Source organism: Micropterus salmoides, unplaced genomic scaffold, assembly GCF_014851395.1.
Source record: "Micropterus salmoides isolate LMB-PRFRI ecotype aquatic unplaced genomic scaffold, ASM1485139v1 Ms_hic_scaffold_4, whole genome shotgun sequence".
Lineage (NCBI taxonomy): Eukaryota > Metazoa > Chordata > Actinopteri > Centrarchiformes > Centrarchidae > Micropterus > Micropterus salmoides.
Window position 1 is genome coordinate 28,736,019 of NW_024043372.1, and position 60,948 is coordinate 28,796,966.

Consider the following 60,948-nt stretch of genomic DNA (forward strand, 5'->3'; position numbering starts at 1 on the left):
CTGATTGCCTGTTATCTGTGTGTGTGTATTTACATCTATTGACTATAATGTCAGGGTTTTCTTGTTCCTGTCTGTGCAACAGGTGCAGACTTCTGTCACACGTGTGTGTTTGCCCAGATGACCGGTTGGACTTCGTCAAGTGGGGAAAACACTGTGTGTTTGCACTGTGTTCTTGTGCTGTTTTGGGAGGCCTGAATTAGCTGAGGGTTTGACTGATAAAAAAACAACCCTCTGAGTATTAACCTTTTGAGCACACTGAAGAGAATAATGTGACTAATATCACTTGTAAGGCATCAAGTAAACCACACATTTTGACCTGTGTTTTATGGTTGTGTGTATGAATCTGTCGCCCTTTCCAACACAACGGAGCACTGCACAAACCTTTGATTCAAATGGATGGATTTTATGCCAAGGTGCCAAGGAACCGGAGTACAGCCCCAACAAGCATTCATTTTAAAGACCATGGAGCAATGGATGCATATAGTGGATTTAACACTGTTTGAATAAACTGTTGGATTTTAATGTGAAGCCAAAAGAGTGAAACATTTCCTCCTGGCCCTGTGCTTCGGAGGCTCAAGGAGACTGGATTCTGTTGTGGATGTGGAGAGAAAATCCACTCCTGAACCAGATCTTAAATGGATTTGATATAAGACACAATAGGAGGTGGATAGATGCCAGAGATTCCGAACTTTGACTCTTGATGTGGTTGTCATGTTTTGCCCTTCCCTCACCATATAGAGAAGAAGTAAAATCCTCGTAACAAAATGTACCAATCTCATGTTTTCGGCTGATGGACTAGTTTGATGTATTGGGAAATACGCTTATTTAGTTAGATGAGAACATCCATACCACTCTAACATCTGACCGTTTAATATGAAACTACGTTTTCAGCTTTGCTCAAAGACTTGAAATGGTGAAACAGCTAGTCTGGCTCTGTCGAGCAGTAACAAAATCCACCAACCAGCACCTCTTAAGCTTGCGAATTAAAACCAATTTATGTCACATTTTGTCCAAAAAACAAAGTGTAAAAACTGCAATCTGTTGTTTTATGGGTATTGCGTGCCGTACAATTTCTTGGCTGGGAGTAGTAACTCCCCAGAGTCTCAGCTGGTTGCCTGCCAACTGCTTAAAGCCAAGAAATTGGTGCACCACATAACCCCCATGAAACATCAAATTGACGTTTTTTTCTCTTAGGTTTTTGCACAAGATATAGATACAAGATATAATGTCTATGAGTGCGCTTTAGAGATGCTGGTAGGCTGACTTTGTTACTGTGAGACAGAGCCAGGCTACCCGTTTCCACCCGTTTCCAGTTTTTATGCTGAGCTAAGCTAACAGGTTGCTGACTGTAGCTTTATATTTAAATGACAAAGAAGTGTGTTTCCCAACATGTTGAGCTATTTCTTTTAATATGAACTTAGTTTAGCTTAGCACACAGACTGTAACAGGGAAAACGGCTAGCCTGGCTCTGTCCGAAGGTAACAAAATCAACCTACCAGCACCTCTAAAGTTCACAAATTAACATGTTATATCTTGTTTGTTTAATCTGTTGTAAAAAAAAAAAGTGTGTGTGTATATATATGTACATATGTATGTATGTGTATATATATATATATGTATATGTGTATATATATATATATATATATATATATATATATATATATATGTATGTATGTATGTGTATATATGTGTATATATGTATATATATATGTATATATATGTATGTGTGTATATGTGTGTGTATATATATGTGTGTGTGTATATATATGTATATGTGTATATATATGTATATATATGTATGTATATGTATGTGTGTGTAATATAATGTGTGTGTGTGTGTATATGTATTTATATGTATATACACACACTTTTTTTTACAACAGATTAAACAAACAAGATATATGTATATATATGTGTATATATATGTATGTATATATATGTGTATATTTGTATATACATATATATGTGTATATATACTGCATTTGGACAGAGCCAGGCTAGTTGTTTCCCTTTGTTTCCAGTCTTTGTGCTAAGCTAAGCCTACCGACTGCTGGCATTAGTTTAATATTTAACAAACACACACGAGTGGTATCAATTGTCTAATTTTTTGCTTCCTATTACAAATGAAGAAATCAGAATCGGCATTATTGTTTTTTTTTAGAGTGAAGCCTAGTTGTAATGTTGCCCTTACGATAGCAATTCAACGATCATTTTAGAGCTCTTTCATCTGAAAATTCTCTTTTTTACTGAAATGTATGCCTTGTTTTTACAATGAGGGCAGGTGGAGAAAAGCTAAGGAGGCCTTTTGAGGGAAGATAGCAACCAACAATTATCTCCGAGTGATGATGATAATTCTCAAACTCAACCTAAGAAATGACTCACTAAAAAGGTCTGCAGTCTGAGATGTTGAGATAAAAGACTGAATGAAATCATTTTGTTCATTTAATCTCTGTGTGTGAGCATGTGTATGCGCAAGTGTGTTTTTTTTGTGTGTGGGCCTTCACATGGTCACACACTTGATGGACTGACCTGTGTGTGTACACAATGCTACCACAATGTGTCCACACTTATTGATGTTAATAATGTCCTTGTTGGTTTCTTCTTTAATTTTATGTAATTTTTACCCTCATTTTGTGTTTGTGAGGATGCAAATGTCGCCCATAAAGTTTCTATTGTAAAAAACAAAACGATACTACATTGTTGGGATTGTTTGCCAATATAGATATCTGTTGCTAAGCCCACATGTCATGGAAAAGAGCACAGCAAGTTGTTTTTTGAAATGAAAGTAGGAGTGATATGCAAATGGAGCCATAAAGTTGTTGTGGTTAAATTGGGAAATCATTCAAAATAAAACAGTATGTAATTCAAGCCTGCTGAAAGGTTTTCACCTTATTTTGCCATTGACCAGTAGTCACTACTACACGGTACATGGATTATTGGTGTGTTATAGTGAATTTATTAGCTTAAAATGTTGGTTCACCCAAATCGCAATGTGGTGTCCTGCCACACATACACTTTAGGTGTACTTTGTCAAGATGTTGAGATGTCTCTCTCTTGAGATTTCTGCCTATACTTCAATACAATTGATTTGAATGGAAATTTGTTGTGCACACAACATTGAAAAAGTGACATTTAAAAGATGTTACAGCATAAATAATGTCCCTGTTGCTCTGGATAATCCATAGACCTCAGTGTGAACAGCTTTTATGTGAACTACTTTCTACCAAAGAAATAGCCCCTATGAAGCATGCTGACAGTGTGACACTGTTCCATTGAAGTCCCTAGTGTTGTAGTACTCGAGACCGGCCTTAAGATCACTTTTTGATGGTGTTGACCGTATTTGTACTCGGTCTTGTCTCTGACATTGAGGACTCTGGATTTTATTTCAAGACCAGTCAAGACCATAACTTTGGCAATATCAATAAATTGCTTGTGCATTGTCTGATTTATTTGTTAACATCCTAACTTTGATTGGATGTAAAACATATTGCTTCAAATGCAACCAATAACCCTAATTAAAATGTGTTGTTCTCGTTAACGACTGTAACTCTTAACCACGATGGTAAAAGGACTGTTGAATAAAGATGCTTACGTTGATTTCAGCTCTTAGTGTTTGTATGTGGGTTCCTATGTACCTATGATCTCGTTCCACATTTTATTGTGTGTCATGTAATGTGGGGAACTGGTCTTGGTCTTGACTCGGTCTCACCCTCCCTCGGTCTTGGTCTCGACTTGATCTCAGCCCCTAAAAGTCTTGGTCTTGTCTTGCTCTCAATAAACTCTGGTCTTGGTCTGTACTTGGTCTCGGTTTGGGCGGTCTTGACTACAACACTAGTCGTCACGTTACTGTTGAATGTTTTTAATAAAATTTTCCAATGCTTTGCGGACCACGAACAAAGCAGAACCTTAAACAATGAATGTCCTGGGCAACTCAAACCACCAGCATTGCCTTTAAGGCCCCTTGACATCCAAGCCGGATCACACATAAACTACCAAGTTGCTGAGTAGATGTTTAATCATGAAGTGAATGAAGAATTTCTATTCGTTGTCTCATATGACTGAGAAAGTAGCTTTCATGCTCTACCAGGCATTTAATTAATTACTGGTTCAATGATGCCACGATGGGTCTTAAAGCAATATATCTGCTTTTGCTTAATGTAAATAATGTTTTTTTTGTTTACCTTGCGTTCTTAAAATGAAAAATGCCAATTCATTGAAGTGAGCGCTTCCACCCTGCTTTTTGAGTTTTATGACCATATTTGTTTCTTTAATGACCCTCATTTCATCCCTTCAGCAGAGGCTATTAATGTAATCCTGCAGCATTACGTTGAGAGCACAACATGTTCCTGTACATAGTACAATGTAGCAGTACCAGTGACCAGGGTCAAGTTTCAAGTCCCACTTGAATGTCACCATTTACCTTTGGATGACACGTATGTGTGCTACTTCCAGCTTTTTAGGTTTATACTCAGTCGATAAAGTATGACTTTATTTCATAACACTGTTAAGACTGTTGAATTATATGAGGATTAGTTACCTGGATTTAAAAAAGACATTGAATGTTATGATTATTTCCAGCTTATTAAAAGTGTCCGTGCTGACTATACATAAAAAACACTGCTCAGTCATCTCTTTTCAAAATGAGGATGAGGTGCCAATGCTGACTGGTTTCAATTACATTTTTTTTGTCTTAAATCACTTGCTTAAATATTTTTGCTTGAAAAATATCTTGACTAATCCTTCATCAGTCAAGGACAGACATCACAAAAATGGTAATCTTTCAGGTGTCCACAGACAAATGTATGGTGTTTACAAATTGTTTCATTAGTATAATTATATAGTTTAGTATTTTGTTCCTGGAAAGTATTGTTAACTTGATGTTCATTGTATCATCATCGTCTCTATTAAATTTTACGGCTGTTGTTTCTAACATAATAAAATGATCTCTAATTTCTGGACAGGAACTCGTTTGCAAAAGCAATAGGTGTATCTCACTTTTATTTGGATGCTAAGAGCAGATGGGGAAAGGCCTGAAGGCTGTTACTGAGCTCAAAGGTCATCTAAAGTACATTTCTACATCCTGCAGTGTTTTCTAATGGTAGCAAATGTACATGTATTGTAAAGATTTCTTGTTTTTGTCCCCACCCTGTGGCAGCATCTGGTGCTTACAAATTATTTTTATCCAGTCGTCTTTTTGCTTGAGCGAGGTATTTTTACTGTCTTTTCTTTTTTATTGGTGTGGGCTCCCCATGGACGGTCTATAAAAGGGGTTCCCCTTGTATATATTTAAAAGATGATTTTATAAATATCCAGGTACGCAAAACTTTGCTTCTAGCTACAGTGTTAATACATATGCCCCTCTTCAGGTTTACGCTGTTCTAATGATGAGGGTGTCCATCTCTTTCATTTGTTTCTCCTTCAGATTTGCATTTTAGTTTATTTACATTGAAAACATTTATGCATGTAATCTAATTACATATGACTTAAAAGATTCAAAGGCACAGACAATCTCGTTTTAGTGCAGTGACTAAGATCACATCAGTAATCGGCTGTCAAGAATTTGTTTCAGAGAATTCATTTCCTCTCTACTCGCCTTTGTTTTAACAGAAGGGAATCTACTCAGCCTTACATTGCACAGTACAGTAGAGACAAAGAATTTAAATAGACTTCAACAGTATTTAAACCTGACAGAGACAGAAGTATCAATCACATAATCACAGCAGAAATACTGCCACATTGGATTCACTATTCCAAGCTATGGTCTAAGGGTCCCACATGCCAGCTGACAGTCATTTCCTTTCTTTAATCATCCCTGTCTGCACAGTCTCCATTCTGATTCATCACTGTTTGTCCTGCAGAGCCCCCAGGTATCTGTGTGCTGATCTCAGTGTGTCCTGCAGGTCTTTGTACTGAGCCAGAGTGCAGGCTTCCTCCAGCCGTGCCCAGCGGTAGTCCCTGTGCTCGCCAGACAAAGTAACCGCTGTCCCTGGGTCTCTCAGCTCGGCCAGCCAGTACAGCACCTCTTTGGGCTTTCCTTGCACCTCGTAACGCAGCTCCTGCAAAAATCCGTCAATCACCCGCAGGTGCTCCGCCCCCAGCCCGGCCTCCTCCTTGGTCTCTCTCAGAGCTGTGGTGAGGTCATCCTCGCCTGGGTCCACATGACCTGATGGTGAACAGGTTAGACGGAACTGGCACAAAGAACATCTAAAGCTATACGAGTAGAATTCAGCTCATTAGTATCTCTCATCAATGACCTGATAGATGTGCTGTTTTTGAACTTGTAAACACCTTTGGGCGGGGTCCAGTGGTGTGTCCCATAAGAGGTCTGCAAGAGGAGGTACTCGATGTTGTCTGGTGGAGGGACACGACTAGCTAGACGACGAAACACTATAAAGCCACAAGCACGCAGCACCATCTTCCTGTTCAGAAACTTCACACACAAACACATTCTGCATTACTTTGTGTTCCTTTGTTGTAAAGTGTGACCCTTTGCACTTTAGGGAGGTTAAATGAAACTGTACCTGTAACGTACAATAAAAAACTTTTAAAAGTTTCACGTTATTACTTATTTCTTTTCTTTTATAGGGTGTTTGGTCTTATTAGTTCTGTGAACTAAAATACAAACTGTTATGATGTTAATATACTGTATTTAAGGCTAACATAATTGTGTGAAATCTGTTCACATTCACTAGTACCCCCCATACTACTGGATATTAACAGATCCACATGGTAACGACAAGCACCATACCAGCCAAATATCACCAGCCTTATTCTGTCAGAGTAAACCTCTGGAGTACAGGTTTTCCTCTTTAACATAGTGGCCTAGCTTTGGCTTTCAATAATGAGGTAACCTGTAGGACCTTTTGGTCAGGACAAATTTCAGCAGTGTTGCTTTTGACTGGAATTAGCCTGTTTCTTTTTTTAATATAACAACGTTGGAATTAAAAAACACAATCAGGCCGATCATATCTTTGGCTGTGTATTCAAAAAGCAGAAAATGAATGACAGGCACAGATCTTACAGGTTTAACGTTACAGGCCCATGAACAACACTACTGCGCCAGCACGATGATTTAGCAGAGCTAAATAAATCTGTAGCATGTTAGCTATCTTACTTACCTGCTCGCACAGATGTCAAACAGTGACTGGGCTCTGGATGTTTCTTGTGGATGCTACTTAAGGTCTATTCTCTGCGACAAAATATGGGTTTCTCTGGTTTCTCTCCGGCTGAGAGCACAGCGAAGCTCAGCGGTGCTCTGGGAAATGAGTCCGGCCGGTCGGTGCTCTTTGAATACGGACTCAAACAGTTCCGCTTTGTAAAACTGCTTGGACAGGACTCGAGGCAAGACTACTGCTGCCAGTGGTGAAAGAGGTGTTCAGATTCAACGTTCAAAGTTATATTAAATCAATAAAACTACTCCTTATGCAGATTGGCTATATTCAGGAATATTATTATATTGCATTGTGATATGATTAAGATAGAAGGCTTAAACAATATAATATAATATAGCCTTGTAGTGTGTTAATTGATTATAATTACTTTTTTGTTACGACTTTATACACTGTTACACTAATCTATAATGATGTATTGTTTTATTTATTGATTCTGTGTTTTGTATGTAAAGCCTTACTAGGAACTATGGCTCATTGCCGATACATACAGCAGAGTAAAACTTGAGTAAATGTACAGTGGACAGTTATTAGGTACATTTACTCAAATACTGTGATTAAGTACACATTAAAGGTACTTCACTTAAGTATTTTCTTTTTATGCCACTTTCTACTCCCCTGCATCTCAGAGGGAGATAATGTATTTTTTTTTATACTGCATTTATCTGACAGCTTTTTTTACAGACAAAACATATGAGGACTCAATAAATTTTCTTTGTTGCAAATTAAACTACACAACATTTTACAACTGACACAGTATTAGACTGACGTTGAAATCAACTGGCAACAACTTTCATTCTTGTAAATATTTTTCATGCTTCCATAACACACAAATCTGAAGATCTTTTCCTTTTAATTATTTAAATTGATTTGTAATAATTTTGCACTTTGTACTGTTGGTTAGACAAAGCAAACATTCTGAAGGTATCACTTTGGGCTCTGGGAAAATGTGAAATAGTAATATAAATGAGTTCCCCCTCAAAAATTACAACAGTAAAATCCTGTTTTTACATTAAAGCATGATTAATAGTCACATGACATTTTTCTTTCTGCATTGAGTACTTTTTCTTTACTTTAGGTACATTTTCCTAATTATACTTACATACTTTTACTTTAGAAACATTTTCAATGCTGAATGTTTACTTGTTAGCCTACTTGTTATTAGTACTTTCACTTCAGTAAAGGATCTACATACTTTGTCCCCCACTGACACACACGAACACGCACACACACACACACACACACACACACACACACTGTATATAATTGAGTAACTTTTTATCATTGAAAGGGCAACCTGTTTATAATGAATGCCATTGTTAAATATCTGGGAAAGTTTACCTACTGTGTTTTTAAAATCTGTTTGTCATGTCAGCAACCCCTGACAAACATAACAAATAATTGCTTGAATTACATGAATTGATAAGTCTAAAATGACCTAATAATAAAACAACAATAATATAAATAACAACATATATATATCTTAATATTTATCAGTAGATTTAAATAGAGCGATTCATCCTGTTAGAAATCTCTAGAAATGACAGATTAGACATGGTTTTATGATAAACGTACAGTGTTCTTTATAATGAAATTGCTCTTGTGCCTGTGGGAGACAGATAAGACATGTACCCAGTGTAGATAGGGCCAACTGAAGACAGCTTGTGTCTAAAGATAATGGAGATGGGGCCTCCTCCTCATGGAAGCCAAACTGCCAGAAGTGCAGTTGCTCCGCTGGATGGAGGAGTCACTGCTGCTGAGCTTCAAGGTAAAGACAAAAACTTACCCAAAATACATGTTCTGGTACTTTCAAGTAAAAATATATAAGGAGACGGACAGACAGACAGAGAGGATGCACAAAAAAATTACTTTGAAGGATTTGTACAAATTAGACCTATAGTCTTTTAGGACTCACTTAAAGAAAATGTATTGTTTTCCTGACATGAACAATTATTTTGCTTTTCTGTAGCTCCTTCCTTCATAGCATGTAGCTGCCTGTGGTTTAGCCAGAGGCCTCAGGACATGCGACATTCGCTTCTACTACTACTGTGCTTACTCAGCCTGCACTGAAGCGCTCATTATTCCACTCCGCTATACATGAATCACACATGGGGTCAGGTTCCCCTGCATCCAGATATTTTTGGTATATACTGGCTGTCATAGAGATTACTCATGGATGTTGGACTGTGGTTTAGATGACCAATGCTTTTGTAGAGGGATGACAGACAAATTTATGTTTTATGTCATTGCATTTGGCCCACTTGTGTCACTTTGTGTAGGTCATGCAAGCTGTATCATGAGGCAGTTCATTGGTCTGGTATTTTGTATTTAAGGAACACACAACAAGAAAAAAAATCCTTATGACGATGACACAGATATTAGGCATTAAAATGTCAGGTCTGAGTACGTGTAGAGCAGATTCGTACCAAGAGATGTCCTTGTCTGGATTCTTCAAGCTGAATGTTCTGGAAGTGTTGTGGATTTATTTTAAGCTGACAACTGTGATGTAGTGTGCCAACACAATAATCCCAGTTACAAATCCAGAAGTCACAATTTTCATGCGTGTAGTTAAGATTAAAGTTCTCACCTGGAAACGGGGCATAGTTAATGCACAGAGGGCATTGCTTGCAGGGTAGTTACGACCACTCTTGTGATTTGGTAAAGAAAAATAACATGGTTCTTTGTGATGAATACTGAATTGTGAAGTTTCCTGCTTGCAGTCTGAACAGCATTTGACAGAGCCATGGAGGCGAAGGAGCAGACCACAGGAGGGCCTTATTTTGTGGGGAAAACCAATGAATTGATTGAAGCAAAGCGCTCTTTCAGAACATTAGAAGGTCGGGATGTACTGATCATCCACCATCTGGGAGTCTTCTATGCTATAGACTCTTACTGTTATCGTGAGTACCTGTGCTGAACTCAAAACAGCTGTTATGAGAGAGGGGAAAGTGTGACCATTAGGCTTTGGTTTCCCTTCAAATCTGGTAATACATGAAAAGTGTTATTGGCCGTAAGACTTTATCCAACAGTACAGAAAATATTGGCATATTTTCAAAAATGTTATCAATGTGCTTACTTTCACTGAACCAACTCAAAATAGGTTGCTGCTAATAGAAATCCTGTCATGGGACATTTAACGCTGGCCTGCCTTACTTTGTTATCCATAGGACATTTTAGCACATATTGCCTCTAAAGTGTGTCCAGTCAGCAAAAGGTTAGTCTGCTGTAAACTGTTAGCTTATTCTGCAATACACTGATCCTCTACCCTCTCAACAGATGCTGGGGGAATGCTGCAGAATGGAGACATTGAGGTGAGGTTTACATTTTACAAGAGCTTGTGGGTTGTTGTTTTTTTTGTCTGACCCAGAGAAAAGAAGCCAAAATGTCATTTAAGTTAAAGTGCTGGACTGTGCTTTTGTGTTTTTGCACTAAAATCCTTAAAAGCAACCGCTGTAATTAAGATATCAAACCCGTATTAATTTAATGTTATGCTAATCTTGGAAGTGACCTACACTTAGCACCACATGAGGTTGTTTACCTGCTTTCTTTCAACACATTCACAGGACATTGACGGCAAGCTGTGCATAATTTGTCCAAAGCACAAGTACAGGATCTCTCTTGCCGAAGGGGAGGGCTTATACAAGGGCACCAACCCCCAGGAAAAGCCACCTGTGCCCAGATGGTACTCCAAGGGTGTGAAGCAGCGGATCCACGAGGTCACTGAGAGCAACGGGGAAGTCTATGTCAAGCTCTCTCAGGACAGGCACTGGGTCGATTCAGACTTCTACCAGGGAGAGGCCGGCAAGGTGGAAAGGGCCAAAGCAGAAGCAGCCGAGGAGAAGAATGATAATAGTAACACATGGATGAGAATGGCATCTCTATAGTATTTTTTTGTCTCCTATGATCTCCTCTAAATGTTTGGGTGATAACTGTGTAGAGAGATGTTTAATAACACGTAGTCCATGCTCTACCTCAAGTAATCAATAGGGCTTGCATGGGCTTAAAAACTGGTCTTGTTTTAATGAGTTTGGGAGCATTTAGAATTTTAAATTACTTGATGTGTGGCTTGCTAGCTTTTTAAATGGTCTAAAAATGTTTTACTAAAAAATGTGGTCACACATTGCCCTGTTACATAGTTCACTGAATAAACATTTTTATGAATGAATTTAGATTTCTGGTTCTTTGTTTTCAAATTAGGTAGTGGCAGGAGGTGGCTAAAATGTGCCCACACTGGTGTATCCCTCTGCATTTCAATATTCCTCATGTATTACGCATTCAGTGAATGAATCAATAAGATAAAAAGGTTTTTGCTGATCGATAAAGTCCTAAAGTGGGAAATCGTTAATGTAAAATAAAAAGATCATACCACAATACTGGTCACTTTTTGTATCCGTTCATTCCCTCAGATAACATCAGAAAGCATGAACATCAGGACACGTGTTGCAAATACTAGGATTTGCGTTGTGACATGTTTCTTGAGGACACAGACCAAATCCCTGGTCGGTGTGCTGACAGCAGCTTCATGCAGGTACAGTGGCTGGCTGGAAGGTACTGTCCCCATATTCCGTATAGATATTCAGGGTTTTGTTTTGAACAGTCAGCCTTCAATCTTCTCATCTAACTCTTGCCAAGAAAGCAAATAAGAGCATTTCTCAAAATGTCTCCACTGTGCTCTCAAAACTATTCCTTTAATATTCATGATGTCACCAATATCTCTAAACCTAACTTTGTTACATTTTGCTATGTGGCACTGTCGTACTTAAAGGATTACTCTAGCAACTTATCACTGCGCTTCCATAAAACTGAGGCACTTGCAAGAAACAGATTGAAAAAAGAATGGTAAAACTTGTCAAAGCAGCGGCCAAGACTTTTAGTTTTTGTCAGAACGGGTCAAGCTCCAAAAATGCTGGCTCCAATTCCCATAATTCATCTTGATAGCGACCCTCCCTGCCTGGAAAACACCCATGTCTTTCAAACTCCACACCTCTGGTTAGTAACACAAGCTTTCAGTTACAAGTCATACATTTTACATAATTATAGTAATAAATACAAAGTTGAATCATAATGGCTTTCATAGCCATTCTGTACATAACATGCAAAGTGAAATAATTTGGTTATAGCCTATAATTTGCTGTAAAGACAGCTTGTCACATTCAGATGATTTCTCTGTTTCTGTGCCTGTGGTGTAGGGTAGCAGTGATATGGCCCTAGAACAACACAAAGGCTGTGGGTATGATGTTTCCTTGTGCATGAATGATGATGGTCTCTGTAGCTGGCCTGCAGCAAACTCACAACACAGTCTAAAGCCTCTGCCAGTGTGACACTTCAAATACAATCAAGAAGTGCACATGGCCATGGGCTACATGGAAGGAGGGGGCTGTAACTTGTGCAAGGTTACTACACATTAAATAGTAAAATATGATTAGGAAGTGAAATTTAGAATCTTGATACAAGGCGGGGGCCATTATGTGCAGGTGGACATTTGCAATAGGTCAAGTGGAGGGCTGTTTGTCAAGACAAGAGCAGACTGTCTGCTTAGCTGCTTAGCAGGGCGAGTGCATCTTTTTTCAGAGGAAGGCTATTGCACAGTGTGTAAGGAGCATGGATTTACAGTGTTGCAGGGCATTCAAACCCAAGGCCTAAATACTCTATGATGCTTTTATGTCTGCACTATTCATCATGGTTCGGAGTGAGACACAACGCTCTGATCAACCCTTTAAGGCTTGAGCTATGCTTCCTCTCAGAAAGCTCTGGCCCTTTGGAGTTTGTCCAAGAGGGACTACCAGATCTCCTTATCACCTTTTATAGCTTACTAACACTGACCCCCCCCCCCCCCCCAAAATAAAAGCAAACCAAAGTATTTTATATTTTCTTGCAGTATAAGCAAATTGTCTCCTAACCCTTGCTTAATAGGGTTGTCACTATCAACCTCTTGGCCATTCCTTTCGTGTCTATTCATGTGGTGGCATCCAGTGTCAATTGTTTGAATGTGAAACGGACAGATCTGAGAGGACAACAAGGTGCAAAACTGTGTTTGAGTGAACAAAACAACGCTGTCATTTCCTGCACGTCGACAGCATGGTCATATGGCCAGGGTGCTCGTGTGTGCTGGCGCGCGCTGCTTCTACGCGTGAATGCCCGCGTGCGTGTTGCTGAGTCAGGCGCGACCGCTCTCTATTCAGCCTTTGCATTCTCTCTCTCTCTCTCTCTCTCTCTCTCTCTCTCTCTCTCTCTCTCTCTCTCTCTCTCTCTCTCCTCCTTCCAGTTGTTATTTGGCAGTGAGACTTTTTTTGTTTTATTCGCCTACGTCATTCATATGGTCTGGACACCGAGGCGCGAGGCTGCTCTCTCCTCGCCGTTAATTGTGTTTCCTACAGACTGACAACTTGTTTGTCTGTTAGCGCATTGGCTGTCCATGGGCGCTGCTGTTCACACGCTGCTGCTGCTCCGCCGCCGGCTGGGCTGTCCGGTGCGCCTCTGCGGTCAGTTCGGGACGGTATCGGGCTCCGCTTTTATGAATGAATAACGAGACGGGGAAATGCGAGTGACTGCGAAACTCCCCAGCAGCCGGGCTCCCGGGGGGGCAGCCGCCGATGAGAGGAATTAACGACGGAGCGGAGCCGCGGCTCATTGCGGAAAAAGCCGAGTCTGACTGCAGACTGGCGTGGAAACGCACCGTGAGGGGAAAGGGCTCCATAGCGTAGAGCAGCGGAACAAAAACCGCGGTGACCACAATGTAAGTTGCTCTGAAGCTGCAACTCATTAGGGGATGTGAGGGGAAGGGGTTCCTGTTGGGCTGCTTTATTTTTGTCAGTATGCTTGATAAATATAAATACAGCACCGAAAATATTTCTAAAAGTGTCAGATTTATTGAACCGTAATACCCTCTCAGGTGTAATAAAGGCCTTGGCATGCTTCTTCTCAGTCATTTTCAGTGACATGACGGTGATGCACTGTCTCCGTGATAGACATGAATAATAAGGACCAAAGCAAAGCTTGGTGCCTCCTCTTCTTCACTGCTACTTCTGTATCACCATCTGCTTGTGTGCTGCTGCTTCATTCAAGTCACTTTCAAACACGAGTTGTTTGGCTTACAGGTCCATCCACATTGTGGCTCTGGGCAGCGAGTGCCCCGGAGGAGTCGGGCCGGGGGAGGAGATCATGGGCCAGGGGCAGCTGCAGGGAGGCCTGCTGTGGAGCTACCTTGGTCACGGAGCGCTGGTGGGACCCTGCGACTTGGAGAGCAGCCTGCACAACCCAGCCTTCATGGAGTACACCTCACGTGTGTTTGGAGATGTCACTGTAGTGGTTCGGGATTGCCCCAGCTGGGTAAGAGACCAGTGGTGTGTTTGTGTGCAGACTGGCATGATGCAGTAGGAATCTTTGCTTTGACTTGTTCTGTTCATTCATTTGTCCATCCCCAGTATTATTATAGGGGAGCTACACCTTCTTCATTGATACCAAATCATCCTTGATTTGCAGAGGAAGGTTTGGGCAGGCCAAGATGGCAAATATCAAACAGTGGCGCAATTTTGCCAGAGCATTGTCACTGTGAAAGAGTGTGGCCTCACTTCAATGATCTGCTGCTCGCTTTCACTCTGCTTGTGTTTCTCAGAAGACGCACAAATTCCAAGGCGCCTTCCAGCACTGATTGCAGGCTTTGTAAAAATGTCTCTATTCTTAGGAGGACGCTATTTTAACATGCACTGCGCAGAAAAAAAATGATGAAAGAACTTTTGTTCCTAATAGCATATGAATTTGAAATGAAAGCACTGTTATGATTTTGTAGCAGCAGTGTATGCGTCCTATTATAGGGCTGTCTAACCCTGTCAGGGGTGGTGCTGTGCAGAGTCTGTCAGTCAAATTCTATGCCTCTTTGTCCTTTTTTATTCAAAATGCGCACAGCTTTCTTAAGTGTTTTTTTCCCCCCCTGCCTAATAAGTTGAGTTAGGTTGGTTTAGAGCAAGCAGCTAGCCTCACACCGGCCCTCAGGGGTAAAGTCCTAAGAGCCACACTGAGGTATTTACCCCACACTCAGAGGGGGGATTCATGCTACAGAGATGGTATGCAGGCAATTCTGTTTACTGCCATTTTTGTGTGTCTGTTCTCCTCTGACCTTCTATTTATATTTGCTGTCCTTTTTCTTTTCTTGACTTTCCAGGACTTGTTGGACAGCGATTGGGCCAGCGTACGGAAAGTTCTTGAGCAGGCTGACATCCTGGTCATTAAATATTCAGTCACTGACAAGCTGGCCTTCCAGCAGGTCAGGAACGGCTATGCCCCGAGACTCCGCCCGCTCCTGAGGCACTGGGGCGTGCCTGTCATCCTGGTCGCTGTTGGAGCGCGGCTGAACGGTGAGGGCGCTTTTGTTCCGTGGTTTTGTTAGAGCCAGAGTGAGTTTGGTTGTGCCAACAACGCCTTGACAGCTGATGATTCCTCTAGCAGTTTGTCATTGTTGTACGTGAACAATGGAGTTCGAGAGGCAGCAAATGCAAAATTTCTCATCTCTCAGCCGCCGTATTTGATATCCTGGTATTTTAGGGTTAATTTTATGTTGCCTTCGGGACATGTTCTTCTCGTTGGGCCAGTGAGATCTCTGTCTCAGCCTTGTGTCCTCTAGTGTGTCCTCCCAGCAATGAGGAGGATGGCCATGATTAAATCTCCTCTTGGCTTCCTTCCGGCTGTCAGCTCACATGCTTCCCTGCAGAAAACACACCAAACAAAGCAGGACATTAAGGTTATATTGTTTTGGCCCTGTAAGCCTTGTAGGCAGACAAGAGCTCGCACAGCACTCAAATATATAGAACAATGGCATGGCTCGAAAGTTCACCAACAGTTTATCGCTCAAGTAGAACTAGAGCGCTTGGGTGGGTGTGGCCTTACTGGCTGCTTAACACATCAGAAGTGAACATGTGTATACTGGCAGGCACCTCAGTGAGTCTGCATGTGTTTTTGCAGACACACACACACACACACACACACACACACTGACCCCTTGTCAAATCCAGATGCCTTAAACAAGCTGCTCAAATGCACAAGGTTGTATTTTTAGCCTGTCTTCTCGGCATACTTTGAGATCCTGTCAGAGCTCCGCTGCAGAATGATCACAGTGTGAGTCAAGTCTTTGGCAGAAACAGCTAGAGAGAGGAGGAGGATAGGGAGTGGGTACCTGTAGACCAGAGCCTTTGTTTGTGTTTTTGTTCGCAGCCGCTGTGAGTATTTTCATGCTATGCCCTCATGACTGCAGAGAATGACGGCTGAGCTTCCCGCTGCTCGACTTAAGACCACCTAAGGCACGTCTGTGGCAGAGAGCGCTGCCATACGTGCATTAATGCAGCCATTAAAGCCGCGCTGAACGCAGGGGCACAGACAGATTCATCCAAGGGCGCACACACACACACTCACGCGCACAAACTTACCACTGATATGCCAAGTCACCGCCTGTCAGACGCTCACACACACACTCTGCTTTTCACTCTGCCTCTCACACACACACACACACACACACAGACACACACACACACACACACACACACACACACACACACACACACACACACACACACACACACACACACACACACACACACACACACACACACACACACACACACACACACTGTCCAGCTCCATCTCTGTGTCATGCCTGTAGGTTATTAGTGGTATGATTTATCAAATGCCTCAGCACTTAGCTGCATGTCCAACTCATTCTCCTTTTCTCTCTGGCTTGCTCCTCCTTTGTGCAGCCCCCCCTCCCCCATTCAAGCTAATCCCTCCAAATTTCCTGTCTGATTCTGTGTCTTTGGTCCCCATGCACACATACCACAGCATGGCTTGTCCTAGTGCACGTGCCGTTGCAGATCTGATGTATTTGGATGATCTATCTTTTCTGTTATTGTAAAAGAATCCTTGGTTTTTTCTTTGAACGTGTAAAAATTGTGGCCTGGAAGTGCAAAACACATCCGTATAAAATCAAAGAAAACCTAATGAAATTTCAGGAACCAACATCACAAAACACAACGACACATAAAATGGAAAACACATGTATACAGCTCCCTTTTAAAATACTCATTGGCTGTCTACAAAGTCACTCTGAGACAGACAAGAAGAATTAGGACATAGGGCAAGTCCACACCATGAAAGCACATGCGACTGTGGCATCTGGTTTTTATGTTTTATCTGTGTAGATTTGTTTTCTATTTTCACATAATTTGTGTGTTTTGTCTTCTGCTTATCACACAAAGTAGCTTCGTGTGTTTTGTAGTCAATCTGACATGATCTTGTATGATATTTATTTTAATACATTTTGTTGTCTGGGTAGCAGATTGACTCTTATTCATTCAGATCACAACCACCTGAGTGATGTGTGTGTTTATGACGATGTACAGTATAATACGCGTTCTGCCCTGTGGTGTTAACTTGACAATGCCTCACGAGGGTTTCTGTTAAATTGAAATATTTCTTGGTTAAATTAAAGGGAGAGTAGTTGATTCTGCAGAAGGATTGTTGATATTTGAACTCAACTGCCAAATATAAACCCCTCCCTTCAGTGCTCCCTCAGAAGCTGCGGCCTCCAAAGTTAACCTTTTCCTGCTCATATACCTTTCTTCTCTGTTAATACTCTTCAGACCTTTTCCTCTTTGGCTGTTTCTCACTCCCCAACTCGTCACATATGGACGCATGGTCAAGACCCATCGGCGTCAGTTTGTAACGCACTGGGCACCCCTTTAGCGTCATAGTTCAACGCAGTGGGGAAAGCCCTGTAGCGTCAGTTTTTGACAGTAAAGGCAGGTATATGATATTTAACAGAAAAGACTGAGTAAGGAGATGGATGGAGAGCCAGAACCCAGACTTTGAACCAGGAGAGCGGTGTTCGTGTCCTGTGTGAAACAAAAAGTCAACGTAGTAAAGTGTTTTTATTGAAGTTAACAAGTTAAATTAACTGCATAAGTTACGCAAGTGACGTTAGCTTACGTGTTAACTGATGTACGTAGTTATTTTAACCCAAACCATGATCTTTTCCTAACCTTAACCAAGGAGTTTAGTTGCCTAAACCTAACCAAATTGCAACGTTTCACAACTTTAATAACGTGCCGTTTCAAAATGGAGATGTTTTGAAATGCTAGCGTTTTATTTTGAAAGTGCAACCTGACGTTGCATATGTCTTGTTGCTAACTTTACCGGACATTGCATATTTGTTGTTGCTAAGCGTTGCTAACTTGACTGCGGAGCCCTAAACGTCTAAAAATGATGCTAAAGGGGTACCCAGGGCGTTAACAAGCGACGCCAAAGGGCCTTGACCATGCGTCAATATGTGACGAGTCGGGACTGAGAATGTGTTGGTTTCTCAGTATCTCTCCTTTTTTTTCAGAGAACAAAACTAAAATATTCATTGAGTTTAACAAAAACCCTATTGGATCACAATCACTTACTGTCCCTTTAATTAAGAGCTGTGTGCAGATTTTTTTGTTTGACTTCTGTCTTTATGTTTATATGTTTAGATCTGTGTTTTGCTTGAAGGCACATATGGCAGTTCATTTCCTGTTAGGGTTGAATACTTTAACAAACACGAACAGTGTTACACCAACATGTTGTCATGGCCCCGTGCAGCTCATTCGGTGACACATTTTCAGCAGTAGTTGTTCAATTCAAACTAGGTTCATGCATCCTAAGAAGCATAATGTAATACCACTGACACGTGTATATCTTCTCATGTAGCCCCTTAAACTCTGATTCACTTATATATATATATATGTATATGTATATATATATATATATATATATATATATATATATGATTGAATGATTTAATACTGGAATTAAATTCTCCTCTCTGTGTTCAGATGAAGGTCCTCCCTGTACGTGTCCGCTGTGTGCGTCTGACTGGAGCAGCTGTGTGCCTCACAGTGAAGGTCTGCAGCTGTCCCGGGACCTGGGGGCCACCTATCTGGAGTTGCCCTCTCTCAACCACGTCTTTGTGGGTCGCTACTTCGGCAGCGTGGTACGTGGTCACATCACAACAACTTAATGAATGTATATGATACAAAGATGTGCAGAGGGTTTTTGTTGACCGTGAAAATCTATTTTAAAACCGCCCGTGTGTTTTTATACTGAAATGAAGCTGTAAGATAAATTATTAACTTTACACACTCCTTCTTGTATTAAACCAGATGAACTCTTCATTTCAGATAGGTACAGCACTTAGTAGAGGAGACAAGGACAGGTAGCTACGTTGGTCTTCTCAGGAAGTTTTTGTCCAAAGCAAAGAATTGATGATGTAGTGCCACTATTTTTGTACCTTCTGTTTGAACTAACGGGTGTATTTCTGTATTGTTCAGCTGGAGTACTTCATGATTCAGTGTCTGAAACACAAAGCCAAAGAGAGGCCAGAGAAGAGGCGAGGAAATAAAGTGAACGAGCTTCGTCCCCCTCATTTAGAACAACCAGGTCAGAGGAATACTATGGTATCTAAAAACTCAACTTTTATTTTAAGTAGTATTTATTCGTGTCTTGTCAGTTTGTGAGTGAGCGTTGAACCCTTTTCAGCTCATTTTATTTCCATCATTAATGGCGATGATTGTTTTTATTTAGTCCTTCAATTTGCATGTTATTAAGTTATTATTGTTGCTTTAGTATGCTTTTCATGGCGTATAGGGAACATTCAGTTGGACTGACTGGATTGTTTTTTTCTTACAGCTTACATAGCCATAAAAAGAGCTGAGCATAAAGGTTTTATCCAGATCAATATCCTCTGTTCCAAACTGGAAATAAAAGGGAGACAAAGAGCTAGGTGGACTACTTTTATTCAGTGATGTTTGAATCAATTTTAGACTGAGCTCCGGAGTGTTTAGTGCCTTGTTCCGAGGCAGCTCAGTGATTGTACTTGTAGATGATTACTCATTAACCTTGTCTTTAACCAAATGTTCTTAACCAGTATAGGTACCTGAACACCACATTAACATCCCGCAGTTCATTTTTTTAGTTTGTGTATTTGTGCACATTATTTTTATATTACTAGTTTTGGAAGATTTAGTTTGGGGCTGCAACTAATGTAATTTGTAGCAGTTCTAAGCAGACTGTAAATGTATTGCATACTTAATCAAACTACCGTTAAGCCAATCAGATAATGCAAACATAAACAAGCTAATTATGAGAAATAGAGAAATTACCGCTCTGATCATGATCAAAAGAGCCTAAAACTCACAGAACAGCAAACATTCATACTCATTGAGCAGCAGAGACAGCGCTTTTGTTATTCTAGCAAAGCTTAAAAGAAACGAGCCACGCTAGAGTGCTTGATGGTTTCATTTCTTCTGCCTTTTCTTTGTCTTAATATTATACTTTTTTAGACTGTGGCACTCTTTCTCCTAAATGGCTAAAAGCCTAATTAAATCTGCAATCGACTGCCATTCCTAACTGCCGGATGTTGCCACAAACTGAAAGCTTTCAGTGCGTTGCATTTGAAACAACATAATTAAAATTAATTTGGCTAGAAGTACGACTCCCACACCACAAACAGGTCGAGTAGAACTGCCATTTCAGTATTTTTCCATTCACAGTTCATTTTTACAAAACGAAACACCTAAAAATATTTAACACAAGCTACACTGTTTATTTGTCTTAGTGTTAAATATTTATCTGACCACTTTGCTGCTGTGTGTCTGTGTGTGTGTGTGTGTGTGTGTCTGATGCAATGACTGACACCTTTTAAGTCCAGCCAAAGAGCCAGCGAGTGCTGCCTGGCAGATTTATTGGTGCCTGTCCAACACTACTTAACTGTACTTATGGTGTAGCTTGCATTAAATATGACGTGCACTGATTCAGGAACAGCACAATTTTCATGGCCAAATCTGAGCTGCCATAAAAAAGGAGATGAGGTCCACAGAGTGCAGTGTGTGTTAAGCATGAATAGGAACATAATAGGACAGAGATTTGTGAAGCCCCCCCACACACACACACACACTTCCTTTCCCTTCCTGCTCAGTGCTTTGTCACTTTTATTAATCTGAATCCATGAATACGTGTGTCACAAAGCACAGTTTTTTCTCTTTTTTTCCCTAACCAATATTTCTTCTTGTTGCTCATGACATGTTTTACAATTCTGTCCTTTTTTTCACTTTTTTTTCACTGTCGTATTTTTCTTGTATTCAGTGTTTTTACTGTTACACTCAATTCACTGCAAATCATTTATCTGTGATGGTTGTCTTTCCAGATTTTCTTTATATCTCCTTTAAACATTAACCTTTCTATATGTCCTGTAAACATTAACCTTATTTAAAAGGGATAAATCTGTGTTGGGCACGGTGGTGCGGTGGTTAGCACTGTCGCAGCAAGAAGGTCGTGGGTTCAAACCCCCGGCCTTTCTGTGTAGAGTTTGCATGTTCTCCCCGTGTCTGCGTGGGTTCTCTCCGGGTGCTCCGGCTTCCTCCCACTATCCAAAGACATGCAGTCTAGGTAATTGGCAACCCTAAATTGTCCTTAGGTGTGAGCGTGAGTGGCCCTGCGATGGACTGGCGACCTGTCCAGGGTGTACCCCGCCTTGCGCCCAATGTCTGCTGGGATTGGCTCCAGCCCCCCCGCGACCCTGTATGCAGGATAAGCGGTTGACGATGGATGAAATCTGTGTTGAACAGATGGACATGACCAATCCTCCATTTTTGCAGGTCTGTCACAAATATATCTGGAGGCATTTTTTTCTAACTTGAGCAACAGGGCAGAGCACAACATGACATTGGTCTTGCTCAGCTCTCTCTTTCTTGACTAAAAGATCTCACTTCACTATTGCTGTCACTATCACTCTCTCCACATAACCCGTATACGCCCATTGCTGAGTTGCCAAAAGTCATTCTCAAAAGAAAAGGGAAATCACTAGTAGACGTAAAAAAAGGACGAAAAAAAATGAGTACACCAAAAGTGTGATTTACAACGCTCCTGGGGTGCTTTGAACATAACACATTTCGGGGATTTTCCTTTTATCTTTTGAAAATACGGGCAAGCTGAATTTCAGCAGTAATTCTTCATTAACACGACTCCTTCCTTCCTATCTTCCTCTCTCTCTCTCTCTCCTCTTCAACCTACGTGCTCCCTCTTCCTCCTTCCGTTCAGCACGTCTTCCCCCTATCCGAGTAGAGGAGTCCAGCTTCTCACAGGACATGCAGTGGTTGTTGGAGCGTGGCGTGCAGTTCGCCGATGTGGCTTTCTACGCCGGGGACTCTGGGAAAGAATTGGGGTGGGCGCATGCGGCTGTGCTGTGTGCTGTCAGCCCGTACTTCAGACAGCTGCTCCTGGGGCCCAAGACGAGGTAGGAGAGATATTAGCTCGTTCACAGGACAGCGTTTAACAAGCTATTTCATCACCTGAGCCTATAGCCAGCAGCAGCTCGGCTCTCTCTGTGAACACCTCTTTAGTGTAACTGTGAAGGATGTTGTGCTGAATTTCATCTCTGGTTGGACAGGGAACGTCCCCAGTCACGGTGCGCTTGCAGAGAGCGGGATGGAGGCCCCCATTCGCTGCTCTCCACCTGGGACGGAGGGATTATTGATGACATGCCAAGATTAGAAGGGCACCTGACAGGACGCCTCTCTCGTCTGGTAGTGAAGGACCCTCTCCTCTGTATGTGCTTGTGGGAGACACTCATGTTTATTTACAGAGGTAAAAACCACCAGTCAGACAACACATCTTAATTCTATCATTTCCATTTACCCTTTTTAACACCCCCACCGCTTGTGAGATGCTACCACTATGTAGAACTTTGACTGACTGACTGATAGTATGAATAGTTACGCGATTATTTTCTCAGTTCATTGATTATAATATAAATTGTCAGAAAATAGTGGAAAAATACAACAAAAATCCCCAAATCACATTTCCCACGATGGCTGCTCTAGGAGGCTGGTTTTAGGCTGGTTGCAGCCCCAACACATAATTCCATTGCCAGATTTTTTTTGATCACCTAATCCATCAATATACTAATTGTCTCTAAATATGCATTGACTTATTAGATTCTCATCTTTTTGGTCATTGTGGTCTTTTTCAGAAGAAATGATCTGAGTACCGCACAGCAAAGTATCCAACCAAAAACCTAAAATATGACAAGGGGATGACTTAATCGGAAGTGAATTCTTTCTATATTAAAAGTTGCACCAACCTAAATCACAACACAGAAGAGCATCCCGTCCCCACTAGTTGCCCAAACTGACAATTCTGGCAACAGGATCAGTTGCACAGGAAGTGCCAAAAAAGAGAGGAGACCAGAATACAAAACAGCTGCCAACATGCACTTTGTCCAGAGAAATTTGGACTCAGCAAGGATGGCTCAATCACTTTACTCCCATCACACTACATAATTATGTGCATCACACTTGAAAAAAATCAGTCTCTAGGCCAGTAAGTGCTTCAACCGCTCATTGTCCTGAAATGCATTCAGACCTAATGGTTTTGGTATTTGTTTGTTTTTTGCTGGTGTTTCAGCCTTGATGCTTCTTATTTGTTGTTGCCATACTGGACACATTACGTCATCATCTGCACATTACGAAGTTTAAATACAGCTAACAGAGCTGGACTGACATTCACAGCATGGGAACTCCATTCATTTTCCAATCATTTAGATGTGATGATTAATGTGCCCTGGCAGCAGAAGGCAGTTTGGATCCTGTGCAATGTTCCATTATGGCGAGAAACTGAAATCAGTCAAAATGAGTGCTTGACAGTAAGCAACTGTAGTATTTAAATCTAGGACCTGATCATTCATCCTGTAATACTGTGATCCCACACTGCTTTCTTAACCCATATTTGTACCTGCCTCAGGCCACTCACATTTCTCATATATCTCCACCCAGCTCTGTTTTATTAAACATTATGGACACATGGATTGGTACACTGAGCAATGTCTTGCAGAAATTGAACCTCCATGGTTTTGACTGCTAATGGGATTAGTTGATAGAATGTGACTCTGCAGGCTGTTAACAGTGTCCTCATATTTACATCAACAAATGATGAACTCTGCGATTAAACTGTCATGTAAAATTAACAGTATTTTATATTAATTTTATCTTTATGCAGACATGAAACATGCAAGCAAAACGTTTGCAGATGCAAAATGTATGAAGCCTGGTCAAACAGCCGTGTAATAGTCTCTGTGACGTCAGTGCCGTAATGAAAATCTGCAGTCTGCAGTGCTGGGCTTGCTGCATGTTAAATCGCAGCTCCTGTGCATGCCAGCGCTTCATCACAAGCTGCATGTTGTGCAGGAATCCTTATGGCGAAAGGCTTTGCTAATATCTAAATCACAGCTGCCTCTTTACACGTATGTGACGATCTGAATGAACCCGCATGTGCACCCTCTCATGTATACACTAGAGGCAAGTGCACAAACACATACGCTGAGTGTGAATGTGTGCTGGTGAGCAGAGAAGAGAAGAAGATTATAGGGTTAGACTGAGTCTCTCTGGGTGACTGTATGAATAAGAATAAGAAAGCCAGCGGTTGAAGGACAGAGGGTGCAGTATGTATTTTCACACATCATGTTTTGGGGGGTGTTTTTTGAGTAAGAGGGAGGAATATGGGAAAGTAGAGAGTGGAAAATTGTGAGTAGGTTGAAAAATGAAGGTGGACAGATGTGAGGGTGAGAGAGGGGTCGGAGTGTTTAAGGTGCCACTTCATCAGTGAGATAATGTGATGGTGAGAGTGTGTTAGGGTGGGGGAAGAGCTGGTCACTAGAGCTTACTGTTAGTGAGTGTGTGTGTGTGTGTGTGTGTGTGTGTGTGTGTGCGTTTCATGTTTTTATATCCCACTGGGGACTTTACTAACTGATGGGGATTTGTGTCACGGTGGGGACAAAAATTGAGGTCCCCACGGGTAGAGACCGCTTTTTGAGGGTTTAGACTAGGATGAAGGGTTCAGACTACGATTGGGTTAAGGTTAATGTAATTGTGATGGTTAAGGTTAGGGTGAGGGGCTGGGGAATGCACTATTAAGTGTAGATGTCCCCATGGGGATAGTGTAACCAGCGTGTGTGTGTGTGTGTGTGTGGCTTGGAGCAAATAGCAGAAAGAGGAATACGTGTGCATGTGCGTACCGGGATACGAATGTCACGTTTCCATAAAACACTGCAGGGAGACGGAGTTAAGCCTTGTGTGAAAATTGACTACGTTAACCTTCAACATGGTGGGTCTGATTGTGCGTTTAAAGCAGCTGACCTCACATACAATGTGTGTGTTTCTGTATTCTCTTGAATTGGCTAATCAGATGTGAATGGGTCCCTCCTTTGACCACAGAAACATTGGGAGCACTGTGAGCCAATGTTCATTTGCAATAAATCTACAACAAGCTGTACTTTTCTTTCCTAGCGCTGGGACAGACATCTTCTGCTCACAATTCAGTTCAGCTCATTTGTCAGTTATAACTCATTTTTTTGGCTTAGCAGAACACATTTCCATAACAATATAATGCCTCTGTAAACACACAGCGTCACACTCATAGTATTATTCCACGCTCTAGGTTTTTGTCATTTGAGTGTGTGAGGACAGTCACAGAGGCCGTGACTTTGCTTGTGTGATGTTAACACTGTGAGACTCTGTCTCCTTGTTTAGTGTGCTGCTGAATAATTGAATTTGTCACTTGGTTGCTATTTTGTGTGTGTGCATGTTTAGCACATGTCTTACATGTGTATGACACATTGTGTGTTTGTTTGCGGTCATCCTGGCCTTATTTTGGGACAAATTGTAGACTACACACCAGTTATTTTTGGGACAACTTGTCTCACTAGTTTTTTTATTTAGTTTCTTTGCAACCAAGATTTTCACAAACTACACTGGTTTATGTCCTTGGGTTTGTTTGGTTTAAGATAGGTTAAGGTTTGGAGTCAGGAATGTTGTAGTTAATAATAATAATAATAATAATTAAAGTTAAGGAAAACCTCCAGGAAAGTAGTGTTAATCTGCACAAATTGTTCCCAAAAGTATCCTATCTCAGCCTTTGTGTTTGTGTAGGTGGGTGAGAAGAAATACACCGAACACCGAAACTTAATTGTGAGATTGTGTAGAAATTATTTAAGCCTTTTGCAGCTTTTGCTTTTTGCCTATGTATTTAATTTTATCCTGTTCCTTTCCGTCCCACATATGAAAACATCCACCAGTGTATCCAGTTCTGTGTTTTTGCTGTCTCGCTGCATCGTATGTCAGCAGCACAGCTCCTGAGCTAATCTCTCACTCTGCCTATGAGGTGTCTGCGCCGTGCAGTGTTATTATCCGGCACTGTATGTTGAGGTAATCCCTCTATCAGCCCAAATACCATCATTATGAACTAATGATGAGCTAAATCCTGCCCAGTCCAGGTCCCTTCTTCCCTCGACAGTCTGTTTATGTCCCAGTGCACCACCTCAATCAAGCTGCAGGGCTGTGCAGGCTTTATAAAGGAGCATAACACTGAAGTGAATAAATGCAATGTAAATGTTTTCCAAATGATAAAGCAGGGTAAGGAGTTTTATTTTGGGGTTTTTTGTGTCACAAGGTTATCTTTACATAACAGTGCTGACAGATTTCACATCCTTTGATGGCAACTTACTGTATATCACGGCCCACATGTCTATTTCCCTGTTTATCTACTGTATAGCAATAATTTTATGCCATGCTAGTAGCGTGGCTCTGCTATGCTCTGGATGGCAATGTCGAACTCTGCCTCTTGAGCCGTTGATTGGTCGCCCAATTTGGTCTAGAGTGAAATATCTTGACAACTGTTGGATGGATTGTTATGAAATTTTGTGCAGACAGTCATGGTCCCCAGAGGATGAATCCTACTCACTGCGGTGATACCCTAACTTGTCCTTTTGCGCCACTGTCAGGTTCACATTTGTGTTATTTAGTCTCAACAATTGTTGAATTGTAATCACTTAATCCACATGATCCCTTAATTTATCACCATTATGCATCGTAAGGTCAAAATTTCACTCTGGTTCTTGACCAAATACCTGTAAAACTAATATCATAATGTTTGGTACTTGGATGGCAATAGTTTCCACTTTTCCAATGTACTTTTTCTTTGCCATTATACACAGGCAGGAGTGAAATCTTACACAGACACAATAGATTATCCAGTCATTATTTGCAGTTTAGTTTGTTGTTTATTGCAGTAGCGAGTAGTTGTACGAAAAGATACATACAGTACCTGTTTGTTTCCAATTCTACTGTTGCAAGTTGTAGCTATGGTGAGAACTGTGTGAGCTCCCCCTACCTGTGCCTACCTTTTCTTGTCACCTATGCCCCTAAATATACAACCCTGTGTTACTAATGACTGCCACCAAGTGTCTGAAATACAAAATCATATGACATGCCAACAACAAACAACAAACATAAATGCTCCTACAGTACTAATTAGCAAACACGCTAAAATAAGACAGTGACTATGGTAAATGTTAAACCTGCTTCGCATCAGTATGTTAGCATTGTCATTGTGATGTTAGCATCAGTTTTTAGCTCAAAACACTGCTGTGCCTAAATACAGCCTCACAGAGACTCTAGACTCTTGTTAACTGTGTAAAAAAACTGACCTCAGTTAAATTTAAGTTAAATAAAAAACATTAACCAATTGACTTGGAGGCAGATTTATTATTGCCACTGGTATTTTTTTGCAAAGGTCCTTGGGTCACTGTTTCTGACATCTGTAGAAGCTGGACTGGGTGTCCCACCCATAACCACGATGGATTATATAAGCACACACATTTTAGAACAAGCCAACTTTGTCAAAAACAGGTACAGGGTGTTCAGAGTAAGGTACGTGGGTGGTCAGACCACATTGCCAGCTATAAAACAGTTTGCCTGTGTGTTTCTGTAAACTGTACTATTGTGGGTCCACAGAATCATTGTGTTTGTGGATGTTTTGTAGGAGCGTGGGAGTGGGACCACCTTCAGGAGGCCCTGGAGGAGAAGCTGAAGAATTCACTAGCTGTGGCTCAGCTTATGGAGCGCATACGATCCCTCATTGGCAGAGACAGGGTGAGGTCTTAAAACTTCAAAGTTTTCTCTAACATACACCAACACAAATCACATCATCTTGTTTAAGACTATAACAGCCCTCCCCAACAAAAGAGGTTAAATATCTATAATGTGTCACATCTACTCTTTGAGGGTTTTAAACACATTTTTGTAGTTGCTGACTATCAACACCTTAATTAGCAAGAACTTGTTTAGAAACCATGAAATCCAAAATTAAAACTGCAGCGTCACATCTGTAGTGTATTGTGCCTATATAGAAAACATGAGGCGGCTCCATGTAATAGGCAGCAGACTCTAACATTTAGACGTCAGAAGATATGACATGTCTGCGTCTGACAAGCCTTTGGCACCATGCATGGTCTACCAGCCCATCTGGATAGAACTAGGTCTTCTACCTGAGGCCGTGTTGAGATGATCTGACACACCAAGAGACGGCTGGGCCACTTTAACACGATGAGACGCCCTAATGTCCTGTCAGGATTTGATCTCGTCCTCTACACCTCCGGGGCGTCTCCCTCCGCAAGACTGGCTGAAATTTGCTTTCCGCGAGCTTTCCATTGATTTATAAAATCAAAGCGACTTGATTCTGTCGCTGCCTCTACTGAAGTCTCTGTGTTTGCTGAACGCTCCCTCTGCAGTAGAGCAGCGCAAAAATATGGAGTTCTCTGTGCTTCATTTGACTGAGAAAGGTCACGCAATGGTAATGGGATGCCTTGACAACTCTCATTTGCGGACTTCACAAAACCATGTGTGCAAAAAGATACACTGACAGCCTCACTACTGATTTCACCTGCTGTGCAGTGTAGTATACTGTAAACACATGTATTGCATTATGCATCCTTTAAATGCTGCAAACGAGCGGGAATGTGTTAATAAATAGACAGTTTGGACGACCCTCTGGTTCTCAGTCTGTTTCCATTTTAGCCAGTTCTATCATGTCGTTCTTGGCATTGCAGTTCAAGTATGTTTGGGTAGCGCTAAGCAAGACTGGCAGCGAGGCCATTTGTATTCCACAGGAGAGGTGAGATAGATGCTCAGAATGGCAATCATGCTGGTAACTAGTACCCGACATCCAGCAGAGGAATGTGAACTCTCTCTGTCCGTTTCTTTTATCTTCTTCTCTCTCTGTGTGTGTGTGTGTGTGTGTGTGTGTGTGTGTGTGTGTGTGTGTGTGTGTGTGTGTGTGTGTGTGTGTGTGTGTGTGTGTGTGTGTGTGTGTGTAGGGTCCCAGGGACACCCCCAGTGCGCGGGCAGCTCAGCTCGGCCCCCAGACTCTTGTCAACCTCTTCAATTCTCCTCTTTACTCTGATGTCATCTTCATGGTGCAAGGTGGGTCCATGCTGATCTGTTCGACGTACACACATTTACATGCGCCGTCACACTGCACGGGATGGTCACATTTTATTAGCCGTGATTGAATTATGATCTCAGTACCGGAGCCTGGTCGTCCATTTAGAGACAAAATAGGATGAAAGGTCCGAGGGACGGCTGCTTTCCGGTCCTGTCATGTTTCATCTCTTCCATGAGCTGCTTTTAGCCAATTCTCTATTAAAGGATCAAATTGAGAAATCCAGAAATAATGCCCCAAAGCCTCTCCTCAATCAATATTTATCTCATAAAAACTGCAGTGAGCTTTTCTCGTCTTTCCACCTCTGCGCTGTGAGATCAACTCTTGGAGGTCACAGAGAAAATGTCTTTGTCTTTACGCAAACATACTGATGGAGTGTGGTGAAAGCTGTCACTGGGTGTTAATGGCACTTAATGACAGCGATTATGTCAGGATTTGTGCCTCACACTTTACATGTCATTTGTTTCCTGTTCATTTAAATGGCCCATTATGACAGATCATCATTCGCAACATGCCAAACTGAATTAGGCTTGGCATGTACACTGACGCAAAAGAGACATGTGAGTGATATTAGGAGTGTTTGCGTGAAATTATGAAAAATGTGTACGTGTTTGTGATAGTCTCCAAACGTTTTTAGGTCAAAGACGCATTCTGTTAATATCAGTCAAGATTCAATACAATTAATTATAAAGAGTTTATGCTCTCAGTTTACAGCTCTTTGGTCCTAGATGGTAATCTCAAATCCTAAACTTAGATGTTGATTCTGCATGCCTGTGTGTGTCTGTGTTTAAGGGAGTGTATTGCCAGCCCACCGGGCAGTGCTGGTGGCACGCTGTGACGTCATGGCGGCCATGTTCAGTGGGAAGTATGCAGAGGCCCGGAGCCGAGTGGTGCCCATCCACGGTGTCTCCTCAGATACCTTCCTTTCTTTCCTGGAGTACCTCTACACTGACTCCTGCTGTCCTGGTGAGTTTAATGCACAGAACCCAGAAGTGTACTCAAGTGTACCACTGTGACCACTACAGTATACAATAAGATTAATGACTAAGTGGCAACTAAAACTGCAACGCCAATGGGAGGCCTAAATATAGTTAGAAAATGGCCCGTCCTTCCTCTTTGTCTTGTGGACTAATTAAACCCTGTAGCAGATTTTGTGTGGTGGTGAGATTGATTGCACTAGCAAAGCCTCAGTCAGTATGTTAATCATTCACCCGCCTATAACGAGCCTACTTCTTTGGGCTGTTGCTGTAAATAAAATGCTTAGTTTAATAAGTAAAAGTTGGTTGGTTGATTTGTGACTGAGATGAAAGACGCGTTAGATTCCATAGATCTGACCAACTAAATGACAGTCTTTTACAGAAGGACAATGGACCTTTGATGGCATTTTAATGTACCGCAGAAATAAGCACCATCGTCAAATTGGAAAACACTTGAGAGGTACAGTAGTGTTTTACTCTAGGCCTCGCTCACGAAACGCAGCCCAAAACAAAAGCGCAGATGACAAGTCCCATCAGCCATCTGTGTGACTGCGACATGCTGCCAGTGTCAGTCTCAGGAGGCTTGCGGAGAACAGCAGTGAGCTTAAAATTAAATTAGATTTAGTGATGACAAAATCAACCCGTGGTATCACCGCTTCATCTGCTTTTAATGGCGCCAGCTCATGGCCCCAGACGTGTTGTTGTTGTTGTTTTCCTCTGTCACTATCTGTGACATTGTGCACTGCATTTTCAAAGTAATAAGTGCAGATAATTCTCTCTGGTGACGGCAGATGAGCTACAGTACATTACATACAAGTGTTTCTACACCCTTGAAGTTACATTAAGCAAACAGAGAATCAAGTGATTCCCTGTAACGTAAACGCTTAGCTGGTACTGTTGATTCCACTGAAGATCAACTCTCAGCTTGCAGCTTTGCGTAGCCTTCAACCACTTTAAGTGGACCAAAGGTTCCAGTGAATATTGGTTTTACAGGTGGCCAAAGGGACTGCAATGTATGGTTCATGTTGCTGTGTGTCTGCTAACAGGTTAGCCAAAACAACTGGATAAACTGATATTTCAAATGTTCTTGCTGTTTATTTTTGAGTGTTTCTGCCCCCTAGTGGTAAAATATAACTTACTGCAGCTTTGAATGGCAAGCTTATGCAGTTGTGTCAAAAGGGGTTTGTGTGTGTGTGTGTGTGTGTGTGTGTGTGTACTTTTTCATGACATCCAGGGTGACATCACAAGTAACTGCAGTCCCTCCTGAATCAAGCATTTCAAATGCAGATGATTGCAGAAAGCACAACAAACAATATGTTATGTCCCTTAATAGATAAAGCCATATAACTGAGACGTACAGAACGAGTTAATTACAACATGGGCTGTCATCTTCCTTCCCATTATTGTTATATAACAAACATGCTGAATAGACGATTTAAAGTTTCAGAACAATCCTTTCTGGTTAACCATCTACTGTGCGCTGGCAATCCTTTGTAGCGCATGTTTTGATGGAAAAAAAAGCATGCAGTTTCCAGAGATATAGCTTCAAGTTGAGTCATGGAACAGGAAATTAAAGCCATGAAAAATCTCCAGAGGCTGCAGCCGCTGCACTGTTATGTAAGACCTCAGCACTCAAGGTTAAAGCAAGGTAACTCCACCACTGGCAACAAAACCAATGGCGTGAAATTAAAGGAGGAGCATTTCATTCAGATACATATTGTATACTGTATGATATTACAATACATTGTTATATGTTTAGGCAAATGTACAGCTGAACGGAACAAACCTCTGTGTATGGCTGCTGCTCAGCTGATCCTGCCCGAGAGGCATGCAGGGAATCAGTGGTTTTATGGGAGGAAGTGAAGGAAGACAGGAATGAAGTTACCTCAGGAGCAATTGGATTTGACATTCGGACATTACATAATAGGATTGCCATTACATGTTTGACATTTGTCGCAGGTGTGTATGTAAGGATGAGATTAGACAGCTTGGGGGGAAAAAACAATTATTTCTTTGTCATATTCAATGTGATTTGACTGCTGCGCTCTAGTCCATGTGTTGATAATGTGTGGTTTCATTAAGAAATTTCCACGAAATGTACAGTACAGTATGACTCCATTTTTTGGACAATGAGAGAAATACAAAGCCATAAATACAATTTATGGATTCTTGGTTTGTGATTAAGCGTGATTTGGTTCATAGATTTGTTTCACCCTGTCTTTTTCTTTAAAAGAACTTTGTAAACAATATTTAAGAAAAGTGCTTTAAAAAAATAGCATGTAATAGCAAATGTGTACATATCAAGCATTCATGAAGCCCTGATTGATTGGGTCATTTTAGCCATTGTTTATATAAAAGTATTGCATTAGTATATATGCATGCATATATATATGTGTGTGTGTGTGTGTGTGTGTGTGTGTGTGTGTATGTATATATACACATTAGTACGGCTTTTTGTCTAATATAACCTGTAGATTTCTGTGAGATCAGGTCAGTGTGCTTTTTACCCTGTGAATGCTGTGCAAATAAAACTGTCAAATAATGTTTATAATTCAGCTGGAAGTGGCTTTAACTGATATCTTCTACTTTTTTGAAATGGTCACACAAAAGGTTTTTATTATCTTATTAGCTTCATGGGGCCTTCCTGGTGTTTCTTTTCCTATTTAATTTGTTGACCAATACTCATAAAAACACTCTTACCTCAGGGAGCGTTTTGTAAGCTTTAATATAAATCTGGAATAAAGTGTAATCTACGTGATGATATAACAAGGTATGAGTGATACTTGAGCGTGCTGTGTGCGCTTGTGTGTCCAGCCAGTGTGCTGCAGGCCATGGCCGTGCTGGTCTGCGCTGAGATGTACCAGGTGAAACGTCTGCAGCATCTGTGTGAAGTGTGCGTGTGCGCTTACCTTCAGAGCATGCCCAGCAGAGAGCTGTCATCTACAGGTATCAGCGTGATTCGACTACTTCGCCGAGCAAAGGTCAGTGTAACTTTGAGTGTATGAGGGTAAAAAAAAAAAAGGGCAACAGAGATTGAATTGAGAATGTGAACAGGCTTGCAGGAGATAGCTTGTCTGCATAAACGGATTACCACTTCATTATATGACATTTCCTTCAGCCACCAAAATGTAAATGCCGTGTACAGAGGGAATCAAAAAAATTGGCCCAAATGCTGTTTTTTTTCATGCCAAGCTTAATCTTTTAACTTGCAGTAGCCCTAGGCCTCCATCTGCAACATATATTCACGTTAATCTGTCTAAAAGCATCCATTCTCAAGAGAATGGATGTTATTTGACATAATGTCTATGTTTAAACTGATTTTCAGTGCCACAACGCAGAGCAGCTGTATATCTGGCTCCTCCACTTCATCGCCAACAACTACCTGATCTTCAGTCACAAACCTGACTTCCTGGAGCTCTCAGGTCAGAGTGTGTGAATTTTTACAATACATAGTATATGTCCGACATATTCAAATAAGCATTGGAAGTGATGGTTATGCAAACTAAAATTGCTGCACAGGGCGATAGCAAAACTGAACTGCAGATTTCAACTTTTTAAAGGGCTACGGGCTTTGTTTGGAAAATAATGAGATGAAAGAGTCTCCAGGCTCCCTGAGAATGTGTTTTTCCCACATAGTGTATGTAGGTTAGGCTCCCTCTGCCTCAGGTGAGTGCTGTGAAGGGTAGGCTGGTTGTCATTCTTTGTAAAATGACCAAACAGTTTGTTAAATACATGAAGTGTAACCAAGGTGTCCACTAATCATTTGTGAATTAAAATCAAACACTAGCGACCATACTGTCACTTAAGGAACTGTGGAGATGGAAAGTGAGTTTCTCACTTTAAGACACCTGTGAAAACCTCTGTATTTTATGCACATGTAGCACAATATAGCAGCATTTATGTATTAGTCTGTGGGCCGTCTGCCACTTAGAATAATGCCTCCTTATAGTATGTTTAAATACAATAAGTTTAAGCTCGTGTTATTATAGGCCACATCAATGCAGTTAAAGACAGGCCAATTACAAAGATTAACAGCAACATAGCTCCAGGTTAATAGCAGTAGCACGTTTTATTGTTATCATTAGCCATATACACAAGAATCCTTTAAAAAGGTCACTGGACGGGTACTTAAGGGCACAAGCAAAGTTGACGGCACATGATCGATCACTGTTGGTCTTCTGTTACTTGTTGGTGTAAACTAAATCTTACATTTATATATTGTGTATAATCTTTCAGCCTTGTTGGCTGTGTTCAATCCAAGGATTTACTACTGTATGTGTTTGTGTGAGTTGTGTGCCAAGTGCAGTAAATCTTGCTGTAATGGTTTTATCAGTAAAACATCCCATAGTTGTGCTGTTGTGCAGTAGATTCGAGCGGTGATACGTTTGTGTGTTCCAGAGGAGGAGCGTGAGCAGGTGGAGAGGCTACGCTGGCCGTCCAGAGGCTACCTGCAGGAGCTCAGCGAGTACCAGCAGCGGCGACGCAAACTACGCAAGTCCCGCTGCATAGTCATGTGACCCCGCGTGGAAGCCAAAAACCTGTGGTGGAAAAATAAGGGGGGCAGGGGGAAACCAGGGAGAAAATAATGACAAAGAGTGAGACTGGTCATCGACGCTTGCAGAAACAGACAGACGAAATATTTATTTTCACTTCATCATGCTGGACGAAGGGCTGATTCGGAGGGACAATGTTGCAGAATTGCAGACTCCTTAACCGATCAGTGACATACACCACTGTGATATGCTTCTCTTGCCCCCCCATGCGTCCTTTGCATAATGACTAGTCCACCATGGGCGATCCAAAATGACTGATCCTTAAAACCGAATATGAATTTGAAATGACTGTGAAAGATTATATTTCGACTGGTGGACTCAAAATGATGGATTTCAAAGATGAACAGTTACATAAAATGTCTCCGATACGAGAAGTGATATGTCAAATGACCACACATCTGTTGGAAAACAGACCAGAATCATGTGCAGACTGTTTCAAACAACAGTAACGGGTAATGTAACGCCAGGAAACTGTTGCTGAAGTGTTTTCTTCTGTACTCGACACCTGGGGATGTCTTTGTATCTTCTGTACGCTGGACAAAGGACTGCACCGTCTCAAATTAAACCATGGCCCACGATGCATCTGTGTCCTGTTGGATCTAAATTGTGAACACGTGCACATGCATCACTTCTTAAGCTGAAATAACTCTTGAGCTGCAAACTTCTTTGTGGCTCACTCACTATTTTAGCTGAGCGGTGACCTACATTAATACAGAGAGCAGGGTGGAAGGTAATGCTGCTGGTTGCACAGTCATGCTCATTTTCATCTGTAGTCTGACAGAAACTCAGTTTAACAGACGAGCAGGACCAATTTAATTACAGTGCTTTTGTTAGATTCTTTCAGATCTACGATGCAACGTCAGCGAGTGTCTCAGAGGCAGACTGATTTTATTACTGTGTGAGATTGGTGGTAGTCGGTGTCAGATGAGGCCATCTCACTTTCATTCAAAAATGGCTTGAAATGTAATCATCAAATTAAATTACACATAGCCAGATCAAAATCAAGTGCTCTGTACACCAACAATAATCAGTGTATTTTTTTAATTTCATTTAAAGCCTGTGAGCTGGACTTTCACACCATTTCCTTTGCAGGTTAATATGAAATATCGTTGAAACTATTTCTTATCTATTGCAATAACAAATAATAAAAGGTCTGTCTCAGTCTGTCAAAAGGTGAAAGCCTTTTGTAGCATTTACGTGTACAGAGGCGGTAAAAAGATTTAGGAAAAAACAACCATATCATGAACGTAAGTTGGTACACTAAAACCCACAATGCCTCTGGGTGGATACACAGTATTTATTTGATCCTATTTTTTGATTTGAGAGGTTGTTTTTAATCATAATGAGATAATGATTTATTGGTGCTGCAATTATTTTTGTAAACTATACTGTATGTAGACATGATTATGACATTATTTCTTTTTTTTTTTAACATTTGGAGTAGAAACAACTGGGTCACACTATTTTACAGTCTACTGTTTCACTGGTATTTACTTAAAAGGTGCATGATTACAAAAGAACTGGAATATAGGAAGACAGAACTTAATTTGTCAGATAATGCTTCAACAAAATGAAGCAAAAAACACCAAAACATAAGTGCCATTTTGCAGCTATTTTTTATTCAGTGGCTCAATATCAATCATTAATAGGCAAAAAACAGTATGTATAGTAGGTGTGGCAGCAGGCTGTGTATATACAAGTAAGTACAAGAAAGCTATCACTGTGAGATTTTGTGTACAGGTGGTACCTTTGACCACCTGATGTATGTTTAAATTCCTGCGCACCACAACAATCAAAGTGCGTGTGTTCACCAAGAAATCCTCAGATAAATCCCAATCTACTCTTCAGTAAATAACAGTTGAAAAACTGGACTGTGAAACAAAGCGTACTCCAGTGCTGCATCCACACCCAGTGTGTGGAGACACATATGTGGCGCCTCTAGGCCAGTGTTGTACAGACTGTGGATAACATGACGTCTGAATTTAAATAAAGACATGTTTTAGAATGAACATACCAGACTCCATGAATGTCTGCACTTTGTTTGAACAAACAGAGGCACAGCCAGCTGTTTATGTACATTTTGATTGCATTCACTTTTCCTCTGGAAAACTGACCTGTTTTACAGTCAGTTGGGTGACAAATTAAAAGAAAAAACAAGTCTTGGTAAGGTGTTGGGCCAACACATGCCTACAGAACAGCTTCAATGCTCCCTGGCACAGATTCTCCAAGTTTCTGAATCTCTACTGGAGGAACAAATGTCATTCTTTCAATAAATGGTCCCTTGTTTGGTGGGTTGATGATGTTCAGATCAGACAACATGATATCTTTATCTTTTAAACAGTGTCAGATTAGGTGATCATGGTCATGAATTCTTACTGTGACTTGGCTAAAATGACATGATGAATCATAGCTTGTTGTCTTTTGGGACATACGCAGGTGCCACTTCACATCTGGTCCATAAAATAATCAATAGATAGGAAGTTAGCGCCTTCCATAGACTCTTGCTGGAGGACCCGATGACACTTTTTGCCATGGATGGAGATGATGTGCACACAGTTTGGTCCATGTTGGCTGGCTCACCTTCATCATCAGGACTAAACTCAATATACTCCCTAACAGGGGCAGAGGCAATTATTATTATTTTTTTAACTAGTCCTGTAACGTTATCCCCACTGCTCGCAGTGGAAGCCAAGTCACTCCTTTTTGTGTGCGTAGTGGGGCTGAGCGACATTGAACGGCAGGTGAATGCAGCGGAGGAGGAAAAGGCGAGCAGTGAAGTTTAGCAGTTAAGGTACAGTGTAGGTCACTGTTTGTCAGCGAATAAAGGCTGCAGCTAAAGAAGGGGGTCATTGTGTTTTCAATGATGTGACAGTTGATGGCAGTTTCACAAGGCGTCCGCTGCCTACGTTGAGGGTGTACACTGTAATTCAGCATATTTGTATCAGTTTAAAAGAAAGTGGAGTGTCTGTATTTTTGATGGTATTGAAAGTCATACCGTCAGGATTCCTAAATATCCTGGTATATTGTCATACCACCCAAGCCTACTTCCAGCCCTTATTTTCATTTCCTAATGGGGCGTTATTTGCTCATTTTGTTGGGTCTTTGCTTAGAAACCGGTAGGTCGCCGGATCGAGTCCAGCTCGGGCCATTGCCGAAGGTGCCCTGAGCAAGGCCTTGCACAATGGCAGCCCACTGCTCCTAATTATAGTCCAATCTCAGTGTGACACGTTTCAAAATCTTGTATAGGTGTTATTTTAGGTTAAGATCCGGTAACCATAATATGATTAACATTATTTTCATACTCAAACCATTCAGTAACCCTTCGGGCTTTGTGTGCAAGTGCCTGCATTCGTTTATTCATTATATTTCTTCACTTGGGTGTTTCATTCAATTTGTCACCCATCTACATTTCCATCAGGATGTGATACAGCGATGGCCTAGAGCAGATTTCACTCCTGTGTTTACCACCGAGCAATTACTTCTTATCCCTTTGAGCACCACCTCTGGCATCCTTTCATTTATTTATTTCTACACTAATGAGATTACTGTTAGTAATTAATTCACTTAATGACTTCGCTCTGGGTCTTCTGAAAGGCAACACCTTCCTCCTTTTCTTGCCTGCTTCCCTATTTTACCCTTTCCTTCCCCCGACTTTCATTTATTCTGAGTGTGGGAGGCTGGACAGTGTCCTGTACCTGGAGGTCTGGAGCAGGTCACTGCAGGGCTCCAATAGACTGCAGCATGCCCTCCAGTTTACCACTCTTATGCAGCGCCGCCACGTCGCTGCCGCCTCCAACACACTCCTCACCAATGAACACCCGTGGGACCTACATTCAAATCAATACAACAGAAACGAAGATGCAACTGGTGAAAATGCAGAGATTTTCTGTGTCATGGATAAGGTTGGGAGATATCTGACAATATACCACAAGACAGTACATTTATCTACCATCAGAGATTCACAAGACCATTTATACCACAGTAACTACACCTTTAACATCTGTGTGTTTAGGGCCATTATGGGTGATGTTGCACATCAATGAGCAGAACTTATAGTAATATTGCATCTAATGCGATGATGTATCTTTATTTGTCAAGACATGAATTCACAGGATTCCTGAATGATTATTATACCCGTACAGTTTTCCTAATATATTTTTTGTACACTTTACTATATAAAAGTATATGAAAATAGCAATATAAAGTCACATACACCCAGTAGAGGAAAGTAATTATTTACATTTACTCAAATACTTTACTACAGGAAAATTTGAGGCACTTGTACTTTACTTGAGTATTTTCTTTTCATGTCACTTTCTACTTCTATTAAGAAGGACATTTTGTACTTTTTGCACCCAAAACATAAGAGCAGCTTATAAAATACAATGTTTTGTTATAACCCAACCGTATACACCTGTAGAACTGAAACAATTACTTATTTCATTGATTCACAGAAAATTAACTAGCAACCACTTTGATAATCGTTTAATAGTCAATCAAATGTGAGGATTTCTGTAATTTTTAGTTTATTTTTCATTAATTAATAAATTAGTTTTTTATTATTCATCACTTTGAGGTTTGGACTGTTTGTTGGACGAAAGCAAGCATTGCGAATTTGTTGCTTTAGGCTCTGGTTGAATTTTCAGAATTTTTACAAAGCAAAACAATCAATAGATAAATGGAGAAAATAATGAGCAAATGAATACATAAAGGAAATACTCATTAGTTGCAGTTCGATACAAAATAGTTACAAATTAGCTCCACCGGAACCAACTAAAGTACAAATCAATTGTAAATGCCTGCTTTTATGTTAATTCATAAGTAATGATATAACAATACAATAGCAGTCATAAAGGCCATTTTTCTGCACAGAGTTCTTTAAATTTTAGTACATTTCCCTGATTATATTTACATACTTTAACTTAAGTAAAATATTCAATGTAGGACTTGTTTTTAATGGAGTATTGTAAGTGTGGTATTAGTACTTTCACATAGAGAAAAGGATAACGTGAATAACGTTACTTCCACCACCTCTGCATGGGGAATGATAGGTTTTTATCCGTACCATTCACTGTGTGCACACAATCACATTAACAAACGTTGCTGCATGAGCTGAAGTTTGTTTCATCCATCATAAATCCTGTTTGGCGAAGTGAGGCAGGCGCAGTTCCTCGACACTCACTGATTCATTTCATAATGCTGGACTTTAGCATCCTTCACGGATGTGGTAGAACCCCGTAGACTAACTAACAACCAGGTAATGAATCAGAAACGTCTTCTGGGTATTTATCAGAGCTGCTAATTTAGCCAACATTGTTACAAGTTCTTTTAGTTTCACACCGACGTTATTAAAAGTTGTAGTTTATGAAAACGTACATTTATCGACGAGGTTAAAATTACCATCACTCGTTTTCTCTAGAAGTTACACATTATTTCATTAGACACTTTACTTTCTATTTGTTCAAAGTGAAACTCTGCTGTTGTGTGTGAGTGGTGTGACACAGCAGCTTTGCGTTTACCGTGCGCTCTCCGGTGAGCTCCAGGAAATAGTCTTGCATGATGCCCATGTCGCTGCGTCCGCTAATATCAATGTACTCCAAATGTCCCGGTTTGAACTTGTATTTTGACAAAACGTCTTTGGCCATGCTGCAGTACGAGCATGTGGGCTTCATGAACAGCACCACTTTGTCTCCTTTGATTTTGGTCTGCACAAACTGCTGCGCCATTTTGGGTCGCTCGGTAAAGCGGTCAGGAATTCAAAGAGCGGAAAGCGGAAATGGGGATCAATGGGGAAATAGAAAGATGATCGCTCTGCGTTTTGTCAATTATGTTAATCAGGATGACGTAGGATGAAGCCACGCCCCTTAAAGAAATATTACACCCTTTTGCGTCGCAATATTATTAGCAAAGAACTCTTTTTATATTCAGTCTATGGGTAATAGTCAATAACTAGTAAGACTTACAGTCAGAAAGTGAGACTTAATAAGTAGTAATACCAGTAAAGAGCCGGTGTTCTGTCGATTTGTGCGATCGAGATGTGCTACTTCGGGGTTCTGTGCATGCTCACATGGGTTAGGGTCGCATTAGGTTTGAGGTAGTTTGTTTTGATAATATAAAATAAAATTAGAAATGTCTTAAACTTCGATGCAGGGTTGCTCTACAAGACAGGGGCACAAGATTAGCTACTAATGCAGGACTCACCTTAGTTGATATTGCCAAGTACAATTAATGACATTAATGACATGCTGTGAACCTGGGGATTTTGGGCCCCTGTGGGTTTGGTAATCCAGCCCTGATAAGTGGGAGAAGTGGAAGTAAAGTTCCTATAGTTTTCCAACGAGGGTTAAAATGGGGCAACTGGACTTGGTTGAAGATACTGGAAGACGTTTCGTCCCTTATCCAAAGGACTTCTTCAGTTCTGACTGACTGGCAGGGAAACTCAGCTATTTAACCTCAGTGGGGTCGTTGGCCCGGGTCATAGATACCGCTGGTTCGTTAGTGTTCCTTGTTGCTGTGACGACAGTCGTTACAGTCGTTGAGACTACCTGTGGCCAAGACTGAACGACCATCGTTGGTATCTTCACCTGAGGCCAAGAGGTTACGTTTGTTGAGTTTCCTGGGAAGTGATGAAAGGACAGCATTGTAAGTGGGGGATAAGTGGTGGCGTAGACCCCCTCCCCTGTTCAATGACGGCTTCTCGACCCTGGTGTAGATGGCTTCCTTGACACCTCTTTCAAACCATCCATCTTCTCTGTCTAAAATGTGCACCTGGTGGTCCTCAAACGAGTGTCCTCTGTCCTTCAGATGTAAGTAGACTGCAGAGTCTTGACCTGAGGAGTTAGCCCTTCTGTGTTGAGCCATGCGTTTGTGTAGTGGTTGTTTAGTCTCCCCAATATACAGGTCTGTGCATTCCTCACTGCATTGGACCGCATACACTAGATTGCTTTTCTTGTGTTTGTGTGTGCGTTCTTTGGGGTGGACCAGCATCTGTCTTAGCGTGTTCTTGGGTTTAAAAAACACAGGGATGTTGTGTTTGTTAAAAATCCTCCTGAGTTTCTCTGATACTCCAGACACATATGGAATCACAATGTTGTTGCGTTTGACCTTCTTTTCCTCCTCCCCTGTAGTTTTGTTCTTCTTGGATCTTGTGGCTGTTTTCACAAAGGTCCATTTAGGGTATCCACAGGCTGTAAGTGCCCCCTTCAGGTGGTTCTGTTCCTTCTCTCTGGCTTGGGCGCTTGTTGGTATGTTTTCCGCTCTGTGGTGCAGTGTTCTCATGACCCCTAGCTATAGTTTGTTGCCGCTCAAGTGTTAAGAGATAAATATTATATTCCTGTGCTGTGGGACTCTCTCTTGTTGATCAGCAGTGTCGATCAAATTTGTGGGTTGATCCAGACCCGGTTGACCATGGCAATAAAAACATTTTAAAAGAGAATATAATAATAATAATAATAATCTTTATTTGTAGAGCACTTTTCAAAAACAAGTTACAAAGTGCTTCAACAAGTGCAAAGACTACAATACCCAAAAGACAACAATACAAGCAAGAAAACATATAACACAACACATTTCAAAATTCATTTCTCAAACGTCATTCAGTGTACCTGTCACTGCTGCAGAGGGCAACATATAATGGTTATTTAATTCAGCAATACATTTAATAGTGAGAGCAGCATGATGACAACAAAGGTTATGTTTTGAAATTCAGTCACTGACCAGTTTTTCACAGCCACAAAATGTAAACTACATGGAACCTGGAGGCGTGAACCTGTCTGCTTACTTTGTGCTCATATGTGAAGGAAAGACTTTAAAGTGCTATATTAATATCATTTATTAATTATTTATATTAATCAATTTTATTATATGAACCTTCTTGTGAAACAGGGAAGCTGTATCAGACCACGGCCTTTGTATGTTCAGATGTGGGTCTTAAAAATCACATTGTTGGCACGGTCATGAAACTGCAGGAACCACTAAAAACTAGGCAAACATTTAGAACCAATGTTTCAATATGTAATATTTACCAGTGTATGAGTTCATAACAAAATAAATATTTACTGGACAAGTGTAATATTCTGTAAAGCCCAAATGTGCCGTGACTGCTGATGGATTTCTAAATGTACATAAAAGCAATAATCAGTGTGCTGAAGGACACTGTACAGGTGCTGGTCATATAATTAGAATATCATCAAAAAGTTGATTTATTTCAGTAATTCCATTCAAAAAGTGAAACTTGTATAATGTATACATTCATCACACAGCTTTCAGCTATATTTCAAATGTTTATTTCATTTAATTGTGAAGCTTAAAACTGAGGGCAGCATAGTGGTGCAGTGGTTAGAACTGTTGCCTCACAGCAAGAAGGTCGTGGGTTCAAACCCCAGATTCCCCAGCCTTTCTGGGTTTCTGTTCTCTCCGGGTGCTCCGGCAAAGACATGCAGGCTACCTTAGGTGTGAGCGTTGTTGTTTGTCTATGTGTGCCCCTACTCTGACCTGTCCCGCCTTGCGCCTGATGTCAGCTGGGATTGGCTCCAGCAACCCTGTATGCAGGATAAGCGGTTGACAATGGATGGATTAAAACTGACAACTAATGGAAATTTCAATATTCTGAAAATTAGAATATTACTTAAGACCAATACAACAAAAAAGGATTTTTAGAAATGTTGGCCAACTGAAACATGAACAGTATGAGCATGTAGAGCACTCAATACTTAGTTGGGGCTCCTTTTGTCTGAATGTGCAGCAATGCGGCATGGCATGGAGTCCATCAGTCTGTGGCACTGCTCAGGTGTTATGAGATGATGCAGAGTTAATTAGCTGATTAGAGTTTGGCACCAGGTGTCTTCAATATTGAACCTTTTCACAATATTCAAATTTTCTGAGATACTGATTTTGGGGTTTTCATTAGTTGTCATCATCAAAATTAAAAGGAATGAACACTTGAAATATATCAGTCTGTGTGGAATGTTTCACTTTTTGAATGGAATTACTGAAATAAATCAACTTTTTGATGATATTCTAATTATATGACCAGCACCTGTATATGGACACTATATTAAATTTCACTTCCTGAAGCAGGTGATGTTTTATTCTTTGTTGTAGGTTGTATCCTATTATGTATACCATATGTACAGCATTTATGATAGTGTTACCATCTGCATGCCAGGACTATTATCTAGTCAACATTCCTTAGTCAACATAAAAGTAGCATGAATGCAGTATTTCAGAATACACATGTAGCACAACCTGTGTTAGATTTGATAAAACATCTGCTTCAGTTGTAACAGAAATGACAATTTCAAGGACATACAACAAAAGACATTTTCCAGGTAAAACTAAGTAGATTTTTATTGAAATGTCTTGTACATTTTCACATGGGCAGGATCAGATCTCACCCACCAATTCACTTGATTTTCAGTGGTTTCTCATATCTCAAAACACTGCCATGGCATTTTGTTACTTTATCACTTCTTCATTAAGACTCTTGATCAAACCTCTTCACGCCTTCCTCCCACCACAATGAGGCACGTAATGCTAATGCTAATTCATCTTTATCAGACCCCATTTAGGATAATCCGTTTTTACATAAAGACAGACATTTTTGGAAGGCTGAGTGTACACAGGTGACAGATAACACCTTGAAAGCTGCATGTAAAGCCCCGGCCTCAAACATAACTTTGTTGGAGCGGCCCTTTCTGACTCTTAATTCTGGGAAAGGGAAAACAGGTAGAATAAACCAAACGACTGGACCCCGTAGCCCACAGATGTAGTTAAGTAATAAATCCCAAGTGGAGCCTGAAATCTTGTCGACATTTTTTTATATGCTGTTGTGACACGTCTGAGATACAAGTGCTGATTTTTCTCTCCAAAATAACTTGAGACAACAAGGAAGTTTGTAATTACGCTAAACTGATTGTGACAGCTGAACAAAAAAAGCCAGTCTGCTGCAGAGACTGACTATCTGACATCATGTCACAAGCAAAATATATTCCAGTATTAATGTCTCATTCAAATTAAGCCCCAGTCAGAAATGTTACTCCACAGATGCAGTACCAGAAAAATATTTAATTTTTGGCAAACATTCTAACAGGTTTGTAAACAATTTTTCCCTTGTTGAAATAAAGACTTTTCACAGAAGCCATTCATCCATCCATCAAACTAAATCGGTATCAATGTTGTAAATAAAAATGCTACTCTGAAATTTTTCACTGCTCTTCAGAACTCAAACTGAGAATCAAATAAATTTGACATTGTAATACAGATTTGTCCTCTGGTGGATGATGAGTTTTCGCTTCTTCCTAAAACAAAAAACACAGAGTGTTTGCCACTAGAGAAGCTGAGGCGGTGGGAGCAGTCCTTTCCAGGGTGTAGAGATGTACCATTCTGGAAAATAAGGATCTTCATTATCTCTTCAATTAAGATCAGGTACTGTTACTCCAGCCAGGTTGATCCTGAGTGCTCTGGCTGGTCAAACTCTATAGCAGCTTTTTTTTTTTGCATTTTATGTTTCTCACTTTTTTTTTTCCTTTTACCTGTTACTCCACATAATTCACAACCATACGAACACACACATACAATTTGTAACACTCCTTCCAGACTTAACATCCAGCTGTCCTCCACTACTTAGACATGCATGCATACACTCTCACACACACACACACACACACACACACCCCTCCCCAGTTACCAGGCAGTTATAGTTCCTTTGTGTGGCCTGTGGACCCCAAGGGTCGGCCCATCGACATTTGTGTGTAAACACCTTAAGGCACCCATAATGCACCGAGAACACTAAACACTGTTGGTGCGGGGGAATACTGCCCCCTACTGACAGGGGATTATACTCCTTTAGTTACCCCACCCACACCACCCCGCGTCGCCATTACAACTAAATTTACAATCCATGCACACATACGGTTCTTGCTTCTCAATCAGCTCAAGTGATTTCTCCTGCCCGTCTCATTTCCTTCCTCCTCAGCATCAAACGCAGCAACGATACCAACGTGTTGAAGCAAGGTTAATCTAGTACAGTTCTAAAAGAAAGGCAATGAGACAGGAGGGACATCTTTGCCAAATGAGATGACATAATGGATCTTGCGTGCAAAGTGGCTTCACAAAGTCAAAACACGTAAGGCCCGCGGTAACTTTTTTGCATTGTTTTCAACAAAAGTTAAACGATATATCATCTGCGGACTCTTCTTTTGCACTACGAGTCCCAAAATAAATAGATCTCCCTCTCTCTCTTTTTTTTTTTTAACTTAAATAAATGTCAATATTTTCTCTGATGCTCAAAAATACTTTTTTTGTTCTTTTTTTGCCTGAAGTCCTTCAAAAGGTTAGAAGATTTCCCCAAGCCCCTTCACACATGCAGGCAGCCCCTTCCACTGGTATGAAATTCCACAGAAGCTCATTGAGGGAAAAAAAAACCCACAGAGAAAGCAGAAGATGTGGGGTAAAGTCAAAAGTAAGATGTTCAAGATTACAGGCAACAATGAAGCCAGTGGAATCAAAGATTGGAAAAGAAGGGAGGAATGAAGGAGGATGATGGGAAAAAGGGAAGGGAGAGGGGTTGGGATGGGGCTATAGTGGAGGCAGTAACTGAAGGGGTGTTAATAAATAACAGCCGGTTGGACAGCCCCTCCTGGTTCGAAACTCCGTTCTCAATACTGATTAGTGAGGATGTGTGCTGTGCTCTCAGCACCAGGCCTGGGCTCTGCGCTGGTCAAAATCAGCTATTAGCCGCTTGATGTGTGCCAACTTGTTGTGCAGGTACTCGCAGCGCTGCTTCTCCTCGTGGTAGCTGGGGCTGTGCTGTAAAAACACACACACACACACACACATATATATATAAAAACTATCAGACTCCAACTGTCAACCCAGCAACAACTCCTTCTGTGTGAGAAACAATTCAATCAATCAACAATTCTTAGCAAACAGAGGTCTTAGTATCAACTCACTTGTTTCATCTTTTTGTACTCTTTCAAGACTTCTTCTTGCACTTTCTGTAAAATTAAAATAATCACTTTTAATGCAAATCCACATAATGTATTATATTACAAATAGCATACCTTCCATTCGCTAACTTTGTAACAGGAATAAGCAAGGGAGAAAATGTTGTGAATGTTACATCTGGCTTACACATAAGTCAAACCTTTAAAGCTGTACGTGATCTGTCTTATGACATTAAACATTCAAACTGGAATGTGGAAGTGACAGCATCAGTGTTAGTACAGTGTATTCCAGCCTTTTTGATATGACCTGGTATTCTTTGGTGCCAGGTGCCAGCTTCCGGCACTGGGTGTCCAGCTGGGTAAAGCGGCGGGTGATGTTCTCCACGCGGGCGTGTAGCAGGCGATATTCGTCATACTCTGCATTGAAGTCATTCTTGTAGCTTTGTCGCTGGTCTGTGGACACCAACGGCGTGTACTTGCTGTGAAAAAGGAAACTTAGCTGAATGATTCTTTTGAAAATGGCTACATGTGGTCAGCTGGCTGCACAATTATCGATTATTGCTACGTTTCCTGTGTCCAAATGCGCAAGTTTGTGTGAGCTCTCAACATCCTGTTTAATGATCAAATGCTTCAAACTTTCAAATGAGAGACCTGAAAAAGAGGGTCACGCTGTGGGAAAATGGGTTTTGGGTTGGGTTGACTGAGGTATATCAAGATTACTCACACTACATAGTCAGGAATCTCAATTGTGGAGGAGAATTCAGTGGATTGGATTGGCTTCTCTTTATCTGTAGAGTCTGAGGGGAAAAGTCAAGTGTTAAGAATGTAAATACTGCACTGATAATCCATAACACACAAAATCAACACTCCCGCAAGAAGCCAAAAATAAAAGAGAATGACACTGCATTTTTTAATTATCATAATGGGGCCTCAGAAGCCTTACAAAGTGATGACTAAATTGTTCAGGTAGATTTTTAAAAATCTATGTTCTCACTTGTTTTGCCCTTTGATGCTTTTGTATTTTGTAGCAGATTTTATATGAACTAGTTTTGGTCTGATATATTCACTAAATACGTTGACACTGAAAGGAATACACAGTAAATGATGTACTGAAATTATATGTAAGCACATTATTGTGAAAGCCTGCAACACACAGACTGAGGAAGCACAACTACATTATCAGATAAACCAGCTATAAAGACCAAAGTAAAGCACTCAGATCAATGCCTCGGCATGTTCAGACAACATCCAGGGCATCAGTGTAATCAAAGGTCAAAGTCTGAAAGATAAACTGGCTGGAAACTTGGACAGGGGAGAGGTGTCAGTCACTAGCAAGACATGCATATGCCCACTGAAGCGGAGTTCTTAAAGTAGGACTTTAATGTATTTTTGCTTTGCCATTGTTTTCAAACACTCTGTATTCGAGACTTTTTTGTTTGACTTTGAGAATATAAACATCTCTTCCAGTGTTGTTGTTATACTCTGAAGAGACAGGAACTTTGCCTTCGAATTATCAGAGTAAAATTAGCTTTGTATTTTTATGTTAAGTTTCCTTACCAATAGGTGTCTTGACAACATTAAAAGATGATTTAGTTGGTAGAGTGTGGGAGTCTCATTGGGAGAGTTGTATGATTGATCCCAACATCCTGTGGATTTTTTTTTGTCTCTCTCATTAGACAAATTGATTATAAGGACACTCGCATGTGCTGCAGAGTGTGCGCGCGTCCCGGCGTTTGATCTGCATTCATAAACCTATTCATTGAGTGTTTATCAAAGCTTTGCCAATCACAGGAGTCTGCTCTTATGGAAATGTGTGGGCTCTTCAATCAGAACAATTAACTACACAAGGCTAAAATGCTACTTAATTATCTGTGGTTTGACACAATGAACAACCCCTTTTCTATTATATGTAGTGAATTTAAATCAGTGTTATTATAAAACAATTTAGATTAACACATCTTAAAGATGTCCCTTCAATTAAATTACCACACACTGATTAAGTAATTGGTCTATTTATACTAATGGACTTCATAACTTAAATGAAGAAGAAAGTACTGCATGAGAGCAGAGTAAACAATCATTTAAATATAAAGAAATGTGATGTGCCAGCTGCAAACTGTTTGATAGTAATTTGAGGTATTTTGGGCTGTACATGGGCCAACATGCAGTGAAAAAGCTGGTATGGTCATTTCAGTTTTAAAACATCTGGTTCAGTGATGCTGATAAGACAGAAACACACCTTTGTGAGGATTCTTGGCGATAACTTCTCTGCTCTCATCCTCAGGACTGCGCCTCTTTTTGGCTCTACGAGACTCTTCAGCCTGCTCTGCTCCATTAGGTGGACTTCTGCTGTCTTTTTCTGTCCGTTTCCCTTTGTCCCTCTCTCGAGCCTTCTCTTTGTGCTTCTTGGATTTCTTTTTAAACTTCTTGTTGGTACTGCTAGACAAGGGAGGGCTGGTGATGACAGTGGAGGTGACTGTGAGTGAGGTGCGAGGAGGAGGGCTGGGGGAGGCGGCTGGTCTGGAGACAGGGACGGGGTGCCGATAGCGGTCCTGCAGGGTCCTGTCGGAGGAGAAGGGGCTGGGTGAAGGGTCTCTGCAGGAGGAACTCTGGTCCATGGGCAGGTCTTGGGTGCCACAGCCCTCCGGGGTGCTGGGTGAGTTGGAATTAGAGGCTGGGCTCGGTTGCTGGTGAGAGGGTGCAGGGGGGTGGGACGAGATGGGGAGATGGGTGGGAGGACCAGAGGTGACGTTGGAAGGTAGAGATGAGCGTTTAGAGCTGGGGCTGCCCTCATCCTCGCGGCGGTCAGAGGAGGATGAAGACACGGCAGGCCCCCGATTGCTGAGGTGGGAGATGCGGGCTTTCTTGGGTGCCAAAGGATCGATGAAGTCAAAGTCTGGCTGGCGCTTCTGGAAGACAACGAGAACTTTAGCAGAATACTTCACTGTGAGTGTGTGTGTGTTAATGTGCATTTGTCCAGATACCTGAGGGGATGTGGGGACACTCTCTTTGGGAGGGCTGCTTGATGAAAGGGTCTCAGTAGGAAGACCTAATTTGCTGTTGAAGACAGGGAAGAGTGGTGTCAGTGGGGAATGGTGTAACAGAAAATAAAGGGCACATTAGCATTAAGCACTATCATTACACTAAAACCTGCTGAAGAAATCGGACTTCTTTTAAAGCACTTGTTTGCAAAGCGTTCTTATTTTAAACTCACAGCTCATGTAGCACACAAGTTATTAGTTTCACCTACCCCTTTTCTATACCTTCCTTCAAACTAGGGCTGGGGCAATTCATTGACATAATCAATTACAAAAATACGTCATTTTGCATAACGTGCGTCGGCGCATCGCTGTCGTCTCTACACAAGCATGGTCTACTAGAATAATCAGCACGAGGAGCAGGTCTCTGTTGATTCTCTTAATGTTTCTTCATTGCCCCCATGTTAAAAGTTATTTCTACACCGCAGCAGTCATGGTAATGTAATGTCACACCACGTGTGATCTAATGTTTCGCCGTTTTACATTTGCCAGTGATTATCTTACAGCATATTTATCGGTGGTTAAATAAATCCATGTCATTTTTTGAGTCAACTTTTGATTGTTTGCAACAAAACTGCTTAGGACACCATTAACTGGGACAAAGTACAATATCCGATAATGAATATTACAAAATCTGTAAAAACTTTCCAAGTGCTCTTAGAGTACTAATGCAACATCATATCGCTACCTATAAGCCACGTGTCCTCTCCCTACATTAATATGGGGGTAGACTAAAATGTTACCTAAAAATGCGATACAGTCCGACACCACCACAAACTACAGCCACAAGACTTGGCCCACAGAGAACAGAGTAGGATCGCATGAAACTGTATATTCGTGTCTGTGATTTTTGCCACCACGTTTCATGTCTAACACAACAAATGAATTATTACTGTAAAAATAAAAACTTGTGTACTACATAAGCTACTGAATCCTTTAACCTACTCATTAAGTAATTACCCCTGTAGATTTGAAAAATAGCAGTTAATAGCAACTAGTTTTATCGTTCATATAATACAATGTCATGGTCACCTTTAATTCATGTTAGTTAAAAATAAGAAAATAAACATTTGGATCCACTGTAACTAACAATTCAGAGGACAGTCACTGTAGTGTGTGAAGGAGAACAGAGCCAACTGTAGTAACAGCTGCCTTTAGGGCTACCACTTACACTGAAGTGTATTTACACAATATAATCTGCAAATGTTTTATTGGTTCAAATAAGACTGTATTTAAGCTTTAAGTGAAATGATAAACATCTAATAGGCCATTCTGTACCGAGCTAGGATCCGGTCAACCTGGGACTTCTCATCCTCAGAGTAGCCAGGCCAGTCTCGCTGGACATCACGATAACTAAAGTCCTTCAGTGAGTATGTGTTGTCTTTGGGGTTCAGGTTTGCCACCTGTTTTGTGTACACACACACACACACACACACACACACACACACATTAAACTATGTCAGCATGAGAAGTACTCAACATGTACAGAAACTTCACATTTCCTGTGGCTGCCAAACATCTGCGCATGCAAATAATGTTTAACGATTAAGTGGCTTGTTTCCTGTCAGAGTAAAGGAAGGCTTTACACACTGTGGACCAGATTTCCTCAGGCAGATTTGTGTATCTCACGGTCAGGTTTAAAGAAGAGTAAGGGATGGTTGGGATCAAATTGGGCACTTGAAGAACACAGGCCTTAGTGTAAAATATCAGCCTGTGTAAAAACAAAAGTTATTACTGCTGGATTTTTTGGTATAATAGAGGATGTGCAAATACTAATGACTGGGTCACTTCCATTTTAAGCTGCTGTCTCATTATTAACAAAGCATATTATGGCATTCAAAAAAGGCCACAACACACAGAAACCTTTCGGTACCTGTTGCAGGGTGGTCCCCAATGAGTTTCGATCCTTCTGGTTGATACCGTCGCGCTGCAGACGGGCAAGCACTTCCAGCTTCTTGTAGGACCTCAGAGCCAGCAGGTGGACGATGCGGTCCCGAAACGGTCGCTGTGATACCGGGTTATTGGAAAGGCACTTACGAATAGTGTTGGCTGGGTTGATGGGTGTGGACCGCTTGCGCTCTGGGACCACCTCTGGGGCCGATAACACCGGCTTACGGATATGGACTTGCTTTCCTAGAGACAGGAGGCAAAGACAATGTCAAAAAGCCTGTTCTTCTCATAAGAGAAGTTCAACATCGTACATTTTTACATATTTGCAACACTCCTGCCACCATCTTCAACCCGCTTACTGAAGCCGGTCTCATATATAATTACAAACGCACACCCCCATCCAATGATAATAAAAACAGGAGATTGATTCCACCAATCAGCACTGTGTCACCAACCTCAAAGCAGATAAGCAGATACAATGTCACCTTTGCCAATTTCTTGCCCCCCCGCTTACAACAGGCCAATGACAGGTGGCTACAGGTGAAATCCTTATGTAATTAAGTTTTCTCCATCAGAAATAAGGATTCTGTACATAAAGAACTTAAACAAAATGAGTGTATAACATTGAATGCCACTGTAATCAAAATGTGCAGCTCTCATTAAAAAGATACAGACAAAGAAAGTTAAAGACTGTAAAAAAAAAAGCCCCTTTGCATTAGAAAAACATGGTTCTCACTCCATACCAGCTACTACAAGCTCCTGTCCCACCCCTTTTCTCTACGGCTCCTTTCATTTCCCAGTTTCTATCTGGGCCAGTGTATGCAAATGTGTCCCCCCACAGCCCAGAAAAACAGGCGTTACATCAACTCACGCAGAAAATATAGACTGAGAAAGACTTGTGATTACAGATGGGGATCGCTACCCGGTTCTAAAGCGGACCCGGTTCCAAGCTTTCTCAAAACCCGAAAATCAATAAGTTCCAAATTTATCGATACTGCTAGCTGGTGTCCTGTTTACACCTGACATTAACACGTGTCTTGCCGTTAGCATAGTTAGCCATGCAGCTAGCATTCCTACACTAGCTGGCTTTGCCTATCTTAAGGCAGAGGGCAACAGGGATAAGTTGAACTGGTATTGAGGATCTCGAGGAGGAGGATGCAGGCCGGTGCATAATTAAAGTGGGCCAACGACATCTCTCTCGCTCTTGTTTTGGCTGCTCAGGTGGCCCACAGAGCAACCTGGTGCTCCCAGTGGTCTGACTATGTTTTCTTGTCTTATTCATTCGGAATAACAAGATCAGGCCCCTGTGGTAAATGAATGGGGAGAGAGTCATAACTGCACTTTCAATGGTCACCGGGACATAAAAACTGCAAGTGTAGAATCAGTGAAATCTGATAAAAACAGTTGAAAAAGTTTATGACTTTGCCCCAAAACTAGCTGTCTCAGAATTAAGACACTTATAGGACAGAGGCAGGAGGAGGAAAGCTGGGGTAGTGCGGATGGGGCATCAAGTCCACTGTGGCCTCAGGGCCTATCATTTTTTAAGGGGTATAAGGACAAACTGAGGGGGCATGCGGCAATAACTGTCATAGCCCCGTGAAATTCCTGCCCTGAACGTGGCTAAAAAATGACTTGAAAAACATGGCTGTCTGAGCCAAAGTGCTTGGTAGGAGTACAAGTACGTACTGTTTCTTAGAACACACTTGTTTCATGAATTCATATTTCACTCAGGCAACTACATAAATAAAATGTCAATACAGTCGTTAGATTGAGTATCTAGAACTTGTATTGTTCATAAAAACAAAAAGGGAATGATCATTAACATTATATTTTGGTGGTTTTCTGTATGATATTTAATTTAGGATATAAATCTTACACAGAAAATTATATATTACCAATCATAATAATTATGTTGATGGAGACACCTGTCACCTGTCTCCAAAGTAGAAAGGGTCTGCTGAGCCTTTTTTTCTGCTTTAGTACACATCCAAATAAAAGTTAAATTTCAGTTTCATGTCTCTTACTTGCATGGTCTCACATATTTTCCCTCATAATCTTGCTTGAAAAAAAAAAAACAGAACAGTCAAGTCGTTAGCTTCGTAACTGTCATTTAACCATTAACACTATAACTGATTTAAAGTTAACATTGTAAGTATTATAAATTGTGGGCCATAATATTGACACTTGAGACAACCAGTGCTTGCTTGCATATGAATAAATAGTGACCACAGGTTGTTGAAGTTTTGAGGTTTCTGTTTTACAAGCCTGCAACATTCAATACTACAAACTCCACTGCGACAGTTCCTGACCTCCTGAAACATACTACATCAGGAGCTGGGACAGGAAATAAGCCACAGGTGCTACAATTTTTTAATTTTGTAATCAGCCAACAACTAGAATCCTTCTGCACTGTGCATATACGGTTACATTTAGGCTACCATTGTTATAAGGCTTAATGGTCTTTTTACACAAGGATGAAGATATACATTTTAGTAGTAAGTTAAATCTTTGGAGAAGAAAAACAAATAGCTTGTACATATTTTGAAATTGTTTTTAAATTCTTTGGAGGTCTTCAGGGTTTTGCCTTCAAAAGAGAATTATGAGGCGGCTGCCTCCGTCAAATTTGGTCCCGCCTTCAGCCCTCAACAAAACTCTTGACGGGGGATTTCATGGTAAGCACTATTTTCTAACAAGCTATGCACTTTGTGGATATCTTTTATTTGTATCTATAATTGCAGCATTATGCTGATGTGGGGATGCTGTATCGTGATCAGCACAGTGCACCCCGAATGCTACCAATACTTCCAGAGAGGAAGAAGATTTGATGGCAACGTCTTTGTGACACAGCAAAAATAATTACTAAAGAAACTGCTTTTCCATGTTGTAAGTAAGTTTTATAAATCGCCCCAGGCATTTAAAAATGCCGTTGCAAATGGCGTGTCTGCGTTTGCCAATGCTGCTCTATGCGCCTCTGTCTTGTACAGAGACTACAAAGCCAGGTAGCACGGTACACATGTATGTGTGTGCATGTGACCAGGATGATGCCACCTCTGCCTCATTTTGAGCCAGGAAAAACCCTAATCTAGACGAGTGCTGACAGTACTTAAATTTTAATTGTCGCCCTATATTTCTATTAACAGTCACCTCACTTAAATCTATAATCCTTAGTAGTGATCAACACAGAGCATAAAAATATTTTGCATCCAGTGCTCTGTGGTATGTTAGATTTTTGATAGCCAAACCATTTCCCTATGATAAGAGACTGAGTGATGCTACTCTTCCTTTGAGTTTCTTTTACTTCCATGCTCATTTTCCCCCCATCTTTACCATACTATCTTGGTCTGACTCTAAACAAAGCGTCATAACATATTCATTGTGAGCAGGTATAAACACCTCAGCAATGTGTGGGCTTGTCTGTCCCGTCAGGCAGATGTCGTTAAGTTAGTCTTGTCTTGAACCTGTATTTGTTGTGTAACACAGTCGTACAACAAGTTTCTGGCCGGCTCAGTGGACAGGAAACTGGTCTACATGTATTTATGTTCAAGTCCAAGTTGTAAATCTTTGCCAAGTTATAGGTGCTAAACGCAAGCAGAACTTAACACATGTACTGTATCATTTCGAAAACCTATGAGTCAATAAACTGAAATAGGTTAACCTGCCACCTTTGGCCCTTAATCAGTCGGACTGCTAATCTGGAAAAGACTGAGACGGCAAAATGGCTTAGTCACTTGCAATAATGGCTTTGAATGGGGTCAGGCTGTCAGCTTTCACCTATTGAATCTCTCAAAAGGGACCGAGTTTGAAAAGAGAGGAGTGGTGTTGACAGTACGTAAAGCTATGCTGGTGTCCGGGGATCCAACCTGATATCTGACTGTGGCAGGTGCATAAATGACACTTTAGTGGGGGGCTTACCTCTGTACTGGCCCCCAGGCTTGATGACTTTGGTCCCACGTTCACGTGTGTCCTCCGCGGCCTGGGTCATGCGTTCCCGGGTCACCTGGTAAGAGTCATTAGTGGCACATACTGTGACCTTGTCCTGCACCGTCGCCAACAATGCCAGGTGTGAGGCCCCTGAGCTGGAGACAAAGAGGGAGCATGAGAAAGAAATGTGAGGCAGAGAGGGATTACCTTCTAGCAATGTGTGGTAAGACAGCAACAGTTGATTCAGCTGACCAGTGATTACCATTACCTTGACACATACTGATGGATGCACTCAAAGCTTCCCTGAGGGTTGTCCTTGCCCACATTAGACAGGTAGAAATCAAAATTGTGGAAGGTGTCAGAAGAGGAATTGGTCTTGGGAATTTTAATGCGCTGTAAATATTCACACAAAAAAACAAAAACAAATGGAGAACACAACTTATAGCATCTATTGACATCGGAGTGGTTAATTTACAATGTTTAAACCCCTTCAAATCTTGTGTCTACATCTGAGCTTTGGGTTTTGATGTGAACAACATGGGAGCTAGCATGAGAAAGGAAGGTATCTGAGGCCTAAGCAGCTAAGGAGAGGCTGTATGTGAGTCATGTGCGTCATGGAACACAAGCAGTGCAAAACACAGTTTATTGGCTTCAGATGGGTCTGAAATTAGTCTGTGCCTTTCTGGACAGTTCAGTAGACAGTTTGCAGAGAGGACACATCTTACATTATTAATCCTAAATTAATGAAGAAATCAAAACTAGCTTGTGCAATGACCATCTCCAGAGATCACAACATCTATTCCAATATACTAATAATGACTTACTATCTTCTGGTGTCTTGTTGCCTATTTTGCACACTATTCTTCTACCATGATGTGTGTATAATCTAATCATTCAAATAAATAAACGGGCCAACAGCGGTGACATAGATAAGTGTAAACTGACAGTACTTGAGTAATTGATTAAACTTTAATTAGAAAGAGGCAGTGGTTTTAAAACAGTCACGTGGGGGGCATCAATGAATACAACTAAGCAAAAACAGTAAACGAACAAATTTCTTCATAAATAACTTGTCATTAATGGATGCAAAATTAAGCTTGCAGCTAACTACCTCAAATAGAACTAGGGTTATATTTATTCCACATTGCATATTGTAATGTGAATTCCCAATCAGTCATCTTAAGGGGGTGGGGTACTTACCCCTTGGAGTCCTTTGAATTGTATCGTTGGCCGCACAGAAGGTACATTCTGAAAGCAAAGAGAATCAACAGTTAACCCCTACCAACACTTTATAAATGTAAAGGACTATTGGGAGAGCAATACCAGTTTGGTAAATAGATAACAGCTACACAATGTCGAATTAAGAAAACACCAGTCCTAGAACCTGCAGAACATGTTACAGTATATAACTGACAAAAACACGGACAAACAGCAGAGCCTTAGGGTCCTGTCACACAGAGCATACCTAGTTCTGTCGAGGGCTGATTGATAAAACAACTCACGTTATAGCTTCTGTTAAAATTAAACATTGTGACGGCTGCAGCCGACAGCTAGCTGACATCCACACGCCTTCTGTGCTTGTGTAAGAGAAAATAACTAAAGCAGTAATTTGTTAACAGTGAATCTGTTAATAGTGAATTGAGGATGTCTCTGGTGCAGGGTTGCAAATTATTTTTTTCCTTCATCTTTAATCTGCAGATTATTTGACCAATCAATGGATAGTTTTTTCGGTCAATGAAATGTCGTAAAATTGCTTTAAAAAATTCCCCTAACAATTCTCCGAAGCCCAAAGCTTTGGCATTAGCTTTAAAAAAAAGTTAATATCAAATCACTTATCAATATTGCTGCTGGGGTTTTTTTTTTTTGTTCCTCATCTGGAACGTGCTGCAGAAACCATGAGTGACTGTCGGCCGCAAATACTTGATGACGGTCCACTGCCAGCCAACGTTCAGCTCTGCATCTCTGAGCTCTTAAGTTTAAATCTACAGAGGAACCATGTGAGTCAACTTAACCTGCACCTTTTTTTTTTTTTTTTAAAGAGGTTAAGAGGTAGGTAAAAACCGCTCTCGCGTTTCTGACCACAAACAGTGGGAACTTGGACAACACTCAAATACAGCTGGTACTGTGAAGATGATATTTTCTAAATGTCTTTTGTTCTGTGTAGGTTTGCAGGTTTGTGATGGGCGGCTACTTTAAACATAGGCAACAGCCACATATATGCAGTGGCTGATTTGGTGCAGTATAGGTTAGACTAGGAAAGCATAGGACTGCATGCTTATTCACACAGCAGAAGCCAACAGGAGAGGCAGTTGGCTAGATCATAGACTTGTTGCGTCAATTTGTTTGAGTGGAATCTGCATCTTAATTAACAACAGCTTCTCTAATTCCTGCACAATAAACGTGCTTGCTAACTCATACATGAAACAAGACGCAGATAACTAAGGGCAACGTGTCTACCTATTTTTTTTTTTTTTTTAAGACTGAAAGAACCATGTCATCGTTGTTAAAGCTAAGCTACTCCAAGCCACTGACCAACTCCCTCCCCACTGTCCATAAATTCACTCACACACTGTTCTGATCACATTTCACATCACCACAGAAAGACAAAGATAGCCAGCTTCCATAGTTCGATGACTGGTTGAGCTACAACACACATTACTGAGAGTGAGAGAGAAACAAAAAGCAGGCAGTTTTGGCTGCTCAGTCAGCAAGAGATGGCAGGCTGCCGTTCAATGCAGCGCACAGACCGACATTACCACATCCAATAAGGTTGTAGCATGGGCTGTCACAAAAGAATTCATTCAACGTAGTGATGACTCTGTTTGCCAGTTTTCAGAAACAGACAAAATAATAATTTTAAATTGTGCCATTTATCCACATGTTCAAACACTCTGAAGACAATCCCTCTTTATTACATGGGACTGATAGTGAGCGGATGTTTCACATACAGGGGTGTGGGTAGTGTGTGACATACAGGCAGACACACACCATGTGCCATAAAAAGCAGTCAGAGACCTCTGAACACTGCAGCCCCATGCTAAGCTACAGTGCATCAGCCCTGAGCTGAGACCTAGGCCAAGCCACTGTCTTATGTAATAGGGTTGTTGTTGGCAGAGTTTAGGTCAGGTAACTTGTCTTCGGGCCTCTGCAGTCTCCAGATTAGTTCACCTGTGTAGGCTATGTAGCGTCTCAACAGGATTACACCATTTGTACAGTTCAAGATTAACTAGTTGTATGTAATCTGCACACAGGTATGCAGCAATGCACAATAAGCACATTCAGTTTCAAAAGCTTCTGGATGACTGGTGTCAAGCTGTGCCTTTAATGAAGTAGGCTGCTGAGAGATAAAAAGCACAGGAATAAAATCACACTGATAGCAAGAGCAATTATACTATTCTCTTTTTAAAATAATATATAGGTGTTGCTGCTATCTGATACCATATTTTTGAAACTGCTGACTCTTCGCATGCAATTTGAGGTGAATGGGAGTATGCAAAAAAAGATTCAGCAATTTGGCAAACAAGACCGAATGAAATATTTGTCCCGTTTAACGTTACATCTCAACTTGCTCATATACATCCTGTAGCTAAAGTAACGTTACAGTGCGACAAGTCGTTTGACTGCGACGTTTTATAATTAAAGTTAAATAGCTAACTTAATAATACAAAGGAAATCCTGGCTGTGAGCTTCATATCCCTGCCAGGTTGTGGTGTTCGTTTTCTAACTAGCTAAAACGTTTATAGCGTCAGCCATATGGCAAGTTACATGCTTGAAACGCCACTATGTTACCTTGTTATCAAGTTACATTAGCCTTTATTTATCTGCAACCTTTTATTTCCACCCTGCCACTGAGGCAAATACGACGTCGTCGAATGAAAGTTCATGTTAGTTAACTAAAGTTCAGCTATCGTGTTAAACTCTCAGTTTACAAAACGTTTGCGGCGACCAGTGTATTCGTCCATATGAAATTATCACTTTGCTAATTTGGTCAAAGTAGCATGAGTTTGACGAGAAAAGAATGGACTTGGTCTGTCCAGCCCAGTACAGGGGATTTTGACTAACGTATGGTTAGAGCTAACGTCTGCTAATCCGACTAACGTTACCTAACTTTACCAACAGGTTTTCTGTGTTAAATAACATTTGTCAGTTCGTGAAACCTGGCCAGAGCGTATGGCAAAGGCCTCATTTACCTTCTCCATTTGATTTATTTTATGACACAAGACAAATGTAACGAAAAAAGCACGCAGAACATCGCTCTGTCAACAGCTTAGCTAACTTTGTAGCTTTAGCTGTGCGTGGCAGTTAGGCTTCCCAGCAGAGACAAGCTGTGTCAGTCCGACAGTGCGGCTCATTTTAACTGCAATAAAACGCTCCTTTCACTTACCATACAATTTTGGTGGCTCTCTATCGCTCTCAGTGCTGTCTCGGTCAATTTGACGTGCAGTACGGTGACTCGGTCTGCGCTCTGTTGGCCACAATTTAATCCGTATCTCCCATCCTCGGAGAGCGCCGCCATCTTTACCAGCCCTCCACCATCGTCCCTTTGAGGCTGGAGCATTTAGCAGCCCAGGCTCCCTGTGCTCACTCTGGCCCGGGGAGGGACTACAGCTGCTGCCTGAAGGGCTGACAATAGTGGATTGGTCTTGACTAGCTAGCGTGTTACTTTTTCTCTTTTCCAGCACAGTGAAGTTACAGTACAGCATGTGTCATTGTGCTTTAGAAGACAGTATTGTGCATAAGCAGTGTACCATGTTTTGGTTTACTTATGCAACTAGATTTTGCTACCTATTTACAGAACCAAGACTGCACACTGCCCTATTTGGTCTTTAAATGCCTTATTAGAGGAACAAGTATGGTAACTTGTTTCCCTCTCTCTGTAGGACCAGAGCCTCTCTCTCAAACACACGTGTACCTCTAGGCAATACTGCCTGCTGTGTTTTGCTGACATGGTAGAACTAAATCTAGCCTACTGAAACTGTTAAAGGTGGCTTTTGTAGACTATGCTGCAGTGTAAAATCAGGTTTGTTCAAATACAGTTTAGCAGACATTGCAATAAATATCAGCACTTGTAATCTATATGTACCACATGACTGTGAACTGCTTTGCCTATTAGA

General features: G+C 41.1%; 6 protein-coding genes across 6 annotated transcripts in view; 3 read left to right on the top strand and 3 right to left on the bottom strand.

The window, feature by feature from the left end:
- ube2r2 (ubiquitin-conjugating enzyme E2R 2) overlaps positions 1-318 on the top strand; it is a 7,161-nt gene extending 6,843 nt beyond the window's left edge. The window contains exon 6 of the mRNA XM_038697497.1: positions 1-318. This exon is cut by the window's left edge and continues 2,443 nt beyond it. The gene's annotated coding sequence lies outside the window, so the exon portion shown is untranslated.
- Positions 319-5,417: 5,099 nt separating this feature from the next.
- nudt2 (nudix (nucleoside diphosphate linked moiety X)-type motif 2) lies at positions 5,418-7,273 on the bottom strand. The gene is made up of 3 exons (XM_038697789.1): positions 7,119-7,273; positions 6,289-6,430; positions 5,418-6,163 (listed from the first exon to the last, which is right to left on the bottom strand). The coding sequence occupies exons 2-3, from the start codon at positions 6,413-6,415 to the stop codon at positions 5,841-5,843; spliced, it is 450 nt and encodes a 149-aa protein (XP_038553717.1). The 5' UTR covers positions 6,416-6,430; positions 7,119-7,273; the 3' UTR covers positions 5,418-5,840.
- Positions 7,274-8,859: 1,586 nt separating this feature from the next.
- rfesd (Rieske (Fe-S) domain containing) lies at positions 8,860-11,334 on the top strand. Its single transcript, XM_038695430.1, has 4 exons — positions 8,860-8,937; positions 9,890-10,069; positions 10,446-10,480; positions 10,733-11,334. Exons 2-4 carry the CDS (start codon positions 9,913-9,915, stop codon positions 11,051-11,053), a joined length of 513 nt encoding a protein of 170 aa, XP_038551358.1. The 5' UTR covers positions 8,860-8,937; positions 9,890-9,912; the 3' UTR covers positions 11,054-11,334.
- Positions 11,335-13,440: 2,106 nt separating this feature from the next.
- Positions 13,441-37,046, top strand: rhobtb3 (Rho related BTB domain containing 3). Its single transcript, XM_038697118.1, has 13 exons — positions 13,441-13,905; positions 14,267-14,498; positions 15,331-15,523; positions 19,013-19,170; positions 19,508-19,616; positions 22,275-22,470; positions 22,624-22,820; positions 28,050-28,159; positions 29,383-29,488; positions 30,300-30,473; positions 33,299-33,465; positions 33,810-33,906; positions 34,883-37,046. Coding segments are annotated over exons 1-13 (1,860 nt in total). The 5' UTR covers positions 13,441-13,903; the 3' UTR covers positions 35,002-37,046.
- On the bottom strand, positions 34,529-40,829 carry glrx (glutaredoxin (thioltransferase)). Its single transcript, XM_038697117.1, has 3 exons — positions 40,557-40,829; positions 38,733-38,864; positions 34,529-35,022 (listed from the first exon to the last, which is right to left on the bottom strand). Exons 1-2 carry the CDS (start codon positions 40,761-40,763, stop codon positions 38,751-38,753), a joined length of 321 nt encoding a protein of 106 aa, XP_038553045.1. The 5' UTR covers positions 40,764-40,829; the 3' UTR covers positions 34,529-35,022; positions 38,733-38,750.
- A 3,529-nt stretch (positions 40,830-44,358) lies between these two features.
- Positions 44,359-60,447, bottom strand: ell2 (elongation factor for RNA polymerase II 2). Its single transcript, XM_038695936.1, has 12 exons — positions 60,219-60,447; positions 57,035-57,082; positions 56,103-56,227; positions 55,826-55,989; positions 51,897-52,156; positions 51,302-51,426; positions 49,970-50,042; positions 49,225-49,894; positions 47,710-47,782; positions 47,293-47,464; positions 46,992-47,036; positions 44,359-46,845 (listed from the first exon to the last, which is right to left on the bottom strand). Exons 1-12 carry the CDS (start codon positions 60,390-60,392, stop codon positions 46,729-46,731), a joined length of 2,046 nt encoding a protein of 681 aa, XP_038551864.1. The 5' UTR covers positions 60,393-60,447; the 3' UTR covers positions 44,359-46,728.
- Between the last annotated feature and the right edge of the window lie 501 nt (positions 60,448-60,948).

Coding starts and splice junctions, on each gene's coding strand:
- nudt2 (XM_038697789.1), bottom strand. CDS start 6,415: ATGGTGCTGCGTGCTTGTGGCTTTATAGTGTTTCGTCGTCTAGCTAGT. Junction 6,164..6,288: donor CCACTGGACCCCGCCCAAAG/GTGTTTACAAGT, acceptor GTTCACCATCAG/GTCATGTGGACCCAGGCGAG.
- rfesd (XM_038695430.1), top strand. CDS start 9,913: ATGGAGGCGAAGGAGCAGACCACAGGAGGGCCTTATTTTGTGGGGAAA. Junction 10,070..10,445: donor TATAGACTCTTACTGTTATC/GTGAGTACCTGT, acceptor CCCTCTCAACAG/ATGCTGGGGGAATGCTGCAG. Junction 10,481..10,732: donor TGCAGAATGGAGACATTGAG/GTGAGGTTTACA, acceptor ACACATTCACAG/GACATTGACGGCAAGCTGTG.
- ell2 (XM_038695936.1), bottom strand. CDS start 60,392: ATGCTCCAGCCTCAAAGGGACGATGGTGGAGGGCTGGTAAAGATGGCG. Junction 51,427..51,896: donor TGGGGACCACCCTGCAACAG/GTACCGAAAGGT, acceptor TACACAAAACAG/GTGGCAAACCTGAACCCCAA. Junction 49,895..49,969: donor GTGTCCCCACATCCCCTCAG/GTATCTGGACAA, acceptor GTTGTCTTCCAG/AAGCGCCAGCCAGACTTTGA.
- rhobtb3 (XM_038697118.1), top strand. Junction 15,524..19,012: donor TGTTGGAGCGCGGCTGAACG/GTGAGGGCGCTT, acceptor CTCTGTGTTCAG/ATGAAGGTCCTCCCTGTACG. Junction 19,171..19,507: donor GTCGCTACTTCGGCAGCGTG/GTACGTGGTCAC, acceptor TGTATTGTTCAG/CTGGAGTACTTCATGATTCA.
- glrx (XM_038697117.1), bottom strand. CDS start 40,763: ATGGCGCAGCAGTTTGTGCAGACCAAAATCAAAGGAGACAAAGTGGTG. Junction 38,865..40,556: donor AGCTCACCGGAGAGCGCACG/GTAAACGCAAAG, acceptor ATTTGAATGTAG/GTCCCACGGGTGTTCATTGG.